Source organism: Equus przewalskii, chromosome 13, assembly GCF_037783145.1.
Source record: "Equus przewalskii isolate Varuska chromosome 13, EquPr2, whole genome shotgun sequence".
Lineage (NCBI taxonomy): Eukaryota > Metazoa > Chordata > Mammalia > Perissodactyla > Equidae > Equus > Equus przewalskii.
The window spans coordinates 28,860,043-28,920,839 of NC_091843.1; the positions used below are offsets into that span (position 1 = coordinate 28,860,043).

At 35.6% G+C, this 60,797-nt stretch overlaps 3 protein-coding genes across 5 annotated transcripts; all 3 read right to left on the reverse strand.

Moving 5' to 3' along the window:
* Positions 1–5,391: 5,391 nt before the first annotated feature.
* LOC139075081 (acrosin inhibitor 1-like) lies at positions 5,392–9,889 on the reverse strand. Of its 3 annotated transcripts, XM_070569277.1 has the most exons (6): positions 9,672–9,874; positions 9,230–9,306; positions 8,203–8,240; positions 7,096–7,211; positions 6,332–6,393; positions 5,392–5,758 (listed from the first exon to the last, which is right to left on the reverse strand). In XM_070569277.1, the coding sequence occupies exons 2-5, from the start codon at positions 9,294–9,296 to the stop codon at positions 6,360–6,362; spliced, it is 255 nt and encodes an 84-aa protein (XP_070425378.1). In that variant the 5' UTR covers positions 9,297–9,306; positions 9,672–9,874; the 3' UTR covers positions 5,392–5,758; positions 6,332–6,359. The 3 variants fall into 3 exon arrangements, with proteins under 3 accessions (XP_070425378.1, XP_070425377.1, XP_070425376.1); XM_070569276.1 differs by lacking the exon at positions 6,332–6,393 and having other exon boundaries at positions 9,729–9,889; XM_070569275.1 differs by lacking the exon at positions 6,332–6,393 and having other exon boundaries at positions 9,672–9,858.
* Positions 9,890–25,730: 15,841 nt separating this feature from the next.
* On the reverse strand, positions 25,731–33,133 carry MARCOL (MARCO like). The gene is made up of 4 exons (XM_070569278.1): positions 33,006–33,133; positions 29,535–30,067; positions 27,181–27,302; positions 25,731–25,951 (listed from the first exon to the last, which is right to left on the reverse strand). The coding sequence occupies exons 1-4, from the start codon at positions 33,076–33,078 to the stop codon at positions 25,906–25,908; spliced, it is 774 nt and encodes a 257-aa protein (XP_070425379.1). The 5' UTR covers positions 33,079–33,133; the 3' UTR covers positions 25,731–25,905.
* Positions 33,134–40,921: 7,788 nt separating this feature from the next.
* LOC103556687 (serine protease inhibitor Kazal-type 12-like) lies at positions 40,922–47,774 on the reverse strand. Its single transcript, XM_008528918.2, has 4 exons — positions 47,632–47,774; positions 46,164–46,189; positions 42,214–42,338; positions 40,922–41,967 (listed from the first exon to the last, which is right to left on the reverse strand). Exons 1-4 carry the CDS (start codon positions 47,690–47,692, stop codon positions 41,922–41,924), a joined length of 258 nt encoding a protein of 85 aa, XP_008527140.1. The 5' UTR covers positions 47,693–47,774; the 3' UTR covers positions 40,922–41,921.
* Positions 47,775–60,797: the final 13,023 nt, after the last annotated feature.

Genomic DNA, 60,797 nt, shown 5'->3' on the forward strand with positions numbered 1-60,797 from the left:
ATTAAATAGAGGGAGATACCATGGTTATGTAGGGTAATATTCACTATTATTAAAATCTCAGTTCTTCCCAATTCACCAAAAGATTCTATGTGATCCCAATCAAAATCATGGCAAGTAATTTTGTAGATATCTGCAACCTGATTCTAAGGATGATCTAAAAAGCCAGGTTGTGGAATAGCCAACACAATAATGGGAAAAGTAAAACAAAGTTGTAGAACTCTCACTACCCAATATCAAGATATCCTATAAAATTGCATTATCCAAGACAGCGTAGTATTGGTGAAATAATAGATACATAGTTCCACAGAACACAATAGAGAGCCCAAGGCAACTGCCAAAGGAATCTGGGATGATTCGCCAGAGTTCCCAACTTGTGAAAGATTGAAAAATTGATTATATTGGCCTCCCTTTCTCTGAGTGAGGATTCAAAATATGCCTTGGTTTGTATGAAAACTGTGTCTGGCCTAACCCAAGCTTTCCCCTGTTGCCATGCAAACCAGGCTGCCATCATTGGGGGATTAGAGAAGCTGAGTACCATGTACAGACACCCTCATTGAATAGACAGTGATCAGGGGTTACATGCCAGACTGGGCAAAAGAACATGACATGAAGGAGATTCCATCTGCCCTATAACCCGCAAGCAGCAGGGTTAATAAAAAAGAAATATGGAATATTATAACAGCAGACTAAATTATTAACAGATAAAACTCCCTTGACTAGGTGGACTAAAGTACCATCCCCGGCTTTAACACATTTGAGTGGTCAACCAGTAGGGCCAGTTACCCCATATGCCAGACAGGGGACCCCTGCTGAGACATGCAACACCTCAAAGTTATAAAAATCACAGGAGACAGCTGTTGCCCTAATTCTCACCATGGATCAATGTGCTATGCTGCTAAGAGAACCAAGCCCTATCACTCCTAGGAAAGGCATTATCTACTGGAATTTGCCATGGGATGTCAGACTGGGATAGGTGAGTTACTTCATAACCCTGGCTGAGGGGGGACTACTCAATCTTCACTGCAATCCTGCTGTTCTGCTGCAAGCTGGACCTGTTGAAATGCACAATGCCTGGAATGGCATATCAAAGACATGATAAGATTTACATCTTCAAGGGACAGAGAAACAGTTTTCTCCTAGGAGTTTTAGGGCATATTTCTCTATTATCAGAAGTCTAGGGGTACTATTTAAAATTTTCTTTGTATTAGGGGTTAGATGGCATGGTGCACTCCATCCTTTTCGCCGTCCATCACCGTAACATCCTCCCCTTTGTTCTCTTCACTTTCCTAGGGATTCTACCTCTTAGTGCCCTAATTAGGTTTTGTCACACGCACCTGGATTTTAATCTGCCACTGTTTGTGCCCTCCTAGCTTTGTAAAATGGCATGCTAATGTCTCCAACTTATTATCTTGTTCTCTCACCTTGTTTGCTAGCCCCAAAGCTAGCAGAGTAGAGGACAACTGCATGTCATTTTCTAACCTGAGCTCTTCTTCCAGCTTTCTAACTTGAGCTTCAGCTTCTGGCTGGGCATTGGTGGCCAGTTGAATTGCCCACAGTAGAGGCCAGCCCCAAGTAGCAGCCTTTCTTTTCTCTTCTTTGCCTTAGTGTGCTATGTGTAGTTTATCAAACAAAAAAATTAAAGCAGCTGGCATTTTGGGGGCATCCTCATATACATGGTAGTCCACAAATATCTAATACATGCGCCACCCCTTTCCACATAAAGATAGATGGCAAACTTTGGATTTCTCCCACTGATGCCTCTTTCCCAAGACCCATTTCTTTGGTCTCCCAGCTGACTTGCCAATTCTTGGTTTACAAATTTGGGAGTTCCCCAGGTGAAAGCTGAAATTGGCCCCCAGACACAGAGGGCAAGGAGCAACCAGAGACAGACCACTCCAGATTGGTATGTGGTAGGGTTTATAAGCAAGGGAACTTATGAGGTTTGTCTGGGCTGCTGCAAGACAAGTGGATCTCTTCACTTGCCCACCAGAATCTGAAAGGTTGATACAGAGACTTTAATATACCTCCAGATGATCGCAACAACACATTGCTCTCTCAAGGCTGAGTCCTTCAAAATGGCTCCAGCTGTGAAAACAGGGGACTGAACACACATTCCAAGGACAAGGCAGGGGATGAGGAGCCTTCAATTGCTGGGTCCAGCTCAAGAGTGGTCACGTCCTCTTGATGACCTCCTTCAGAAGTATTTTAAAGGGATAATATAGAAAGGTGTAAAGAAGAAACATCTTAACTCCATCTTCTAGAGGCAACCAATTTTAATATTTTCGTTTACTATCTTCTACTCATTATTCTTCTTTTCAAAAAAAGATATGACCTCTAGGATATATACACAAATTTTATGTACTTCCATTTTATAATTATAAAAATAATAAAGCCACCCACTAGCACGGCTATAGTTAAAAAGGGAGTTCCAATAAATGTGAGTAGGATTTGGAAGAACTGGAACTGGAGGAACTCAGACATTACTGGCGGAAATATTAGAAGGTATAACCACTTTCTAAGAATTTTCCTGGGTCTTAGAAGTTTCAACATAAATTTACCATATGAATCATCCATTCTACTCCTAGACATTTATCCAAGAGAAATGAAAGCTTATGTCCGTTGCAGCGTTATATATAACAGCCAAAAAATGGAAATAATCTCATTGTCCGTTAACTAGGGAATAAATGAACAAAACGAGGTATGTTAACACAAAATGAAGTATTATTCATTATTAAAAACCAATGTGCACAGCTTCTGGCCCTAGTTCTTCCATAGACTAGTTTTTCTTGTCAGAGGCTTGAAGCAGTGGCCATTAAAGCCCCTCTACAAAAGGAGCTGCCCATCAGCCTTGCTCACTGCCCCTCAGCTGTGCTACAAAGAGAAGAAACTAGAAAGGTTACGAAAAATAGTTAGCTCCCCCCAGGTTCTAGATTAAAGTTGACTAAGAAAACATGGCAACTGAATGCAATGTGCAATGCTTTACTGGATGCTGGATCAAGGGAACAGGACTAGAAAGAACATTATTGGGCTGTAGGTGGGGTATATTCAAATATACATTGAATATTAGATTAAAAACACTAATGAATGGCATATATGCTAAAATATGGAAGAACCACAAAAATATTGTGAAAGTGAAAGAAGCAAACATAAAGCACAACATAGCGTTTCATTATATTTATATGAAATATCCAGAAAAGACAAAGCAATAAAGATAAAATGTAGATTGGTGGCTGCCTGGTGTTGAGGGTTGGAAGTGGAAGTGACGTCCAAGAGGTAAGAGGGAACTTAACTGAATGATGTGTACTCTATAATCAAATTCTTGTGATGATTGTATATCTCAGTATATTTACAAAAACCATTGTATTATATGTAAAATTCGTTATGTGTTTGAACTGTAAACACCACAAAGATGCTTAAAAAGCAGTAAAATGAGAAATTTTATATTAAAACTGCCTTTTATTGCCAAAATGTCAAGTTTTAAATATTGTTAAATTCACAATTTTTTATTTTCATTATAGCTAAAATATGAAGCCAACATCTACCTAACAGGATTCTTATAAGAACTAAGTTAGATAACAAGCTCTTTCATAGTGGTTTTGTAGACAAGAGTGATTTAATGAAGAACAGTTTTCATTCACTAATGGGCCACAATTTTCAATAATACACTGAAAGTTCCTAGAGGACAATGATTATATCTACTTTTGCTTAACAGCTTTTCCCTAGCATCTTACCTAGGCCTTGATGCATAATTGGCTTTTATGAAATATGTTTAATAAAAATAAAAAGAATATATGTATGAATATATCAGTGCTCACTGAAGAATTTTTAAATTTTAATTTTAGGGAATAAATAGCTGAGTGTGGTAAAACGCATATAAAATTTACCATCTTAACCATTTTTAAATGTACAGTTCATTAACGTTAAGTATATTGACATTGTTGAGCGACCAATCTCCAGATCTCTTTTCATCCTGCAAAGCTGCAAAAATTCTATACAGGTTAAATAACTACCCATCCCCCCCCCCCAAAACCCCTAGAAACCATCATTCTACTTTTTGTCTCTATGAATTTGACTACCGCTCTAGGGACCTCATATAACTGGAAACATATGTTATATATCTTTTTGTGATTGGCTTATTTCACTTAGCATAATGTCCTCAAGTTTCATACATGTTGCAGTATTTGTCAGAATTTCCTTCCTTTTTAAGGTTGAATAATATCCACTGCATGTTTATACCACATTTTGTTTCGCCATTCTTCTGTTGATGGACACTTGTGTTGCTTCCACCTTGTGGCTATTGTGAAAATACTGTTATGAACATTGGTATACGATTATCTCTTTGAGATCTTACTTCTAATTCTTTTGAGTATATGCCCAGACATAGAATTACTAGATCATATGGTAATGCTATTTATAATTTTTTGAGGAATCATCATATTGTTTTCTCTAGTGGCTGTACTATTTTACATTCCATCAACAGTGCGCAAGGGTTCCAACTTCTCCACATCTTTGCCAACACTTGTTATTTTCTGCTTTTTCAATAGTAGCCATCCTAATAAGTGTGAGGTCAGGTGATATCTCATTTTGGTTTTTATTTGCTTTTTAAAGAATTTTTTTTTGTACAAGACCTCTATAAGGAAAAAGGTCACAAAACTGGCTGAATGCATTTTTATAGTGTGACACTCCAATGGATATTTTCATTACAAATTAATACTGGAGATCTTAAACAAAGAAATAGTTTCCACATAGATCCTACACTTCAATTAAAATGTGAATTTTTTTTACCAAAAAAGAACATACCTGATATAATATATATGGTAGATTTACACCTGTCTTTCAGTCAGCAATCTATATTTCTGTCGTTAAAATTGAGCATTAAATGAGCATTTGGCTACTCAGCTATAGGCTGCTTCTTGTTAGTTGGGAGATGGAAGAAATGGAAAAGCATCGGACTTACACCATGAATGAATATTCCAGGTTGAGAAAAACAGTGTCATCTTGCGTTTGAAGATCCCTCACCTACCTCTTGACTTATTTGTGAGAGAGAAAGAAAATAATATGATAAATTTTTCCAAAGCCTCAGAAATCTTACAGCATCTTTGAGTGGTTCTTCAAGTCATTCAATCACAGTATTTAATTTCCTACTAAATTAACCTCTTATTGCCTAACATTTGTGATCATAACATTAACCTTGGCTGCTTCTTAGAATTCAGTTCCCCAGATCCCCCTTTCTTGGAGAATTTGACTCTTTAGGCTAGAAAGGAGCCCAGGAATCTGTACTTTTGTTAAACAGTCAAGTAATGTATTAACTAGTTCACCTTTGAAAATACTGCTTTGATTACAGTTACCAAAGTATGCCCATGCCTTAAGCCATTACTCAAAGAAAGGGTATTTTAATATAGATAATATCATTTAACATTTTAATGAGTGAAATTAAGTTACATTAGTTTTTATTTTATCAAACATGCAATTAAGACATTATATTTTCAAACTGTCATTGAAAAGTTGAACACAGAGAATCAAAATCCTGAAATCACAGGAACTTAGAGTTGGAAAAACTTTTGAATGATATATATTCCATCTTCTGCTCCATAAGATTCACTTGATCATCTATGAATTTAAGGCTCTGATTGAGAAAACTAATTTTCTGTAGAGTGCACCACAAAATGTGATTATAATAAAAGCCATATTGATGCGCATCTCCATCAATATTTAACATTCTCCAAAATGTTTAAAATCAAATTTGTCACCGCTTTTCCTGTAGAGAAAGAGAGAGACAAAAAAAAGAAAATTAAGGATTTGCAAGAAAAAAATAAAGCATGTTACAGTTCAAGAAATATTAAAACAGACATTAATGGAGAAAGTGGTAAAATTCAAATATATTCTGTAGGTTAGTTAATAGTGATGTACCAATGTTAATTTCCTAGTTTTGACATGTGTGCCAAGGTTCCCTAAGGGGTTAACCTCAGGAAATATTGGGTAAAGGATATGGAAACTTGGCACTATCTTTGAAATTTTTCTGTAAATCTAAAATTATTCTAGAATAAAAATTTTATTTAAAAAAGAACATTTTAGACTCCCTGGGTAGTAACACTGCAGTAAGTACATTCATTGCTGTAAGTTTGACCTTTGGTTGCACAGATTGAACTCATTTCCATGGTGCAAAAATGCAGATAATATGCATGCAGAATATAGTTTGGGTGTTAAACACAGAGACAACAAAGCACTTATCAACAAGGAGGATTTGAACATGGAACATGATGGAGAGGCTCCTCCATTTCCAGAAACAGCTGGACTCTGCTAGCTCTTAGAGCTTGGCACATGTCCTCACCCCATGGCTACTTGACTCTTCTCCATGCTCAGTCATGACTCAGTCTTGGGACCCACCCAGATCTGAGAGAGGAGAGATTGGAGATTATCTTAGTTGTTCTCCAGAAAAAAGATGTCAATCTGGGGATTAAATGTGCAAAGATTTTGCGAGAGAACGTGAGGAGGGAGGTAGGAAGGCTGGCAAACCTTTAGGCTGCAAACTCCTTCAGAGTGAAGGAAGCTGGAAGGGAGATTGGATGCAGGTGTTCTAGAATGATCTCCTCTCCAAGGAAAATTTGGAGGCTGTCATGGAGTTCATGAGACAAAGTCGACCATCAGAGGTGTCCCTTTCTAGCATAAATGGTTCCATTGTGAGAGATTTCAGAGTACCACAATCATTTTGAGTTTTGCACGATTATGATGCTCCCTGCAGCTAAGATTCTGCAGGGGTCAATATCATGGCCACCGCAGTGGTCTATCACTCCGCATCTGGGCCTTAGAATTGCTAGTCTCCCATTAGTAACTCATAATTAAGTTAAATTAATTGATTTATACATTTGTACAATATCAAGCAAAATTATAGTGAGAGCTTAAATAGAAAATTACTTTAAGAAACAAGAACTTCAGGAAAAGGTACAAGTATGGCCCCTAATATTTTACAGAGATCTGACAGTTATTTTCTATATATGTTGTGCCTATGTTATCAGCAACACAGATTTTGATATCACTTTTTGAGATAGTGTCTTCATACCGTGGAAGAACAAATATTTACCATTGTATGCTTACATCTTTTCATAGCAGAAATTACATTCGTTGTAATAAGTTTCTGCATTGCTTGCACAGACTGGATCCAACTCTTTGGTGCAAATTCCTTGAGGATCTATATACGGTTTACAGTTTGGCTGTTAAAGATGAAATTTATCAGGGAATGAAACTCTGAATAAAATTTTATTTAATCTTAATATGACTTGCCATGGATCAAAATTGGAAAAATACCATCTATGCGTAGTTTTAAAAACTAACAGCTATGACACTAGCACATATAAAATTAACATATATCCCAATTAAAAATTAAAATATTATTAATACTCTTTTACAAACCTGCTATTACTTTTTTAAAAGGTCATAGAACTGGTTGAACGTGTTTTTACAATTTAACAATGACCATTCTCACGTCACCTTCCATCTTTTTTCTTTCAAACTCAAAAAGAAATCATGACACTTAATTTTTCTATTTATCACCCTCTCGTCTTTCTTGATAATTTCACTATATATGTGTATGCTTGCCTATTTGTCAGTATGTGTGTATTTGTGTAAGTGTGTATGAACATATGTAGCTGTAGATATAAATGCAATTTATTTAGTGTTGACAGCATCGTTAATTTACATAAATAATACTGTGTGTATGCTTACATCACTTGTTTTTTAAACTTCTTTGTGACTCTGTTTATTCAGATATTTAGTGCTGTAGTTTAATCTTTTTCACCTCTATGCAATATTCCACTATTGAAATGAAAATTGTCATTATTTTATCCACCTTTAAGTGTATATTTAGATCGGTTCTTTATTACTTTTCCTTTGCTAAGATGGACACTTCTACTCTAAGCACACTTTGACCTTTCTCAGATGCTTATATGAAACAACATTTATGCCCATTAATTGAATTTTTGTGTAGTGGGATATGTACATTTTTACGTTGTCTAGATAATGACAAATGGTTTTAGATGGCTGTTAAGTTTCTATTTCTTGACTTTAGTGTAATAATAACACTTCTTTTGTACTTTTTGAAAGATCTCTCTGTTGTACATTTTGTTTGATGAAGTATGCTCTTAAAATTACAGAGTAAAAAAGTTAATTGTTTAGCTTTTTCAACTTCCATCAATATTAACTTACCGGAAATCTGAATTCTGGTGCAGGAGCAAAAGAAGTTTCTGCAACCAACACATAGATGAAAAGTTAAAAATTAACAAGACGATGAAGAAGAAGTAAAAGAAGGAGAAGGAAAAGGAGAAGGAAGATGGAGGGAGGAGGGAGAAGAATTGTCTTTGGTAAACAGGGCCCATATCTTTTAATAGCAAAAACCTACGCAAGTTGCTTACTCAAGACCTTGCTAATAATGAGGCAGGTTGTTCATGTGATTAGCAAAACAAATAATTCGCAAATATAAAATTTGAAAGCATTACTTAATTCCCTATTATTCTCACTCTGTGAAAAATAATTTTGTGTACTGTTTGTTAATAATCCCTAACATCCTTCTTTGAAGATATTGTTCTTCTCCCCATTTGCATAGATGACACATTCTAGACAGAGAGGACAATGCTTTAGAGCATGTCTCTTAAATATGAAGAAATCAATTAGTACTGAATTAATTGGTACTCTGATCTAAATGTGTGGGTCTATGCAATACCTCACAGATGCCTTATTCTGAAATGCATTGTCCACTGTGAGCTCTAAGACAACTATCGCCAGAGGCATCAATGTGTTCTCTCCTTAAACAAAGGCTTGTCTTACGGGACTCAGAGTGGCTGATCAAAAATCAGAATATTGAACAATACCAGACCCAGAAGAGATCATTCCTTCCCACGGTTTGCATTTAACAACCGTGGAATCTGGCCTCCAAAAAGGAAAGAAGAAGAATTTAGGTAATGTTCTTTAGTCATAGATGAACAAAGAGTGAAATTATACTGCCCATTCTAACCCACTGCTCTGTCTCCACTTGTCCAAAATAGGAAATGAGAAAAAGCAATCCACTGATGCAATTTTTAAAAAGCATCTGTTAACATGTCCGTTTTTGCTTCATCAGTTTAAAGTTTACAAACTCGACAACAAAAAGCTCCTCCATTCCTAAATTACAGCAGTTGTTTCCTGCATTTTCTGTGATATGTGAAATGTTTCACCTCAGATTGGAAAAGTTACTCACCAGAATAAAGAGGAAATGCCAAGGCAATGACGAATATAGCTTTGATCCATGATGAGAAGAAAGACATTTTATCAAGTCTGAGGAAGGAAACTTGGCATGTTTATAACACATGACACAGGAGACAAATTTCCTATTTCCAGATGAAAGTTTCTTGTTTGTAAAGAAACCCTCCACCCCCCTAGATTTCTAATTAAGGTGGACAATTCTCTTTTCTTCCCCCAACTGTCAGATTCAATAGGACATATAAGTAAACAGAGGGCCTCTTAGGCATGTGAGAGCAATCCCAGGACAAGTCCTCTTTCCACATTTAAGAAGGAGCTGCTCATTCCCCAACCCTTGGCTCGGCCCACAAGAAGCCTGGCTGCGTTTAAGGAAATATACACATTTAAATCTCATTTTTTTTCCTCAGAAAATAGAAAGAGTTATTTCAGGAAGAACTGACCTGGAGCTGTCCTCACAGCAGTGCTATACACTAGGGCTACCCTTGTAGATTCCCCACCTGACCAATCTGAAACAGAGAAGGCGGTGGAAAGTGAGGTCTGCAGTTCCAGGGACTGTGCCTATCTTCTTCACCTCTGCTTCTCAACCACTTCCACCCAGCTGAGGAGTCTCTTTTATTAGCCTGTTGGTGAGGAGCTTGATAGAGTAAAACAGATGGCCCATGGCAGATGAGACCCTGAGGTATTCTGTGTTCTGCCTCACTAAGATCTAGCCCAGTAGATCTTCTCTCAGCAGGAGGTTTGGGACAGTTTGATCTGATGAACACAGAAGTATGAGGATGGGAAAGGTAATAAGAATAATCATAGATTCTATGATAGAGAAAATATATGTAAGCTTTCCAAGCTATTGGGCTGCAAAGGACAAGAGAATCAAAACCAGCAAAGAAGAGGAGTTTTGTGAACTGTAATTAGACAGATGCCTTTAGTATTTTGCAACACCAGAGAACAATAGACTCAACTGGAGATTTGTTTTACATTTAAACTCTTCTTAAAGTTTAAATTGAAACTTGTTATCTTGAGATAATTGTAGATTCACATACAGTTGTAAGAAACAATATAGAGAGTTCTCCTGTATCCTTTAACCAGTTTCTCCCAATGGGAACATCTTGTAAAACCACAGTACGAATTCCCAACCAGGTGTTGACATCAGCTAGAGACCTTTTAGCAATTTTTGGTCTCAACACCAACGTTGTGAATGACAGTTTGTACCTGAGGTCTGGGTAATGGTATTTTTGAAAAGTTCCCAGATAAGTATTGAGGCAGCCAGCTTTGAAATCCAGCCTAGAGAATAGGATGTGAATAGTAGAAACAGAAAGAAACCAATTTATTGTAGTAATCGCTTCTCACTATATATGTGTATCCAATCATCCTGTTGTACACTTTCAACTTGAACAACGTTGTATGTCAATTGTGTCCCAATAAAAGTGCACAAAAAAAATAAAGGAAAAAAGGCTCATGGGAGTGAGGTTGAAACCACATGGGGCAGTATCTTAAATTATATGTTAAATAAGGTAAGTGGGTGTCATTGAAGGCTTTGAAGTAGGGTGAGATTTCATCAGTCATTGTCTCTCTAGTTAACTAATCTACTTCACAGTCTGATTTCTGGAAAGATATTTGGCAGTTGAAAGACCTGAGATCATCTCACCTATCGCTAAGTGACCCCGATACAATATCTAGATTTTCTAATATATAACTTCTTTACTGTAAATGTGGGAGTACAAACTTCCAGTTATAAAATAAATAAGTTACGAGAATGTATTGTACAGCATAGGGAATATAGTCAATACTGTAATAATTGTATATAGTGGCAGAAGGTTACTAGATGATCAAGTGATAATGTATATAAATGCAAATGTTATACCCCTGAAACTCACATAATATTGTATGTCAACTATACTTTCATTTAAAAAAAACACAAAAAATAAATGTAGGAGCCTGTCTCTTAGACGTTAGGGAAAAAATATGAAGACAGTTTGCATGCAAGTTGGGTGCTAGACTCGCATTCATCATCCTAATCTAACCCACCTCTTACAGCAGTGGAAAAACCTAGAATTCAGAAAGAAAACTTTGAATGTAGCACTGTTCAACTCCAACTCAATGGAAGAACACAAGATGTGTTGAGTGCAGAAAGTGCTCCATTATTATATTAAGAGAATATTATTCTTACAGTAGCTCTGTGAGTTATTTACATAAACACCATCAGGGGTATCTGTGGCAAATCAATTCTTCTGGAGCAGGACATTTGAGGAAAGAGTAAACTGAAGCCTAGAGTTAAAATTTTTGTGAATCCCTCAGTCTCACACCTCGGACTTCTATATATATTCGTCAGCAGAGACTAAGAACAGGAGGGACTGCCTATGGATCACAGCAGGCTACAAGATTTTTGTTTTGGGTTTTTTTAATTAGCTAGCAAAGGAAATGTTAGATGTGTGAATTAATACTTTCATGGAAAAAAAAAAGAATGCATTATTAAACTTGCACCAGAGGTAAAGTAAGAAGACTGTGTCTTTAACATAATAGAGATGTTAAAAGAGAAAGAAAGAAAAAGTGGAAAGTAAGGACAGTGTTCAGCCACCCCAGTGTCACTGCCCCACACGTTGTCGGCAAAGAAACCCATTACTTTGGGCAATAACAGGAAGGAGCTACCTGAATTTATCTTCAACACATAAAACACCACGTTTGCGATCTTCCCCCAGGTCACTGAATAATGTGGGGTTTTGGGGGTTTTTTGGAAACTTCGTACTGTTGAAAAGAGAATAACAGAAGTCCACATTTACCAGTATTTCAAAGGAGACTGACGTCTTTTAGTCTACCTCCTGTCTCAGAAGAGACCCAAATGATTTGGCACCATATACCTTGTTTTAAAATGATCAATACAAATGTATCTCGGCCGGAAGACTCGAATCCAACTTGTCCAGACAAGAAAACTCTAAAATATAATGAGACTATTTGTTATACACCATGATGTTGCAATTGTAAGCCCTAGAAATAATATTCTATGGAAGAATCATTTGACTGAACATGTATGCCATCATTTTCTGTTAAAATTATACTTACTCAAATCATTTCAGAAATGACTTTAATAGTAAGAATCAAGCCAAAACTTTCAAATAGAGGTGATGTTGTTATTTAGCCTAATGAACAATTTACACTCGGTTATAGGAATATTTAATCCAACATAGGTGAATTATTAAATGTCAAATGACCACAAATGTAATATGAAAGAACATTTTACTTTAAATTCATTTGGGACATAATTTTCTTTTAAGGATTCAGAAATGTCTGCAAATCCTCTTAATTGTATAGAGCCACAACTCTGGATTGTCACGTCCATGAAAAGTTATTCAATAAAATTCAGCAGGCCAAAAACTTACCAACCCTATTGCTCAAAGGTAAAAAAAAAATGCTCTTTTTATACTAGACATAGATAATATACTAACAGAGCTAAGAACAGGAGCTACAACTATTAAAGAATATGACAGAGTTTTAAAATTATGTCTCATCAGTTAAATTATAATTTGTATACAGCATAATTCAATTTTTATAGTTGTATAGTTCTATAAATTTAGGCAAATATTTTAATTGTGTAACCACCACTACAATAAAGATGAAGAATATTTCCATAACTCCCCAAATTTCTCTTGTGTGGTTTTGTGGCCAATTCTTTCCCTTTTCTTTAGTACTCAGTAACCACTGATCTGATTTCTGTCTCTTTACTATCTTTAAACAATTTTATATTGAAATAGATTTAGACCCATAAAAGATGCAGAAATAATATAGTGAGTTCCTGTCTTGTCCTACCCATCTTCCTCATAGATAAAATCTTATATAACCACAGTACATGTAGAAACCAGCAAATTGACATGGTACACCACTGTTAACAGAACTGAGTACCTTATTTGGATTTCACCATTTAAAAAATGCACTCAATTTTTTGCTATATAGTTCTGTAGAAAGTGTCTCAAGTACAGATTAATATGACTACTTCCACACTCAGGATACAGAACTATTCCATCTCCACAAATAAATTACCCCTTGATACTCACTTTCTCTCGCCAACCATAACCTCTGGCATTCACTTATCTTTTCTTTATCATTATAATTTTGTCATTTGGAGAATGTTATATGAATAGAGTCATAAAGTAAGATTTTGAAACTGGATTTTTGCCCCCTTAATCACAATATACCTGAAATTCATAAAGTAGTCACACCAAATTCACAAGTTGGTGTGTGCATCATTAGTCTATGCTCTTTATTTCTGCACAGTATTGCAATATATGGCTGTACCAAAATTTGTCTATGCCCTATTCCCTCATTGAAGGACATTTGGTTGTTTCTTATTTTGGGTTTGTTTGTTTGTTTTTTAGATTCCACATATAAGTGACATCAAACTATTTATCTTTTTCTGTCTTATTTCACTTAGCATAATGTTTTCAAGGTCCATCCATTTTGTGGCAAATGGCAAGATTTCAGTCTTTTTTGTGGCTGAATTATATATAAATATATATATATTCCATTATTCCAATAATATATACATATTATATATATAATAATATATAATATAGAATGTAATTATATTATTACTAATAATATAATCATATTATTAATGATAATATTAATGATAGTTTAATTAATTATTGATTATGTGAAATTTTATTTTAGTATAATTATATTGTTAATTATTAGTAAGATTAATAATTATATATAATTGTATAATTCTATACTATATATAATATTGGAATAATGGAATATATATTTATATATACTGCATTTTCTTTATCTGTTTATTCGTTAAGGAACATTTAGGTTATTTCCATGTTTTTGGCTATTGTAAATAATACTGCAATGAGCACAAGGTACACATCTTTCAAGTTAGTGTTTTTGTTTTCTTCAGAGAAATACTCAGAAGTAGAATTTCTTGGATCATATGTTAATTCAATTTTTTGAGGAACCTGCATATTGTTTTCCATGGTGGCTGTACCAATTTGCATTCATACCAACAGTGCACAAGTGTTCCCTTTTCTCCACATCCTCGCCAACACTTGTTATTGCTTGTCTTTTCGTTAAGAGCCATTGTGACAGGTGTGAGGTGATATCTCATTGTGGTTTTGATTTGCATTTCCCTGATGGTTAGTGATGTTGAGCACCTTTTTTTGTTGTTGGCCATCTGTATGTCTTCTTTGGAAAAATGTCTGTTTAGATCCTCTGCCTATTTTTTAATTGGATTGTTTGGGTTTTTTGCTTTTGATTTCTATGAGTTCTTTACATATTTTGGATATTAACCCGTTAGATATATGATTTGTAAATATTTTCCCCCATCCTGTAGGTTGCCTTTTCATTTTGTTGATGGTTTCTTTTGCAGAGTCCAGAAGCTTTTTAGTCTAATGTAGTCCCACTTGTTTATTTTTGCTTTTGCTGCCTTTGCTTTTGCTGCCTTTGCTTTTGGTGTCAAATCCAAAAAACCAATCTCTAAGACCAATGTCAGAGAACTTACCCCTCATGTTTTCTTCTGGGAATTTTATGGTTTCAGGTTTTACATTCAAGTCTTTAATCTATTTTGAGTTAATTTTTGTGTATGACATACATTCTTTTGTATGTAGCTGTCCAGTTTTCTCAACACCATTTATTGAAGAGATTCTCCTTTCCCCATTGTATATTCTTGACTCCTTTGTCAAAAATTGATAGACTGTATGTGCATGGGTTTATTTATGGTCTCTCTATTCTGTTCCATTGCTCTATTTGTCTATTTTTATGCCAGTGACTGATTGTTTTGATTAGTATAGCTTTGTAATATAGTTTGAAATCAGGGAGTGTGATGATGCCTCCAGCTTTGTTCTTCTTGAACTGAAACTTCTAACTGAGAGTGTAGGGATGGATAGATTAGATAGAGATGGTCCTTTGAGGTGAACATCACCATGGAGCTAGCTTCTGGAACTTTTTTTCACTGTGTGTTGAGTCTCAACACTGGGATTTGTCTTAATGATTAATATCTGGATCTATTTATTTTCTCAGAACCTCACTACAGATTTACTGAAGGGATTGAAAAGCATTCTTCCAAATGACTAAAACTATGTCATTCTTTATATTGGCATTTTGCATTTTGTCTGGTAAATAATTTTTCTCGTAGTCAATGAGAATTCTTTGATCGTTCAGTAGTTGTCCAAAATTTGGCCAAAATAGAGACCTTACTGATGATCATGGTGATAATTTTTCTTGAAGCCCCCAGACACCAAAAATGATGTAGGAGGTTCTATTAAAAAGCACTAGACTTAGATTTGATACATTGAATTTGATTCCACATTCCCCGCCTTGAATGCTAAGTGGCTTCATGCAAGTCATTGCTCTTACCACACTTAAGTGTATTCATCTACAAAGTGGGGAAGTTACCTATTTTTGACAGAACTGTTGCTGGAGTTTTATAAGCCACCATATACAAGGTTCTGAAATGTAGCCATATTTACAGAAGACACAAATAAATGCTTATTGATTTAGATTAAACTTTTGGATTTTTCTTGGCCATTGAGACCTAGTTTGGGCACACAGATAAATGACCACAAATATATACTTCATTATTTTTACTTACAGAGAATAAATGCCTTTATTCTATCAGCAGATTTTTCTTATCAAAGAAATATCATTTAATTTTTTTTAATTTTCTGCTTTGTTTGTAGGTATTGTCTCTGGGGCTTTTGGAAGTATGACAGTAGTTTCAGTAAGCTCTCTTTTGACTATTAAAAAATCAAAACTTTGTATTCATCATGGTATCAAATACATGGTTGTATATGTTATTTTCTCCAGGAGTACGTTGCCAGATGTATGAGCAGTGGCAAGAGTTAGTGAGATTGGTTCAGAGCTAGGAAGTTTGGAGAAGAGCATGAATGAGGGGGAAGAGGAAACTGTTGGACAAATAAGGGGCAAGAGAACTAAGTACTACAGTGAAAAAGGAACACAAATGTTGACTCACCTAGCCCTTGCAAAGAAGCAAAAGAAGACAGGTCAGGAAAAAACAGGAGTGATTGAATAAGGGGTACAGGAGACTAGAATTCTCTGTAAAATTAAATTGCCAGGTGTGTGGATGTGAATTTATATGAGAATTAAGAGAGTAGGCAATGAATATCAGTGTGTGTTACAGACTAGTGTTCTTGTCTTCTATAAAACAATTTCAAGTAATGAGAAAAGGCTATCTATATGGTGGGAGAATAGATTTCAAGGGGAATTTAGTGTCTGCAGAGTTGCAGAGGAGAAAGAACGTTCAGGTCCTGATTTGTGTGGGGGCTTAGCTGATTCCAGCAATGTAAAGATCTCTGTGGCTAGAGCATAGAGAGTTAGAGAGGTCTAGGGAGACAAAGACCCCAAAGAGATGGGAAGGAGCCAGGGACATGCTAGCTGTTAAGGATTAGGGATTACCTTAAGGAAAAAATGGGCAGTGTTTTTAGCAAAGGTGGAAGGTTTCAATACAAACTCTTTGGAGCTATTGGAAGTGGTTGTGGTTGGACCACCTAGCAGGACACTGCAACTGTCCTGCAGGAAGTGACGGGAGCTCAGACTAGGACAGTGGAAATGGAAATAGAGATGCGAAGAGTGCTTGTGGCCTGATACTTTTAATCATTCATCCAGAATATTTACAGAGCCCTTTCTATGTGCTAGGAAGTATTTTACTATTCAAGTAATCTAAAAAGAACTAAGATTGTTCTGTATATCAGGATATTCGCAGTCTGTGGAAAATGATAGTCACATTTAATTAGCGTTGTTGGTATTGTTATTATTACTATTTATTTTACAATGTCTTTGACTTTTATAGCCCTTCTCTCACAAATATCCCCTGATAATAGCTTGTTCCAGATTATATGAACCTATCTGTGGATCAAATGGCAAAACATATATCAACATATGTGTTTTTTACAAGAAATTTAGGTATGGAATAAAATTTGCATGTCTGCTTTTCAAATGTAACAAAGTCTCACTCAGGAATCCCAAGAAAGTCAACACTGGCATTTATTAACACAATCTCCTCATTTAAAGAACTTAGGCACAAGCTCTATATCTATGTAAAGGAACCAGCATTTCTGAAGGTGTTTTTTTGTGGTGCCCTGTTTATAGTTATTTTCATTAATCAGTATGTCACATTCAAATTAATTCAATGATTGACATTTACTTAGGCTGTTAACAGCAGTGCATATAGATTAATCACTTCAAGACAAGTTTTGGCTTCTATTTTCATTATATTAAGTTGTATATTCATTACAAAAGTATTTTGTTCTTTCTGTCTGCATGGCACATTTCTTTTAGTTTCCTTTCCTTGAATTGTAATTCATGCATAATTGCAAATCACACAGGAGAAACAAAATGACTGCAAGTAAAATTAAACAGTATAAAGCCGACATATATCATAAATATTGTGCTTTGAATTATATTTCAGAAAATTCTTTTATTCTATTAACTTCAATCATGCTTGATTTTCATTCGTTCTCTTGATTTAAAAAAAGCAATTAAATCTTGTTTTAAAAAGTAATCTAAGTGTTCCAATTAGAATCAAACATTAAAATTAAAAAAATGTTTCCATTCCTATGGAGATAATTCAAACTATCATGGTTTTCTGTAATATTCAGACAGGAACAGCAAAGTTGTGATGGGTTCTTTGGAATATGTGGAAGGAGAGGTGGGGGATTGTGAAAATATACTCTCAGTGCTTAGAAACAGAGAGAAGAATAGAAAGGAGAGACAATACTAAAGGAAAATAGCCCAGGGAAATTAGGTTCAGCAGAAGGATTGCCAGTGCTTAGAAACAGAGAGAAGAATAGAAAGGAGAGACAATACTAAAGGAAAATAGCCCAGGGAAATTAGGTTCAGCAGAAGGATTGCCAGAGGTGGAGAAAGTGTCATAGAGATACTGTAGGTGCAGCAAGCAGCGCCAGGAGAGAGTCTATTCTCCTTTTCCAGAAGTGTGCTAAAAGACAGGAAGAAACATTTGCATGCAATCTAGGATTAGAAGTATTCAAAATCTGGTTAGGTTATCAGCAAATCTCTGAGATAAATTTCACCAGGATCTTCCCCCAAACCTAGTTCCCATGTAGATTGGTATTTGTAGAGCCACGAAACCAGCATGGATAGCAATATCAAGATCAAGACAGCAGGATACAAGACAGAAAATTGTCAGACTCTACAGAAATTAAGTAGGCAATGACATTACTTAATTTTGAGGCAGAGAAGGCTGGTTCTTGTTCTTACAAGCACTCTTTTTTTCAGGTCAGTACGTGTGCTTTTATAGAAGTGCGTTGAGCCAGCAAATGTGGTTTCATTGGCCTAGAGAAGAGAAAGGATAGTTACAAAGCCTGGGCACTAGGCAGGTCCTGGCCCTTTCCAAACAGATTTCAGTATGCTTAGTTCTTTAGATAAAATTCTCATTTGAGGGAACCATGGTAGGCCTCATATAGGATTTTTTATGTAATAATCTACTTGTTTTCTTTTTTTTCTTTTTTAGACAGTGTTGTGACAACCTTAAAATTAACCATCATTCTCCATGCTAATTCCTTGATGTCGCTTTATCTGTGAAATGACTCCTCTTGCCCTTCCTGTTTTGCTGAAAGTCTCTAGCGTTTTCCATGCTTTTCGCCTAGGGTAAGGAAATTCAGCATACATAAAATCCGATCTATATATTCTTTTAGACTTTAAAGTTCAGAAATTTTTTTAATTAATATTTCTGACTCTATATGATTTTAATGAATATCCTGCTTTGGAAAACACAGAACATAAATAATTTCCTATGAAAATAATGATGTTATGAATAAAAAAGATTAACCATGCAAAAATTTAATGTCTCTTGTGGATTCTTGTTATTTCATCCCTGATCTCTAAGTGGATGAAGAACACTATGGATGCCTAAGAGATTTTTTTGCAATTAAATGAAAACCAGTCTCTGAATAAAGCTCTTATAAGAAACCTATATTGAAAAAACTACCTGTATTTCCAAGAACTTTAGAGTTATTCAAGAAATGATAAATATGAGTTTTATAGTAACTAATGTTATAGATCATTGAAGTTCTATTTTGTTATTAATTTTTTATTGGGATAACATTGGTTTATAATGTTATATAAATTTCAAGTGTATGTTGTATTTCGATTTCTGTGTAGGCTGCAGCATGTTCACCACCCAAAGTCTAACCACCATCCATCACTGTGCACATGGGCCCTCTTACCCCTTTTGTCCTCCCCCTCCTTCCCTTCCCTCTGGTAACCACCAATCTGTTCTCTACATCTTTGTTGTTTTTTTTTATCTTCCACATATGAGTGAAATCGTAACGTATTGACTTTCTTCATCTGACTTGCTCTGCTTAGCATAATGCCCTCAGAGTTCATCCACATTGTTGCAAATGGCAAGATTTCATCTTTTTTATGGCTGAGTAATATTCTGTTATATATATATATATATATACACACTATTGTATATATATAAATACATCTTCTTTATCCATTCATCCATTGATGGGCACTTAGGTTGTTTCCAAGTCTTGGTTATTGTGAATAATGCTGCAATGAACATAGGGGTGCATTAGTCTTTTCAAATTAGTGTTTTTGTGTTAATTGGATAAAGTTTTATTTTAACTTAATCATTAACATAAAACCCAGTATATTGATGTACTACTTTGTTGCCTTGTGTTATATTCTTTGCCTTTAAGATGGGGTGGTACAAAAAAAGATTCTTTGAAAAGTTTTTAAGATTCTTTTTAACAAAGGAAGGAAAATTCTTACTAATTAGTTTTATTATTAAAACTGCTTTAAGGCTTTTTTGGATTTGTTATTTCCTTTAGTCCTCATAGATATGTAAACTAGGCATAATAAAATCCATTTTTTTAAATAGTGGAGAGTTGAGTCTTAGGGATCTTAAATACACTAACATATTCTATTCTGATTTTAAAGGTAATTTTTATAGACAGCATGAGTCTTTCTATGAAGCTAAGGAGGAGAGAGGCTTCCCAACATGAGTTTCCACAGTGTTAGGCTACATGCCTTTGCCTTAATGGGAAAATACGCAAGAATATACATACAACCTCACTGTCTGGTTGAATAGATGAATAGGAAATCATGTATATACAGCCTCCTTAATGAGTGTTTTTCAACTTAAAGTTTTTTTCAACTTTAATAACTCAGATTAATACTTCAATGATCTCTTTCACTTTGTACCCACAAACATTGCATGTCATGGTTTGTTTTCTTCTTTCCCTATCTTAATCTGGAACAGCATTTATCTTCACAACTCTGACATTTCCTGCTGAAACCCAGAAGGCATAATCACCAAACTTGCTTTAGATTCACATTCTTTCACTTCCTACAAATTGGACTTTGTTTGACTGGGCCTACAAAAATATTTCTTCATTCCCTAGCTGGCTTACTGAGTTTTGACCCTCTATCTGTTTTTATTGTCTACCAGGACCTTTTAGGGTACAAGATCTTAGAAAATTAACTGTATTATAGAGTTCTGAGAGATAAAGGAAGTTAGAAGTATTTAATGTCTTACTTTCCAAATCTTATACAGTGGAGATATTATGAAGACCATCTGAACTTAGATGTGGGAGGCTGAAGTTTCCTCACTTCCAGTTCAACCAGAGAATATCATATTTTGTTTCTTTTGTATATTTTTAAAAATATTAATCTAGTTGTATGACTTCCAAAGTTGAATCCTTGAAAAAGTTCCAATATTAATTTTTTATTCTCTTTAATTTCTATTTTTGGTTACTTTCTATATTATTCACAATATATTTCTTCAGAAATAATGCGTAAAATTAAAATATATGTGTATATTTTGGAGGTTTGTTATAAAAACGTTTTACTTAGGTTATGATATCAAAAATGCTTGCAGACAACTGGTTCCTGATTTAGTCCAGTGCTCTTTTTGTATAGGCAAGGCAAACAAAGCCCAGAGAGAGGAAGTTGCAGAATGATAGGTATGACAGAATAGGATCTAGAGGTCAGACATCCTAATACTTAGACTTATGACTTTAGTTCCTCTCCCTGACTTTAAATGTCATACTATTTTTCCTATTCCATAAATGGAATTAATAGGAGAATCTACATAGGAATGAGGAATATGAGAAATTATAATCAAGCTAATAAAAAAAGATTTTTAGTCTTATGTAAATTTCTTTGAAAGAAATTCACTCCTTAAAACTTTAGTTATCACTGTAACTTATGGGGTTTATAGCACATTTAAAAGGAAAATGAATGACAATAAAACACAAAGGCTGGAAGCAGATAAATGGAAGTACACTGTTGCAAACTTCTTATCAATAAGTGTAAGAGTAATAGAATAATATTACTTGAAGGAAGAAAAAGATGTGCTAAAGATTTATACGTAAACTAAAATAATAATTTTTTAAAAAAAACCTTAAAACACAGGTTTATATCTAATAAGCCAACAAAGTAGAGAAAATGGAATCATAATAATACTAAAGTAATCCATCTGAAGAAAGATAAAATAAAATGGGAACAAATAGGAAATTATTGATGAATAGAAAATAAGTATTAAGATAATAGTTATAAACGTGACCACAAAAATAATCACATCAAATGTAACTGGTCCAAATATTCCCAATTGAAAAGCAGAGATTATAAGATTGGATCAAAAAAGCAAAGATATGCTTCCTACAAGAGAAACACATTAAGTATAAAGACAAAAATAGATTAAAAGTAGAAAGATGAGAAAAAAATATACCATGCTAACACTAATGAAAAGAAAGCTAGAGTGATGATATCAATGTAAGACAAAGTAGATTTCAGAGAAAATTACATTAGCAGGGACAAAGTGGGTCATTTCATAACGATAAAAGGAGTTAATTCATCAACAGTTTTTAGCAACCCTAAGTGCCTATCAAACTAATAACAGAGCTTCTACATAGAGGGAACAACTAATGTATCAGTGAGGAGAAACAGACAAACCCACTATTTTAATTGGAAATATCAAGATCATTTTCTCAAAAATTAATAAAACAAGTAGAGAGAAAATCAGTAAAAAAATATAGAAGACTTAAAGAACACTATCAACCAACTTAACAGCATCTACATTTATAGACCATATCACCTAACAATCACAGGATAATCATTCTTTCCAATTACCCACAGAATATATACCAGGATAGACCACACTCTTAGCATTAAAAACAAGACATAAAATATTAGAATGGATCAAGCCATTCAAAGTATGTTTTCGTACTAGTGATGTTAAATTAGAAATCACTAGTAGAAGATATCCAAGACATGGAAGCAACCTAGGTGCCCATCAAGGGACGAATGGATAAAGAAGATGTGGTATTTATACACGATGGACTACTACTCAGCCATAAGAAATGATGAAATTCGTCCATTTGTGACAACATGGATAGACCTTGAGGGTATTATGCTCAGTGAAATAAGTCAGAGGGAGAAAGTCAAGTACCATATGATCCCAATCATAAGTAGAAGATAAAAACAACGACAAAAAAACACGTAGCTTTGGAGATTGGATTGATGGTTACCATAGGGGAAGGGGGGAGGGAGGAGGGCAAAAGGGGTGATTAGGCTCACGTGTGAGGGGATGGACTATAGTTAGTTTTCGGGTGGTGAACAAGATGTAATGTACACGGAATTCAAAATATGATGTACATCCAAAAATAAATTAATTAATTTTTAAAAAAAGAATATATCTGGGAAGTCCTCAAATATTTGAAAACTAAACAAAACACTTCTAAATTGCCATAGGTCAAAGAAGTAATCAAAAAGGAAAATTAGAATGTATGTACCAGGACTAGTTCATGCCAAAGTACTCTGACACACTACCCTTATCCAGCTTAAGATGGAGTAGGGGAGGCATATATCAATCAACAATTCATGCAACTACAACTGACCTATGTTATAAAGAGAAAGCATATCGTGTATTTATAGGGTGAGATTATATACCAAGGAGGACAGTGGATATGGTCAAAAAGTCATCTCTGAATAAAGTATACTTAAAGTGCTAAACAAAGGCTAAGTAAAGCTTAGGTAGACAAGGTAGGATGTGGGATAATGTGTTGAGTTTCTGAGATGATGAAATGTACACAAAACTTGTTTGAAGGAATCATAGAAATTTCCAGAATTGGAAAAGAGAAGGCCATAATGTCTGAATTACAGCTTACAAGTAGGAGTTTTGTACAAGAAATATTTTAACACACTCAATATCTTGTAGGTCAGGTATCGAATGTGGAGATTGTCTCAAATATTAGGGGTCCAAGGGTTATAAGCTGAGATGGCAGTAGTGATATTATAAGATTTTTGTCTCAAACAGATCACTCTTGCTGCTCTATGAGGAATGGATTAAAAAGATTAAAAGTCAAGATATGCCAACCATTTAGGGAGATATTATAGTGTTTTAGGAAAAGGCAATAAGTGGTAGCTTGCACTACTATACAAGCAATTAAGAAGAGAAGTAGACAGCATCTGTTTCCCTGGTACTCTCCTGCATTAATCACTCATTGATTCATTCATTAAAACAATCTTTACTAAGCCCCTTCTGTGTACAAAAAAGGCTAAAATTTTCTCCCTCAGGATGCTCACTGTATATTTGAAAGATTCCATTAACATCTTTTCAGGTGATTATCATCGAATGCCCCTCTGTAGCGAACACAGCCTAATGTGTAGTGAACATCCTTGATTGCTTACCCATAGCAGAATACTTTCTTGAGATAATTTTGTTGGTCAGACTTACAGAAATAGCTATTTTTGTTGTGTGTGTGCAAAAAATCTGGGTCATTATAGAACTCCGTTACATCTTTTAAGTATTTAAGAAAGAGTTGCAAATTCTGTCTATGCAACGGAATCAGTGTGTCTGAAGGCTGAGTACTGTTTGCTAGGCACCTGTAAATCAATTAAATGAACCTAAACTAACTTATCAAACATCAATAACAACTAAGTCTTGAGGTATTTTCCAGAATTCAATTCTATTCTTCCTATGAGCATGTATTAATTTCAAAATAATTTATTTACTTCTTACTATATGAAGCACTTTGTTCAGAGCTCAGTCACTGCACTCTGTTTAATCTCCCATTAAATTAAATCATAAAGAAACAGCCTCAGGTGCTGGACAATGAAGAGCAAAGTTTACTTAAATCCTATCAACTTGAACTGGGGATTGAGTTTCCGGCTGAATCCTTATATTCCATGAGCCAAGTATATGAGGGGTTCCACATTGATCTCTGAGTCTTGTTCATTGCCAGCTAGAGGAAGGGTAGAATGCCCTTAATAATAAGCATTTTAATGACCTTTATTTCCCCCAACTACAGCTTTCTGCATCTTTCCTTCCCCACCTTTCCAGACCATAACTCTCCATACATATTGGGCTACTATCGTGTTTCCCTCTCCTTAGATTTAACCACTTATCCTGTCTGATACCACAGCTTCTCTTTACACTTTGATCTGGGCCATGTGCCCTATTCCACTGTCTGCTTTCCTGCTACATTTGTCGTGTTGGATTCATATATTCCAAATATAAATTGCTGACTGAATTCCCCACTGCTAAATAGGGTTCCCTTGGACATAAAAGTACTTATATTCATCACCCACCTCCAGATCTTGCTCAGCCTCTCTGATGTCATTTTCCTTAAACCATTCTTTTCACCAGCTCTGATCCTGCCATAATATCGAGGATTAAGCCCATTTTGGAGCCCCATGTTGCTAACCAATATGATTAATATCCTCGTAAGGGCCTTCTGGTCATCTGGGTTCTATGCCTGACTTAAAACACAATTTCAGATAAAATACGGTAAATCTCTACATTTCAATATCTGTAGATCAATGGTTTTAAAATCTATTTTTGCTCATATATCCCTTTAGACATCTTATGAAAGTTTTGGACACTCTTAAGAAAAAAGTACACAGAGGATTTATTTTTGCATATGGTTCCATGGGTCCTCTGGAGTCAATCAATACATCCTTAAAAAATCTCAAGTCAGTTTCACATCAGGTGTTCAGAGACCGCTTTCATTAGAATACCTGGAATGTGGTTTAGAACTGCAGTTTCTTTAGCTCTATGAGAGACCTACAGCATCAGCATTTCTTTTCTTTTTTTTTTTTTTTTAGGAAGATTAGCCCTGAGCTAACTGCTGCCAATCCTCCTCTTTTTGCCAAAGAAGACTGGCCCTGAGCTAACATCTGTGCCCATCTTCCTCTACTTTATATATGGGACGCCTACCACAGCATGCCTTTTTGCCAAGCGGTGCCATGTCCACATCCGGGATCCGAACCGGTGAACCCCAGGCTGCCAAGAAGCGGAACGTGCGAACTTAACTGCTGCTCCACCGAGCTGGCCCCACATCAGTATTTCTGAAGTGGGGAATCTTTACTTTTCACGTGCAATCCTGAGATTTTTATATCTATTAGGGTTTGCAAATTGCTGCTGTAGCTCCTGAATATTAGCCATTTTGGCACTTTGGGAAGAGATGGATCATAGACACAAAGTTTGGGAAAGTCTAGAAAATAAACAATCTCAGCAATCATAAGCACCTCTGGAACTGATTTTATTTGCAATGGAACAATCTTGGAAAATAATGTAAGATCCATCATATCTGTGAGACTCATGCCGTTCTCAGTGGAAGTCCCAGGGAAGTCTATTGTTTAAGGAGAATTCAAAGTGGATTTTGAGGTTCCAGGTTATTTGGATACTGTAGATACTTAGCATTTCCCCTCATGCTTCAAAGTCAGTTTTCCATTACTCAACCTGAAAACAAGATAATGAGAGAAATCAAGGACCAAGTGAATTGTGGCACCACCAGAGAGAAAATGTGGTTATTTAAAAAATCACATGGGGAAAAGCGGGCCCAGGCTCTGGCTTGCCTGTGTCCCATTGACTGCTCTGGGAATTTGTGCATTTTGTGCCAGTCCTTTCTTGTCCCTGGGCCAGGTGACTTATCCATAAAATGAGAGAATGGGAGGCTGATGTTCCCTCCAACTCTAACTTTCATGGCTACAGGGGACACTTACCATTAACATTTGTTTATTTACACAATAACAATTTACTCAGCACTTAATAAATTCTGGAACTATCAAAAACAAGAGAGGTATAATTTTTACCTTATTCCTACCTTCACAAATTAATATTTATTAATTTTGAAAGCTGAGATATCTAACTCTTTCTTAGCTACATGTTCTAATTTTTTTTTTTTTTTAGGAAGACTAGCCCTGAGCTAACTGCTGCCAATCCTCCTCTTTTTGCTGAGGAAGATTGGCCCTGAGCTAACATCTGTGCCCATCTTCCCCTACTTTATATGTGGGATGCCTACCACAGCATGGCTTGTCAGGTGCTGCACCCGGGATCCAAACCGACCAACCCAGGGTTGCCGAAGCACAATGTGTGAACTTAACCCCTGCGCCACCAGGCCAGCCCCTACATGTTCTAATTTTAAACATCCTAATAATCATCTTATTTCTTATAGACAGGCAGAGTGTAACTCTTAAAGGTTTGTGTGGCTCACCAAATCCAACTTCAATATTATTATTTAAATTTAAAATATAGTTTAGTAGTAAACAGTTAGTAATCCGTAGGATTCATAGTCCTCCTTAGCCTCTGATATATTTTGTTTGTTGTCTTCTACTGCAAAAATGAAAGCTCCATGGAAGCAGGAGGCAAGAAATTCCGTGAGTTTGCTCACCACCTTACCTCCAGTGCTTAGAGCAATGCCTAGTACATAGTGGATGTCTAGTGAATATTTGGTAAATGAATGACTCAATAATAAATTTACTCCTACTTAAAAAGCTGAATGTACCACATTCTCTCAGGAAATGACTAAATTTACTATTCAAGAATTAAGTATCGTTTTATGTTTCCTTTGGACAAACACCCAAGACACTATTGAGAGAAAACTATAGAGACACAGAGAGAAATGTTCTTTTATTCCCTTTGGATCAGAATAGTTCTTCCTGATACAAAGAAATATAAAATGCTCTTACCTTTTTGCTTCACCAAATACACAGTCGTTACTATAGGTTCTTCCATCCGAACCACAGACTGGTTTGTAGATAGATAGACAATTTATAGTTCCAGCTGAGTTCTTGATGCTGGTACTGCCAGTCTGAGGTAATATGAAAGACCATTAGGTAAATATAGGAAACTCAATTTAATTTTGATATTGTAATAAAACAAATATTTATTGCTCATTAATTATTGATTAAGCATTGTACTAAACCAGTCATTTTACTGATCTTTGCTTATTCAACTTAATTCATGCCACACTAGTGAAAGAAGAGCATATTTTTCTCCAATGCAAAGTTGCAGGCCTACAGTGCATTTAAGTGACGAGCCCAAGACCAGATATAGATTAAATACCCAAGCTTGGATTCAAACCCTGAGTTATCTGACTTCAGAGCAGCTGCTCTTACTCATGTCAGACTTCCTCCACTTTAATTCTCTGTACACAAGCCTTCCTCTACTCAAGGAAACAATAATTATAGAAAAGTCATACTGGCAAATACAAAACACAAATGGTCATAATTTATTGAACCTTTCTTTTTTCTTTTCTTAAGAAAGAAAATGAGATTGGAGATAGGATTATGCAGAATTCAGTTGAACAGTATTTTAAGAATTTCCTCATAATCAAGTTATAGAATGACAGAAGCGTGTGAACATAAAGAAGTTTTGATGAGCAGATGAGAACAGAGACACTAAATGGAATGCTGAGCATCTTCAATAGGAGGCTTTGTCTTCTTAGAGCAGGGGAAGATGAACAAAGACCTGTCTTCTCCATTGGCTTAGAGTTTACCACCTTTTTCAAACCAATACATTACTTTCATTCACACATGCTCTGTGAAATGGACAGGGCTATCACCCCCATTTTTAAAAAGAATATAAAGGTTGGAAAGTTTAAGTGGCAATCTAAATACTCAGAAACCTGATGGTGGTGGCATTAAGGTCTGGATGGCAGGAATGTCCCTGGAAGATTACTAATTCATGCCAGCCTAGAGATAAGGACCAAGAGGGACAGAAAGATTTCATCTGAAAGGATATTGAGGAATGACAAGTTATGAGGTAAAAAGTAAGTTTCCGTTAAGATATTGAGATGGAGGAAGTGTTCTAGAAAACTATTTTGGATGTATTAAGTGAAGGGTCCAGAGTCATTGTTAAATGGAATGAGGAGGCTGGCAGTTGTGAAAGAGACTGGCAAGGGAAGGCAAGGCACAGCAGGACTCAGAAGGAAATACAGGGGTCATGGATGCGTACCTATTTGCAATGATGGCTCCCAAATAACAGGCATTTATTCACCCATCTGACAAATAGTTTAAGAGAACCTATTATATGCCTGTCTTATTCGAGGATCTGGGGATACAAGTTTGAAAAGTAATGGTACTTTCTTTAACGAGTTCATGCTTCAATGGAATAGATTATCAATTACAAAGCAATAAGGTACATTCTATGACAGAGGATATCATTAGTATTAGGAATACATTCGTGGGAAGTCAAAGAATTCTGTATGATCTGGATGATGTGTGAGCAAGAGTTAACGTGAAATGTTTAGCCATGTCCAATCATGGACCTGGGGTCCAATTATGAAAAATATTAAATGCCATGCTCAGGAGTCTGGATTTCATCTTCTTCTTCTTCTTCTTCTTCTTTTTTTTTTTTTTTTTTTTTTGAGGAAGATTAGCCCTGAGCTAACTACTGGCAGTCCTACTCTTTTTGCTGAGGAAGCCTGGTCCTGAGCTAACACCCATGCCCATCTTCCTCTACTTTATATGTGGGACGCCTACCACAGCATGGCATGCCAAGCCATGTCCGCACCCGGAATCCAAACCCGGCGAACCCCGGGCTGCCAAGAAGCAGAACGTGTGAACTTAACTGCTGCGCCACGGGGCCGGCCCCTGGATGTTATCTTCTGAGTAGTGTAGCACCACTGAAGAATTTTTAGCTGAGAAGTGATAGATCAGATGAGATTTGTGATTTAGAAATACCACTTGGGTAGTATGTAGATTATAGATGGGATAGAAATGGGCATGAAAGTTAAATTTGGTGGGGATGGGGGCTCAGTTAATGGGAGTCTGAGCTAGTCCAGTATAGGTAGAAAGGCTTGAGTGGAAAATAGAAGAAGGGAATGAGGGATGGAGTGGAAGAGCATGACCCTCATTAACAATCGTAGGGATATATGAAAATAACCTTCTCCAAATTGCCTCTCATTTTGTTGAATTAGAGTCATTGCAAAGTGTTTGTCATTAGTATAGTGTATTCTGTTAACCATTCCAAGTCTTGGAAAATAGAATGACTGAGATAAATGATAAGTTGACTGAGGAAAGAAAAGGAAATTAACACTAACCTGAGTGTCCTTTACATTGCCATTCAAAGGGTTGCCTACTTTTTTCCTTTCTTCTGGATTGTAAAAAGACCCTGATTTCCCTCGTTGGCCAGAAGATCCTGGTTTTCCTTGCTGGCTAGATGACCCTGGCTTCCCTTGCTGGCCAGAAGATCCTGGCTTCCCTTGTTGGCTAGCTGACCCTGGATGCCCGTGCTGACCAGAAGATCCTGGTTTTCCTTGCTCATTAGAAGTTTCTGGATTCCCTTTTTGGTTAGATTCTCCTGAATTCCCTTGAAGACTCCCAGGCTGATTGAAAACTCCTGGTCTCTTTTGCTGATTAAAATTCCCTGGTTTCCCTGGCTGGTTAGAATACCCTGGTTGTCCTTGCAGACTAAATGTCCCTGGTTTTCCTTGTGTGTTGCTACCTTCTTGTTTATTAGATTCCTTTTGTCCTCCTTGATGGTTAGCTTCATTTTTTCTCTCTAGAATAAGTGTAGGTTCTGGACTCTCTTGTAGTTTAAGAACATTTGTTTTCAAAGTCTGGGTTGAAGGCACTGGAATGATACCATAAGCAAAATAATAAAGTTATTCATCTTCAAAAATTTAAAATCAACAGCATTCATCCAAAGATATATATGTTTAATGTCTCTTTGATTTTTTTTTAACCAAACCTCAAGATAGAATCTTCCCACTAATTCTCATAACCAGAGTATTTTGGTTCCTCCACTTTTTTCTTGACTATATTACAAAATTTACAAAAATCTTGGGGTCAAGCCAGCTTATCACATTTCTATATCAGAGTCTGAATTATTTGAACTGTGCCTTCATACTACTGTCAATTCCTTCGAATGATTTCCTGATTAATCAAGCAGACTCTGCTTTAGTGCCTATTATAAACTTTTTCCACCTCGTACTCTTTCCCCATATTCCCAATCTCACCCTGTAGAACACGCCATCATCAACTTTACAAACATAAAAATTGTTGGACATGAGACCTCCTTCTACATTCTCTTCTCCATCTCTATATGTGCTTTTTGTAGCCATATGCTCCTGTCCCAAAGGCAGTGGTTTCCCTTCTTCTTCAGAACATCCTTTCTTTTTCAATCAATTTTGTGTCCACCATTTCTGTAAAGGCCCTAGCAACAATTAATTAGTCATATGCTCTCTGGGGGTTATTTGTTTTTTTCTTTTGCAGTCAAACTACTCAAGGAAATGATGGATATTGTGTGACTGTTTCTTAAAACCTATGTTTAATAACTCATCTAATCTATCTGCTTTCTCAAATTTATTGTGGAAGTCCATCCACCCCTACATATATAATATGATACATATGATATGATAATGATACATATATATATTTAGGGATGGATATATATGAATATATATTTTCAGATTCTATTCCAAAAGGAGCAGGATGTAGGAAACAATGATAAGCAGATGGAAAGGCTTTAGAGCTGTTAAGCACAATGATATTCCATGGGGTCTGATGCTTCTTGTCCTTGCTTTGGTACAAGTGTTTCTCTTTGGCCTCCTCACCTTTTCCATTTGATGGTTCCTTTTTCTTCCCCCAGCTTCTTAATTTTGGGGTTCCTCAAAAGTTTTATTCAGGCTTACTTTTTTTTTCTTCACAGGCTTCCCTGGTAATTTTTTCAATTAACACAACCTTAAATCATTTCAATGTGAATGGTTCCAAATCTATACCTAGGGTTTCACTTGCATTTGCAATTGCCCAGATTTATATTTCCATGAGTGTACACACTTGTGCTTTCAAGTAAATTTAACTAAAAACAAATACATCATTCATTGTTATCCACTGAGCATGCTATGGCATACTCCATTGCTGGCGGTTAAGGTCCTAGCCCAGGCACAGGAGTTTAGCACATAGGAACCTGATTTACGAAACTGTTATATAGTGTAGGATAGAGTCTGTGAATGTAACCTAGCCATTCCTTCAATTTACAAAAAAAATATTCAATGAGTTTGCCATAATTTATTTAACGTGTCTTCTAGCAATGAGTACCTAGTTTATTACCCTCTTTTACTATTACAAACAATAATTTAATCAAAATCCTAAAATACATTATTTCTCATATGGATAAATTTGTAGGATGAAATCAGGGGTATAATTTTTAGGTAGAAAATATAAATAAGATATCAGAATGAGGTTTAATTATCTACTTTTTATATTAAAATTTTGTAAAATAATTATCTTCAGTTTTTGTTTTGTATTTTTCTTTTCTGATTTTACAAACTCTAAATACATGTGAGGCATTGCTTTACATTATAAAAGTGTCATAGGCATTCCTGATTCCTCTCTCTTCTTCACCCTCCAAATCCATATAACCAGTACATCTTGTATTAATATACTTTCTTCTATCAACAAATGACTGATGAATACATGCTAAATGTCATCTAGAAAAGCACTGAAGTACAGAAGAGATGATACCTGTCATCACGGTATCACGGTAAGGGATTTTGACTATACGCTTTTGTTCCCCTCTAAAACATATATATATATATATATATATATATATATCTTTTTTCCTCCCTTTTCCTGTCCCATCACTTAGCCCTATATTCTTATTTCTTAACTCTACTACCTCAGTGACTCCTTAAATGGCATCTCTGTAGAACTTTTCCCACAACTAATCCATTTTCAATATCACTACAGACTGATATTTCTTAACAGAAGGGATATGATCACATCCGTACTCAACAACCTGAACCAATTGCAATACTTTCATTGAGAAGAGAACCACTATTTCTTGTATTCCCACTATAAGCAGCTGAAGGTCACAGGCACTTTATTGTTTTTTTTCACTAGATATAAGAAACAAATGGTCAAGTAGGAGGTCATAATTTGCAGATAAATTGGAATTGCCTTCATTTATCATAATTTATTATCTTCGGAAATGTATTATCTGTGTCATTTATTATCTTGATAAATTCACATTGCTAGCTGGAAATTCACATCTCTATAAACAGATAACCTAACTGTATAACAACCTGTAGGAATGTATAATTATTTCCATTTTGCAAATGAAAAAACTGAGGCTAAAATAAGTTAATTAAGTTTCCCATAAGCACATAAATAGAAAATTGAAAAGCCAGGATTTGAAACCACTTCTTTTTGACCACACAGCCTTGGATCATCACACAAGACCATATCCTTTATGGAACTTGAACTGGAGTATTCACAAACTCTCATAATCTTTTTAGATTGAATTTTCTTCCCAGTCTAGTGTCTTGCTTTTCCCATCCCCTTGCCTCTGCTTCTCTTCAGCCACATCAGACTATTTACCGTTGTCTCACCATCCACTATTTTTATGCCTCTGATCTATACTTATGTTGTCTGAAATTACCTTCTTGCATTTCTCTGTCAGAGATTTCCCATTTTTTAACTTTCCGGCAAAGTATTACTAAATAACTCAACATTTCTAATTCTTTACTTTGAGAACTGGAAGGAAAGTCATTGAACGTAACTTTTCTTACCTGAGAACATGACCAAGAACATGAAGGGAAGAAAAATGAAAGCCTTCATGTTAGAGCTAGTTGTTTCAGACATGTCTGTTGGAGGGAGTTAAGGGTAACTCTTCAGTAGATGCTTTCTGAATAAATAACGCTGATCACCACCATGTTATATATATGAAAAATCCTCCACCCTAATTGCTAAACACTGTCACTGTGTTAAAAAAAAATTACAGAGTAACTTTCGCAAACTGAAAGGTGTTGCTTCTTGAGAGGACTGCCATTTTTAAAATTAGCTTCACGCCCCAACTCCCATAAATTTCAAAACTTTAATACGCTTCTATCATATATCTTTGTCGCAGAAAAAAACAAAAAGGTGAAACCCATCTGGGAGAGTGGTAAATTTAGTGTTCATATTTTTTTTATTACTAAGAGATGACTTATCTTTAATCAGTACTGTTATTGACCCCCCAAGTTCATACATCCACAATATTCTCATTACATTTTCCTGCACATGAATTATGTGTCAATTTTTTACCTCAAGTTATATTTCCAAAGCAAGTAAAATTGCATTGAGTATTGGTCATTAGTAAGTGATGAATGCATCCAGTGGGAAATGATGGGTAATATATTTTTATGAAGTAACAAGAGACAATAGAGCTCATGTTTGATAATAACATTACACTCTTGACCTTCTTGCCTCAAGCTGTTATGCCAAACAGAAGGTCATGTGAAAATCACCTTGGGATTTTCAGTCAGTCATAAACTCAATATTATAAAACACTGGAATAGTATGTTCAAGATTGGCTGCCCTACATAAGAGGACCTTGAATTAATTGAAATATGTCCAAAAGAAGATGACTTTGATGACGTGAAGCCTAGAGACCAGGTAACACAAGGTTGGTTGATGGCAGTAGGAAAAGTAAGCATGAATAAAGACAGACTTAGGAGTGATATTGTCATTGAATTCATCATCTGAAGAGCCTTGGTATGGAGAAAGAAGATATTATTCGATCTGTGTAGTTTCAGAAGTCAGAACTGGTCCCAACATAAGGAAGCTCAGGATAAACATTTTTGAATTCTCTGGAAAATTTCAGCTCTGGGAAGAGAGGTGAACTAGCTAATTCTTACAATCCCTTCCAACTTTAAGATCCTCAGATTTAGTGGTTCTGGATTATGCTTGATTTTCACTTTAGCTTATTTAGAAGGACAATTTTGAAATGATAAATGATTTCCTTTAGCCAAGTCAACAATTTTAAGGCATCAAAAAAGACAAGTTTTAAATTTTTCTGTAGTAAGGAGGCAACTTTTTTCCTCCTACATAATTATTCTGTGTACTGACTGGCATTCACATAAATGTCAGAAGAGGCTTAGTGAATGAGAAGACCTTGGATTATGCATATATATATATATATATATATATATATATATATATATATATCCCGTATAATATACCCCATCTAAAATATATATATATTTTAAAGATCAGATAATTTTTACCAAAATTTCATTATGAAAAGTTTCAAAATACAGACATATTGAAAGGATAGTACAGTGAAGACCCTTATACACACCACCAAGATTCTTCAATTAGTATTTCGCTGCATTTGCTTTACCATATCTTGATCAAAATGGGTAAATTTGATGCAAGTTATTTTCACATCCAGATACTCATGTATAGAACTCAAAGCAGTAAATTCCCAAATATTAGCAAATGGACCCTGATAGATGCATCTGCATTTTGCCTCAGCAATTTTTCCTTGCATACTTAGCGTCATCATCTGACCTACCCATGCTTTTTTCCTAACTCCAGTGCTAGTATACTTTGAAATAGCACATACAAATAACAAATATGATTGAGTGCCTTGTATGGGGATACTGCAGTAAGAAGATAAAGTCTTATGAAGCCTATGCTCTGAGATCTCAGAGACTGCCTCAGTGGATTTGTTGAAGCTATCATTGGTCGCACTGAGTAAGGCAGCACTCTCTCTTTATGTACCGATTCTCCAAACCATTCCAATGGGCCTTTTGAGTAATTGCTTTTAACCTTTAAATTTTCTTAAATGAACATTTAATTTCTCCTGAAATAATGAGAATTCTCCCACCTTTAGAATCGTCTTCTGTTATTATCTTCCTTTACGTTTGAGAGTAAGGCCAAAATTGTGTCTTGGAGTAGGCCCAAAAAATGCTCACCACAGCCACATATTAGAGAAGGGAAAGAGTGTCTCTCATGTCTTGGAGTGGGGTTCTAGGTCAAGGCTGTTCTTTCAGCCATCATTTGGGTGGAAATAACAATAGCAATGGAGTCAGAAGACTGGAGGTGTCTCCCCTCTTTTTTAGCTATGTGATCTTACTTAAATTAATCTATCTGTCTCTCTCCATCTACCTCTTTTTCCTCTTATTTCTAAAATCGTGATAAGAATACCTCCTGAGCGAGTCAAATATTGCTAAGTGGTTTTTTGTGTTTTGCTGGAAAAAGTTCATACCTGTAGTTTAATGATCTTGGTTTCTGATTGTGGGCTGTTTTATAGCATCCTGTGTCAGGTTACCTGATTTAATCTCAAGAATCCATTTGTCCGGCAGCTAAAGGGAAGAAAACTTTGAACTCCCTATTAGTTTTCTTCTGTTGTGTACTTTAACCACTATGTTTCCTTTCAATTCTCCCTGGGGGATGGGGGGCAGCGCAGGAATAGCACATGTCAAGTTTTGTTTTTTAAACTCCAGGAGATGTGTAAAGATTGAGCACAGTAAAAGACAGAAGATAGCAGCTACACAGCATTCATTAGGCTATTCAGACAGACACAAATAGGTTGAACTGAATACAGCAGACAAATTGAATGTTTGGTCTGGTCTTTTAAATATAATTCATATTGCACAGAAGACATAATGCCTCTTAAATTCAGTGTCATGTTGCCAAAACTGTCACAAGCAGACTTGCCAGTTGGTTACCAAGTCCCATTAAATATTTCACAATATTAAGAAAGAGGCCAAGGGTCAAGCACTAGGTGATCACTACCTGACTTAAGGCCCTTTGCCATTTCTCAGTTGACTTACTTATTTGATCACTTCACCCAATCTTCGCCCCCATGTTGGCGTTAGTTTCAGAACACTGAGTCTTGGAGGACGCAGATGCTTCAGATAGAATCTTGGGTAACTTTTCTTCTTCGGGCATCAATTTCTTCACCCAGCACACAAAGTTTCAATGCAAACTAAAATTCAAATATATTCAATTTCATCATTATTTATTGAGATGATGTATATATCCAATACATACACTAGAATGTTCCATTAATGTTAGCTATTGTTACTATACTCACATGAATATTTGAGATTAGAAACATGACCTCTGCAACCTTCACTTTAGTTGACTACACATAAAGTGACTAGGGAACAATAAAATATAAAATAGAGAATAATTATAATAGTCCTGGACTAAATTGGTTATAATGGCATTTATTGACTTATTCCTGAGAATTTCACTACGTGGAAATCTTTTGATGCACAAATTTGCAAATTCTAGAGATAAAATCTGAAATATAGTCTCTTTCTCACTCCCAAATTAACCTCCCCCTCATCACCACCATACGTAATTACAGTGGCTTTTTGTTTTAAGCTTGTCTTCATACTTAAGAGAAAAGAAGTTACACAATTTGGTCCCATGCTGATCATCAGATTTATTATTTTTATCCATCCAAGTCCATGTTTTCTGTTACCTATTTCTTAAACCTTACTTCTAGTCACCCTCCAGGTAATGTCCACTTGTAATTGTCTTACAATTATATTTTAAAGTAAGAAGCATAATTTTAGAATATTGTTTACAAAGATTGCCACCAACAAATCCTCACATCTCTCCATTTCCCCTCTCCTTGAATCTGAGCTGTTCATGTCACTTTCTTTTACTGACAGAAAGCATGAGACAACATGCCATTTTTAGGTCTAAAGAGCCTGGGAGGGTTGGATGAGAGACTATGGAGAGAGAAAGAGAGACAGAGACAGAGACAGACAAAGAGAGAAACCTCTGGCCATCCCACTGAAAAATCAGAAATGTGACTGAAATTATCATGGATCCCAACAGACTCACCCAGTCAACACCATATGAAGCAGGAGCAGAACTTTCCCGCTGAGCTTACACAAATTGCAGAATTGTGGGCAAATAAATGACTGTTTTGTTTTAAGCCATTGAGTTAGGGGTGATTTGTTATATAGTAATAGATACTTGTTACAATATTGTTGACAAAACAGTGACTACTTCTTCACATTGAATCAAGACTCCATGATAACTATAAGAGCTACCATTTTGAGGCATTTTGTATGCAATATTTCATTTAATCCTTAGAACAATACTTTGGTAACACCCTGAATATTTGATGAGGAAACTCAAGCACAGGGTCATTAAATAGCTGTTTTCACAGAGTTAACCCTAATAAAGATATTTTAACATATCCGTCTAAGGAACCTCATTCCTGGGTATCTAGAAGCATGGGAATACCCTTCCCAGAAATAGAGACTTGGAAAATAAATATTTGGTTTAGAGATCAGCCTGTGCGTTCCTCAGTTGGAGATCAATTGGTCTTTGGCAGTACAGAACTATGATTCCAGTGTAAGTCAGGGCTGGAAAGACATCTCAGTCCAGCCATATGGAGTAGATTTCTGAGTCTCCTCTAGCATACAATTGGTCATACCACACATATCAATGCTAGGTTAATAGCCTACATCTCTGATGCCAAGGTCAAGTCCTTGCTTAGGACGGATATTGGAAAGTCTACCATCTTCTAGTATTGTGATTTTTAATTCCAGATAGATGCTTCCATTGGTCTACAGAACAACATTTTATGTGTATGTATATTTATATTTCCTGAAAAGTAAGTTCACGGATCCCATTGTATTTTCAAAATATCTATGGCCAAAGTCAAATCAAACAAACAAATCAGTTCTATAATCTATTGGTTTGAGGTTTCCAGAAAATCAATCTTTCTTGAACAAAGTCTACAATTTTTGGATGATGTACATATTACCTGTTCTACTTAATACCTATTTTTTTCTTTAAATTGATGATTTCTCTTTAGCGTCATTTTAACCAATATTGCTTGTTTAATGGGCTGCGTCTATTTTTTCAAATCTACTTTAAAACAAACGTATAGCTATTAGTTTTTTTCAAAAGATCATCTTACATATTTTTATAGCAGATATAGCAGTTTAGTACTTTAAGAAACATTGTGTGTAGTACTTCTATCACCACATTTTCCATGGATTTTAGGATACTGCTTTTTTATTTAAATTCCTCATAACTGGTGAACACCTACTGTATGAAAGAAACTTTGTGATGTATATGTGACTAAATCACAAAATATCACAACTATAAGATGGCTTTGAGAATATCTAGCACAAACTTCATTTTACTCATAGGAAAACAAGGATCAAGAAATAAATAACTGAAATTCCAAAAGCAATGGTAGAGCTTGGATTTGATTCCTACTCCAGTGTTCACTCTTCCAAGTATTTGTTTACTATATTACTATATACTCTCATTTTACAAAAGTTTCTAGAAATCCAGATTTTTTGTAAGCTTTTTCAATTTTTAAATATGGACATCTAACTGAATGGCTACAGAGTATAAATGACCACATTTATGTGTATGTGTATTATGAGCATATGTGGCTTTTCATACTCTGTGACAAGATCAGATAAAGAACAGCCTATGTCACTTAATGCCATAACATAGTGACATACTTGAGGCTGCTTTCTAGATTCTTTTACTAGAAGACTCAGAGATCTTGAAATTGTAAACCCTGGGGTATGTGGGACCTCATAGTCTTCAGAGTGTTTATAAGAGGAAAAACAGATTGCCCAAGGATGTAACGCTTGTTGGTTCTCATGTCATGTCTGTCACACTTATATCCTGATTCACTGGGCTTTTCATGATATCTTACTGCCAATTTATATACCCTATATCAAAAATAGCTAATATTTATTAAACATTTGTCCAGGACCAGACTATGCCATGTGCTTTACACGAATTATCTCAGACAATTTTTAAAACAAGCTATTGTATACAAATTTTTATCTTCATTTCTCCAGTGAGGAAACAGAGACAAATGTCACAGAATTATACCATGATAGAGTCCATACTCTGAGTTTTATCTCTTAATTGCTATAAAATACCATCTGCCAGCATTAAGGCTCAAACAGTACAGCAAACTGTTCATCTTTATCAGATGCTGCACACCACAATGTTGTATGACACTCCAGGGTGTGTTGGGGAATCCTTCAATGTTTCATAATTAGCATTGTGGGTTGAGTAATCACAATTCAGATACTCAGGTATATTTATTTCATTTGCTTTTCATTGGTAGCTCAGAATACCTTAGACACTAAGTTGTTAATAAGAGTCCACGAAAAGAATATTACCCAATTCCTGCATTAAGGGACAAGTTGCCCAAGTTTGAATTCTGTCTCTGCCTCTTATTAACTTGGTGACTGATCAAAACTTTCCATGCTTCAGATTCCTCTTATGTAAGATAAAGATAATAATAGAGCCTATTTCATTGGATTGTTGTGAAGATTTGAGTTCTTATATGTAAAGCCCTTAGAAAAACGTCTTGCACGTAGAAAATACTCACTGAATGTTAGCTATTATTTTTTTTCATTTAGGTTTATAAGTTGATCACTAGCGTAGGCTGACATTATCAGAACAGGGGATTTTAAGTAAAGCTTGTTGAGTCAGCTGATGACATTCTATCGAAAGAAGGTAAGTCTAGGAGATCTTTGAAAGAAGAAGATGTGAAAAGGGAAGTGTGCATTGTGTATGCCTCTGTGCATACGTGTTATAAAAGGGTGGTCAGGAAGGCATTTTTTTGTGTGTGGTTTCAAAGCAGAAAGAAGTATTACTACTTGGTGGAAGTGATAAAGAGGCAAATACTAACTTGCTATAAAGAAATTGTTGTCTATTGGTGGAGTGAGTGATTCTTCAGATTGTGAATTTTCCAAAATCAAGAGTACTCAATGAGACGCTCGAAACTGTTATGCCTTAAAGTAGGGATACAAAACACATATGCCATCAGGAATGAGGAGCTAATGTGAAAGAGTGGAGCTGATCCTGGGGCACCGTGTGAATGACTCATCTAAAGGCGTCAGAAGTTAACCAGTTGTTGGTTATTAAGGAATATGGGCACTGCGTAAGCAGATCTTCTAATTTTTCAAGAGTTTCTAGGAGTCCATCTTTTTATGTGAACTTTTTCTATTTTTATGTATTGGCATCTAATTGAAAAGAAGTAACAGTGTGTGGGTTAAAGAAACATCCCTAAACCACTTCTGGCTCATTTGTCATTTGTTGAGACCTCTGCTTTAGAAGCAGTATGTGAAAGCATGTAATACTGAAGTGCCCTGTCTGAGTTCTGATCTTATTTTTCTCACGTACTCAATTTGAACCTTTGGAAACACTCTTCTCAAAGATACTATTTTCACAATGTTCCTGGCCTTTTTTTTTTCTACTTACACTCCTTCCCCCTCCTTTTCCACCCTGCAAATTTCTCACATGTCGTGGATCAGCTAAAATGCCATCTCTTGTATGAAGTCTTCTCTTAAAGCACTTCAAGCATCTCCTATAATTCTTAGGATAAAATCCAAAAGCTTTAGCTCAGCTCCCAGGGGTCCTTACGAACTGACTCCTCTTACCTTTGATTATGCCTATCTGATTTCCACTTCAGAGGTTACTTTGCATGTGTGTGTATTCTGTGGTTTTGTGTAGGTTCTTGTTTTGTGTTCTCTTTGCTTGGAACAACTTTCCTCCAAATTTGCTTGTGCCTGAATCCTTTTCAGTTCTCAGGATTCAGTTCAAAGTGACCAATTTCAAATAATTCCTCTCTCCAAACTGTACCCAGTTTTTTCTAGCATGTGTCTCAATTTTGTTTCCTTTATAAATGTATTAGTAACTGAAAATGTATTTTTAAAATATTTATTTTTGTGCATCCACTTAAATCTTAAACCCTAAGATTCTTTAAAGTAGGAATCTTGTCTTTGCTTGCCCTGTGCTTAGAGTGGTATCTGGTATATCATAAGCATTGAACCATTATTTGTGTGATTAATAAGTAAAATAATTAATTCATTGGGATTTTTATAAACAGGAACATATCAAAGTATATTAGTTGTATACCTTTGTCTCTCTGAATAGTCTAGAAACACTCTGAAGATGCCAAGCTTATCTATCCATCTTTAGATTTCTGAGTACCCACAACATGCCAATAAACCCACACTTTCAAGCTTTTTCACAATTTACCACACATAGAAAATAATAATATTTTGTGTAGTACACTGAAGTAAACTGATACAGCCAGAGACAACTAGGCTTAAGGTTTCAGCAGTTCCAGAAGCTGTTCAGCTGCCCCATGACTGAAGTGGCCAGTGAGATTTTGTCTCACTTGCTGCTTAGTTCTTCTCTCAGCATACAAGTTGAGAAGCTCTAAATCAAAGTCAATGTGTTCCTTAGGGCAAGATACTGCCCAAATACAGCATATACTAAAGGATGCTAATTTGTGTCAGATGATATGTATGTTCTTGGATGGAGCTTTATCGTCCTTGAGTTCATCTGCATAAACTCTGAAGAATTGAGACTCAAAGCACTGATTGGAGAATTCTGAATTTCAAAAGTACGGTAATATTCTATGCCTTGTGTTTGTTTTCAAATTGTATCCTTTCATACTAAGGTCGTCCAGCAGTTAGTCTAACTAAATCGAACGAAGGTGGTTCCATTGTTACCTGAAAAAAGCATCAATGTAGAAAGTCTGCCAAGATAACTTTACTGAAACTGCTTTCTTTTATGCATAATAACTTTGCTTTTGCTGGTGGGAAATACATTGTGATGGAGACGGGGTAACAGGGAGTAAATCTTCTGATGCAAAAGGCAAATCAAAGGCACTTCCAGCATTGTAGCATCAGAGGAAATCAACATTTTCCATCATGTTTGAAACCAAGCTTTCTGCTTTTTTCCCTGAAAAAAAAGAGATGGTGTTCAGAATGAAATGCAGTGGAAACGGGTGAAGCTCAGGCTGGATGAACTGGCAAAGGGTATTACAGTTTCTAGGTCTGTTTGGGGATAACAATATTGCCTTGTTTTAAATAAGAATTATCTGTATAATACTTAGCATGATAAAGGCTTAATAAATAATTTCCATGACCCATATCCCATTGGCCCAAAATAAGGGTATTGTTCCAATATCTGCTTCCATGTGCTTACATAGCTGCTTTGCAGAATTCACAGGGATTGTGGTAAGTTTTCCCATCCGTACCACACACCGGTTTGCCCATCTTGGGACAGGGTTTTCCATCTGTAGCTATTTTCTCATAGTTGCTGCAAAAAGCCTGTAATTGAAATAAAATTCTTTTCTTATTTCATGAATAACAGCATTGACATCATTAGCTCTCTCAAGGAAAGAAAAAATATGCTAAACTTACACTTAGAAGTTCTTTTTAAAAACTCTTATTTTATTATTACAACTAAATGTATGCTGAAAATTAAAAGAAATAAAAATCACATGTAGTTTTAGCACCCAGAAATACTCTTTGGTAGCATTTGTTATTTTTCCTTCCATCTCTTCTCTATATATTGTATTTCCATATACAAAATATTAAAAATAGAACCACACCATATATATGTTCCATCTATTCTTTATCATTTATTTTTTTCTATGCTATCATGCATATATCATGTTCTGAAAAGTGTGTTTTGTGGTATAGCACTCCATCACAAAGATGTGAAATGATTTATTTCACTAACACTTCATTGTTGTATGTTATATCTTTCTTCTAACATTAATTGGCTGGTTATTAAAGAATATGGGCACTTATTATCTGACACCAAACTTCAATAGTGCAACACGTTATTTTTTGTACCTTTTTTTCTTTACTTTGGATTCAAACTCCTTGAAGGAAGAGATAAGAAAATATGTGTATATACAATCATACTTCTATCATTGATCTCTTCATTAGCTATCTCTTTACCTACCAATCATACAAACAATGCATTTTTTTATTTTTGCTTTTGTTTGCTGAGGAAGATTTGCCCTGAGCTAACACCTGTTGCCAATCCTCCTCCTTTTGCTTGAGTAAGATTCGCCCTGAGCTAACATATGTGCCCATCTTCCTCTATTTTGTATGTGGGTCACCACCACAGCATGGCCACTGATGAATGGTGTAGATCTGTGCCAAGGAAGTGAACCTGGGCGACTAAATTGGAGCATGCCAAACTTAACCACTAGGCCATGGGGCCAGCCCCAACAATGCATTTTTACAAAAGAACTTTTAGAAATACAGTACAAGAGGGATTTATTTAAATCATCCACAATCCATTACCCTTAATCCATTACCCAGAAATTTGCACTATTAACAAGATTGTGTATATCCTCCCTGATGTTTTCTATGCTTATATGTTTCAAAATAAGATCACCCAATTGATAACATTTCATATAATGCTTTTTAAACTTGAAATATACTTTCAATATTTTTCTGTGTTAAGTAATATGCATTCTATATTACTATTTAAATAGTTACAATATATTGTACAAATTATTAAGCAATTCCCCATTTGGAAACATTTGATTTGTTTCCATGTTTTTTGCTAGTGCAAACAATACTGACAGGAATATCTGTAGAAACGTATTTTTGGTACCTCCTCAATCTTTTCCTTAGGCTACATTTCTAGAAGTAATATCTATGTGTTTGAATTTGCCTTTTCTAAGACTTTCGATGCACTTATCAATTAAAAAGTCTGGGATTATTTTTCATATTTCTATTTCCTTTAGGCCTTGAACATAATAAATACTCAGCAAATTTTGTTGAATGGGGGCTGGATAGGAGAAACATTATTATATGATTACAGAATTTAATAAGTAGAATGGAATAAAGTCTGTTCACAAACTCTCCTCACAAGAATAGAGGACAAACTTTCAGTGTCCTCCCCTTCTATCCTCCTTTTCCTAGCCCTACTACAACAAGAGACAGTTTGCGTTTGTCTGCTATCACCTTTATCTGTTGAGATTTTGCTTTTGATTTTACTTAATCAAAGGACATTTCTTCAAAAAGTAATAAACCCAATGTTCTAATTTTTCAGGTGGGGACACTGAGGCCAACTTCCTTTTGGAAGACATTCTTTCAACATCTCACATGACATGGTAACGGAATTAACACTAGAAGTTAGATAGCCCATTGCATTGTGATTTTCTGCGTTGCTTCAGAAACCATAGATTATAAATCCATCTATGCATCTATCCATACATTCATCCATCCATCCATCTATTCATCTATTAGGTGAGATATTTATTGAATTATTGCCATGATTAAAGCCCTAGGATTCAAAAAAGAGAGAAAACACTTTCTCTGACTTTAAAGAGTTCACATTCTAAGAGAGAAGACTATCTGTGAAGCATAACAAAATGTGATAAACATTCAATTAAGTAGATGAGATAGCAATAAATTATTCATAGGGACTATAGAGTAGAAGTGATTTTGCTGTTAGGAGATTTCTATAAAAGTAGGAAACATGAGAGGGATTATAAGCGTCCTTCCAAATGAGAGAATGAGCACACTTTTAATGATGCTGCAGACAGTGACTGATAATTGTCATTCAGAATGAAAGAGCAGCATCAGCAAAGGCATATGAGAGGTCCTGGCATGCTAGGAACTGTAGGCCGTCAGGTGTGATCAGAGCACTTGGTCAAAGGTGGGTAGAGAGTGAGTGGGACTGTATAAGGAGATTGCCAATAGATTGGAAAGGGACTTGAATGCCAGGCTAAGGAATTGGGATATTATCTTCTTGGGAGGTGACAATTATCTATGATTCTGGGGTAAGAGAGTCACGTGAAGAAAGTTAAAATTTTAGAAAAAAATATTCTTTGGTATTAGTGTGGAGGATGTCTGTTGAATGAATTAATTTTTAAAAAGGACAGAGTTGTTTCTCTATTTCTTTGTAAATATTTTGTTCAAAATATTTAATATTCAATTAGAATAGAAAAATTATAGATGTAGAAAAATTATAAATACCTTAGTTACTAAGTTAATAATATTATTATAATTTAAAAAATTGTAAATAACTTAGTTATTAAGATTGAATCAGAAAATTGCAACTTAATAATAGCTATTTTTTATTTTGCGTTTACTATGCACTAACCACTCTTATGGGAGATATATAAATTAACTTATATAATATTGAATTAAGTCCTATTATTAGCTAAATTTTATTGATAAAGGAACTGAGACACAAAAGGTAGAGTAAGTTACTCAAAATCAAACACCTACTGAGTAATTGGGCTGGATTATGAACCTGAATATTCTCTTTCTCAAAGTCCATATTTCAAAAAATAAGCTATACAGCCTCACTATATATTTTTTGTGTTTTAAGGTGTACAGCTATTTTTTATGAAAGTAGACCCTGTTATTACTAATTACCCTCTCAAGAATTTATATCTTGTAATTACTAATTGCTAACCCAAGCTACCAGGGTATTCAATATTTATGAATCTGGAAAATTCTCTCTCTGTATATCCAAGTCTGTTTAGTAAAATTTAGAGCTGTGATTCTCCAATTTTATTTTGCACGAAAATGTCGGACTTCTTAAAACACAGATTCCTAGACCTCAACATCCCTAGAGATCCCAGTTCAATCAACAGGTTTAATACTGATGTGTAGGGAGCAGGAAAGTGCATTTTAAAAGGCATTTATACTGACTTTCCTGAACAAGGTACTCAGACCCACAGTAGCCATGGATTCTGAATTTCCCAGATAGTATCAGTTTATGATTATCTTCCCATTATAACTATTATAAGGACAACTTTCTCTCAAAATTATCCTGACTTGGAAAATAAATGATATTCACCCCTTACTTTTATAAGCATTGTGCTTTGACGATATATAAACTCCTTATATGGAAATGTGGCATCTGGCTAATGTAAAGAAAATGGGAGGTCATTTTCAAGTCCTTTTCCACTGTTAAGGAAAACGCATCTGCACCAATGATGATACTTTGTATTAATCAGTGTGTCATGCTATCATTCCACCTTCTCACCAGACCACCAAATGAACTCAGAAGATCTTAATGGAATAGCCATAGTACTGCCTAACTCAAGAGCACGGTTGCTGTAAGACAGCCTCTTGTTGTGACGGGGGATGCCCATGAGAGAGAGAAGCACATACCTGAGAGCCTCCATGGCTCACAGCGTCTGCAATGAGAGAAAAAACAAGGATAAATCACAACAGCTCAGGAAAATTCCAGAATTTTCAGTTAAATTATCTTTAGAGTTCTTCCATTACAACTGTCTTACCTTATGGGTGAACAACTGAGGCCCAGAGAAGGGAAGTAAACCACTCCGAGATACACGGCTTGTTAACTACACAACCAAGCTTGGAGCAAGATTACAAATGTACAGAGCTCTTTCCCTACACTTGCTATTTGTGAGTTATGTGGCTTTTATCTAATCATGTTGTTCACTTCCTTACCATTTACCTTAAAACTAGGCTATATCTGAAGAAAGGATGGCAAAAATATATGTCAAAGAGGCATTTATTGAACCAGAAAAAATTGTAAAATCCAAAATCTAGAAGCTATTTGATTAAGGATAATCAAGACAACTGATGAACAAGGTGCTAATATGATAATAAAATACAAAATAATTTTGAGAGCATTGAAAAAAATCATGACATTTACCATCATTCCCACTAATACTAGCAATATCTACCATCTACTAGGAGATTTCTATATTTTAAGCACTGTATTAAATCTTACATACCTTAAGTGATGCTAATAATTCTATTTCAAAGATAAGGAAACTGAGATCTGGGGCAAATAACTTGTCTAAGGACATGCACCTTGTAAATGTCAGAGCAGGAGTCAAACCCAGGTGTCTTAGACTCGAAAGCCAATGAACTTGAGCACGTGTAAGAACATAGAAGGTTCACACTTTCTATTTTCATGTGATGGAAGAGTAGCCAAAGAAAGGGAGTACATTGCTCAAAATTAAAGAAAAGGACTAGCAGAATGAGGATTAGAGGCCAAATCTTAGATTCCTCGTCCTGAGCTTTTTTTTCCTCTCTCTCTCATTATCTCTTTACTTTGCTTACCTAGAGCTTAGGTAAGAATACTCAGCTTCCAGTAAAACAGAAACATCTCAGGAAAATTCTGGCAGTTGAATCTCTTTAGATAAGAATTTCTTGAAGGTGACTTTAAGTGGAAATCTCTAATTTCAATACAAATTGTTTCCTTGAAGAATGAAGCTTATTTATAACCTTATACTGTTAATCGTGGTCTAGTGAGGGCAACACCATTGGCCTGGATCTCCTAGATTAGCCAGTTGGGGCCCACGTGGCCTAGGACAGGCCATCTCATCCCATGAGATATAACACTGTTTTCGCAAATGGATAAGACTCTCTCTCATAGAGTATTATAGTGATAATTAAAGTGGCTAATTTGTAAGTAAAAGTTCCTTCTGAATTAAAAAGATGATGAACAGTCATCATCACTAACCATCCTTATCATCATCATCACCATAATCATTATCACCATCTCATCATCATCATCATCATCATAAATAACAACATCACATCATGAGTGCTGACGTTGACCAGTCAGGTCCAGAATTACATTTTGTGTATACATAGTACTCACCTGCAAAGAGGAACAAATAGGCCACACTGACCAAAAGCAGAAGGCTGCCTGATGGCTTCATGGTCAATGAAGTCTCTAAGGTCTGTAGGGAATGTGTTAATAGACTTCACCACTGTGGGTGTTCTGCAGGCTGTATTTATAAGTGCATCCATATGCATGCATCTAAGGACCTATACAGCCAGACAGACTCTCCACCCTGATTGTGTAACCTATTTCCCCAGTGATTAGAGACACCAGAAACCAAAGAAGCTTATTTCGTGCCTTTTTCAAACAGTCAAGAACAATGGTCAGAAACGATGTTTAGGCAGAACGAAATGAATTACATGTAACACGCCCAGAATTTGCCCTCATCAGCATACAGTGATAATTGCAATCAAGTCATTTTCTTCCAATTTGTATATTTTGGATCTGCCCCCAGCAGAGCCTTGGGGCCAGAAAGCTTCCATCTGGCAGTAACCTGTAGGACAGTCTGTATAATTTATGACACCATATTAATGTTTAGTGTCACAACTACCAGGAAAATAAAAATGCTGTTGTGAGGGATTTTGAGGTTGAGGAATTTATTAGACAGACTAAGAGTATACTCTGAATGGTCATTAAATTCAAAACCCTAGATATTCAAGGTGAATGTAAACTGAGGAACTGTTTTCTTCAGCCTCTTGCTTTTAGGCAGTACATGCATAATAGTTCTTATTTAACATTTTTATTTTAACAGGTGTTTCACAGGTGAATTTTAGTCATTATGCATATATGCTGTCCACGCTTCCCTTCTTTCTCTTCCTCAAATACACCACGTACTCCTCACCTTAGGACTCTTGCTCTTACTGTTTCCTCTGCCTAGAAAACTCCTGGCCAAGAAATTTGAATGGCTAGTTCCTTTTTGTAGAAATATCAGTTCAAATATTGCCTGCTCAATGAAGATTTCCCCGACAATTCAAAATACCCCAACCCCAAATCAGATCAATCTGCTTTATTGCCTTCAGAGTGCTTCTCAATATCTAAAATGATCTTTCTTATTTAATTATTTGCTTGTATATTTTCCCACCACCAAATAAATACCTATACACACACATGCACACACAAATGCACACACATACACACTGGGATATAAGCTCATGGATCTTTTTCACTACTGTGTCTCCATGCACAGAACAATGTCTTGCACACGGAAGCATGTAAACATCATTCTGATTTTACAAATGCCAACTAATAAAAATTCCTTTCTTCCCTCAAGAATAATAATTCAGCACTACTTATTCCTAGGATTGCTAAGTGCTGAAAACATAATGACAACAAACACAGATTCATAGAGCTTACATTCTTCATTTTTTTTCTCAAACGCTTGCTGGGTGGAACCCACTGATTCCAGGAACTTTATTGGATTCTGGAAATTCAAAGATGATTAAGAGAAGCTCACAGAGTAAGGGAGAAGAAAACATAATTAAAATTATCCACAAATAGTAGGAGGGCACTGAGGAGAGCACATTCAACTGTGTAGAGTGGAGTAGTAGCTGAGAGGAAGTGGTCATGACCAGGCTTCACAGAGGACCTGGCCCTCAGAGTTATTAGAAAGTTGGAGGAGCGTAAAGTGATAACCAGCATTCCAAGAATAAAGAATAATATGGGAAAAAATAAGACCTGAGGTATATTTTTAGAAATGAGAATAATGGAAGGAGTCAAATGCAGAGACAGGCCTTAAAGTAAAATGCTTTATAGGCTATGCTATGGTTCTTGCTCTTGGGGTCCATTAAGATCCCTGGATCTATAAGTTTACAGTTTTCATCAAATTTAGAAATTTTATAACTATTATTTCTTCAAATACATATTTTTTTTCCTTCATAACCCTTCTCCCAAGCTGCATGAAGTTGTCCCACAACTTACTGATGCTCTCTTCAATATTTTTTTCAAGTTTTGTTTTCTCTGTTTTATTTTTGTTCATTTCTAATGCTGTGTCTTCAAGTTTACTAGTTTTTCTTCTGCAATGGCTAACCCACTATTAACAGCATATGGTGTATTTTCCTTCTCAAACATTTCGTTTTTTCATCTTTAGAAATTCTCTTGGATTCCTTTTTTCTATCTTCCATCTATTTACTCAGCATGTTCTATCTTTCCTTTACCTTCTTGGGCATAAGGGATAACTGGTTTAATAGACTCATCTATCAATTATATCGTTTGTGTCATTGCTGGATCTGCTTATATGATTGATATTTTTCCAGATTTAGGGTCATGTTTTCCTGTTTCTTTGCATACCAGATGTTGCGAATTTTACTTTATTGGACACTGGATATTTTTCTATTTCTATAAATTTTTTATCTCTGTTCTTGGATTGCAGTTAAATTCCTTGGAAACAGGAAGCACATATCATATATATAGATATATACATATAGCAACGTGCATATGTATATACATTTATCTATTTATTTTGAGACTGGCTTTAAAGCTTTGTTAGACAGACACAGAGTAGCCTTCAGTCTAGGGCCAATTTTACCCCACTTCCTAGGCAATGACCTTTTAAACACTCTAGTAGATGCCCAAGTATTATAAAGTTTTTCAATCTAGCTCATGGGGCCATAAAATATTTTGAGTCCTGAGTAAGGTCCAGGGATTGCTCTTTATCTGCTGCATTGGGGTGGTTCTTTTCTTGTCCCTGTGTAGTTTCCTAACCACAAATGCTGATCAGTATTCAGCTGAAGATTATAGAGGGTTCCTCTGATGATCTTCAGAGCTCTCTGAATGTCCTCTGAACTCTAGTTGCCTTGTCTTCCCATATCCTCAATTCAGGGTGCCTACAGGCTTCTCTTGGGTTTCCTCCTCCTGTGCTTTCACCTGGAAACCGTCTAGGAATTAAACTGGTGCTATCTTAGAGCTCACCCCGTTTCTTTCTTCCCTCAAAAATCAGCGTTCTGTGCCTAATTCTGATGTATCAAAACCATTGTTTCATATATTTTGTCTAATTTATTAGTCATTTCAAGTGGGGGAGTAAGTCCAGTCCTTCTTACTTCATCTTGGCTGAAACTGGAATTCTATACTAAAGATTTGTTTATTTTGTTCTTACTCTAAAGGTGATGAGATTTATATGCAGGAGTAACATGATTAAAAATAATTATGAAGATCACTGCTTCTACCTTATAGGAAATGGGTTAAGAGTGAGTAAGTGTTATGAGGCACTGGAGTCTAAGAAATTATTTTCTTAAGTATGCAGTAATAAGTGAGGTCTTCTGTCCTCAGCTAAAACATTATTCATTCCTACAACTCATCCTCTCTAAATTATTGTATCTCATGTGCCAGTATCATCAACTCTTTAGTCCTATCTTCTTTACTTTTGATGCTGACTCAAAAAAATCTTTTGCCCTTTACACAAAGTAGTTCTTTCAATATTTAAAGACATGATACGTTCAAGGGAGGCAAGTTGGTGCTGGTGCATAGTTTTATTTGCCCCTGCAACTGGTCAGGGGTGCCATTCCACTGATTTTCTGAGACTAAGACAGGTGGAGAATTAGCTAAGTTAGAGACAGGGTTAAATCTGCATTGGTGCCAGAGGAAAAGAATACAGGCTTGTAAATGAGTAGAGCAGGTTTCTCACATTGAATAACTTTAAGATTTCTAGGTAGTTCTGAAACTCAAACTCCATATAATCATTAACATATTTCTCATAAAATTTCTCCTGTCCAGAAAACGATTTGAAGCAGCTCACCCTAAAATGCACATGCTTATAATTTTGGAAATAGAAACTGGAAATGAAAAGTTACGCAAACGTTTGAGGAAGAAAATAAGCTGATTATAAGGGCTAATGGTTATCATGCTTGTACATTAAATTTGGACTAAAACTTTCTGGAAGCCCAGGAAAAAAAAGAAAATCGGTGCGTTAAATAAATGTGGATTATCTGAAAGTAAAAAAGAATATGATTGATATCCTGGTAGGCACATTTGCTAATATTTTTAAATACTGAATTATGTCAAATTTATAGTAAAATACAGAAAGCGATAGACACATGCATGCTCACCACTCATTTACTAGAAGTTAATATTCGTCCAAATATTTTTATTTTATTTTTAAATAAATAAATCACATTTTAAAATTCTAAAAGAAACATGGGACATAAAATGTTAGAAATTGTTAGTCAACACAGTATTGAAAGAGAAGAACTAAGTTGGAGGATTGACGCTACTCAACTCAAGAATTACTATAAGGTCATAGTTATTAAGACAGATGGCCTTGGAAAAATAATAGACATATAGATCAGTGGAATAGAATGAAGAGTGTAGAAATTATACACATTAGTTATTGAAAGGATCTTTGACAGAGGAAGAAAAGCAATTCAATGGAGAAAGTATAGCTTTTTCAATAAAAGGTACTAGAGCAACTGGACGTCCACATGCAAAAGAAAAAAACAAAAACATTCTAGACACAGACCTTTACATCCTTCAAAGAAATTGACTCAAAATAGGTCATAAACCAAAATGTAAAATTCAAAACTATAAAACTCCTTAGAAGACAATTTAGGAGAAAATGAAGATAAATTTGGGGTTTTTTGATTGCTTTTTAGATACAACAGCAAGCCATGAACTGACAAGCCGAACTTCATTAAAATTTAAAATTTCTGTTCTGCAAAAGAAAACTGTCAAGAGAATGAGAAGATAAGCCTTTGACTGGCAGAAAATACTTGCCAAAGTGTAGGTGACAAAGAACTGTTACCCATTACACAACTCTTTTAACCATTAAAGATAAGGATTCATTAAACATTATCTCAAAGTAAAAGAATGTATTCTTTCAAGATAAGAACGCCTACTTCCTTTCCTACCTTGCCAGTATCAACATTCCCAAAGATAAGTTTCCTTTCCTGGACACCAGGGTCATGTTGATCTGCTAATCTGAACTGAATATCTCTTTGAAACTTTGATGAATATGTATCATGGGTGTGTTTAATGCATGTTCTTTGTTTTAAAGGGGTGTAAAACTTGACTGAAAACCATGTTTCTCTGGACTGAAAACCAGGTGGAGACTGCCTTCCCAGGCTAGTCTTCAGCTTGGCTCAAGTAACTCTCATGTTATCTCTCTTATCTATAGAATGGTTATTGGTTATTTGCATTGACATCTTAGGACTCATTGATAAGAAAATGAACAACTAGATTTAAAAACACACAAAAGATCTGAACTTTTACTTCACCAAAAAAGATATACAGACAGTAAATAAACATGAAAAGATGCTCAACATCATGTATCCTTAGGGAATTGCAAACTAAAACAATGAGATACCATTATGCACCTATTGGAATGGCTAAAATCCAAAGCACTGACAGCACCAAATGCTAACAAGTCACAAAAAGACAAGGAGGAAATTCAAATGCATATTTTTAAGTGAAAGAAGTCAATCTGATAAGGCTACTGCAATATTGTGATTTATTCTCATATTTATTTGGTTTTGTCCAAAGTTTCTGGCTCACAGATCCCAAAACCCTTGGAATTTCCTAAGTATTGAGAGTGATAAAGTTGTCTTTTGTTATGTTAATGAAGTGACTTTTGGAAAGCACCTAAGGATGAGGGCTGGCTGCCATAGGAGCCAACCATGTGATTAGAGGGTTGGAACTTACAGGGAGAGGGCAGAGGGCCTGGAGGTTGAATTAATCACCAATGGCCAATGGTTGTATCCATCATGCTTATGTAATGAAGTCTCCATAAAAACCCAAAAGGATGCGGTTGAGGGAGCTTCCAAGTTAGTGCATATATGGAGATTTGGGGAGAGTAGCATGGTAGCATGTCTGAACAGGGTATGGAAGCTTCACACCCTTCCCACATACCTTACCTCATGCATCTCTTCCATGTGGCTGTTCCTGAGTTTTATCCTTTTATAACAAACTAGTATATAGTAAGTAAAATGCTTATCTGAATTCTGTGAGCTGCCGTAGCAAATTAATCGAACCCAAGGAGGGGGTTATGGGAACCTCTGATATATAGCCAGTGGTGAGAAGTACAGGTAACAACTTGGACTTGCAATTGACTTCCTGAGTTGGAGAGGGTTGTTGATCTGTAGTTAGTAGGTCAGAAGCACAGGTGACATCCTGGGGTGGGGGGTAGTCTTGTAGGACTGAGCTCTGACCCTGTGGAATCTAATGCTGTCTCCAGGTAGATAGTGTCAAAATTGAGTTGAATTTTAGGACACCCAGCTGGTGTCAGAATTGTTTGGGGTTGTGGGGGAAATCCCCCCTCCCACATTGAAACTGGCATCCAAGAACCACAAAGAGCTATATATGGTGTGATTCTAAGTGACATTCTGGAAGAGGCAAAACTATAGAGACAGTAAAAAGATCAGTGATTGCCAGAGGTTCAAGGGTAGAGAGGGCTGAACTGGTAGAGTACAGGAGATTCTGAGGGTTGTGAAGCTACTCTGTGTAATACTATAACAGTGTTTACATACATTCATCAAAACTCGACAGAGAGTGAACCCTATTTTAAACTATGGGCTTTAGTAATGATGTGTCAATGTTCATTCATTCATTGTAACAAATGTACCTCACTGTTGGGGGATGTTGATGGTGGGGAACCAGGGGAGAGTATTTCAATTTTTCTGTGAACTAAAAAGCACTCTCAAAATAAAGTCTATTAATTTAAACAAAGAAGAAGATAAACGTGCCAGAAACTGGAAACAAAACGAAAAATAGCTGGAAGCTCTAGTTCATTCTCAACAGGCTACTGAGCGCATTTCATGGCTATTTCCCTAAAACTGGAAGATATTTTCCTTCAAAATTATTATTCCGTTTAAAACTATACTTCCTTGTAGGTGCATGACATAGCACTTTATGATATTCATAGAGACTTTATACACATTATATTTATTTGTTTTTCCTAAAATCACATCTGTGAAGTCTTATCATTATTGTACATGTGACGCTATTGAGGCTTAGCAAGTTACAATTTAACTCACTATTGCTAATAGAACCCAAACCAAAGACATCTGTGTAACTTCAAATCCAGTTCTTCCCGAGAGCTCAGCATCCCTGGAGAAAACAGACTGACAGACTGTTGAGAGTACAGATGAACGAAGAGCACAGATGGATTTCTAATACAGAAAACTTTGATGGTGAGGGCAAAGGCTGCCAAGACCCCTGCTGAGGAGATGCCATTTGGGCTAGAAGAGCAAAGAAGGAATCCGTGAAAAAGAATGATTATTCTCTTTTGCTGTCTTTTTGTTTTACATAGTTCACCAGCCTACACATTTCTATCGAACGGAGCTTCTCTCTCAGAGTGTTTCTGCAGGGTGATATTTCCCATCTAGGCAGCGTGGTGCAACAGTCTCCTTCAAACCAGGCATGAGCAAGAAGAAGCAAGTCTCCAGATTCTAGGACTTGAGGAACAAAAAGCTTGGTGTCCTTAGAGAGATGACAATGAAATCATACACAGTGCTGTTTCATGAGACTGTAGGTTTCACTTATATAAAAGACTATGAAGGTTTTCAGTAAGTCCCTGAAATTAACCTATAATTAGTTATGACACCTGTAGGAGGGGCTCAATGCCTCTTTAAATACAGAGTAAGCCAGTATTTAATGATGGCTGCTTACGTCTATAAAACTGTTTTCAAAGCATTGCACATCTAACAAGGTTATTACCATAAAATGAGTTAGATTTTATCGGGTGAGCAAACAGTTTTCGGTATAATGAGAACTTGAGGACAGTATTTATTAAGTCAAACTATTCTCATAAAAAATAAAATAATTCAGGTAACTGCCATCATTACTCTGACCTGAGCATTGTGTGGTCCCGTCTCTAACTACTGCTTCCCTTTCTCAGTAGATGATCTTACATAATTTTTTCTTACATACTTTTTCAATACTCTGTTAATAACTATAGGCACCATGCTGGGAATAGAACTCCAGACCTTATTCATCTTATAGTAGAAAGTTTGTACCTTTTGACCAACATTGTCTCATTTCCCCTACCCTGGCAAACACCATTCTTCTTTCTGGTTCTATGAGTTTGACTTTTTTAGATTCCACATATAAGTGAGATCATACAGTATTTGTCTTTCTGGGTTTTGCTATTACATGTAGCAGTGTCTTCTAGGTTCATACTTGTCAAAAATGGCAGTATTTTCTTCATTTATTTGGCTGAATAATATTCAGTGGTATATACTGTTGAAGTAATTAAACAAGGATCCTTTAAACTGAAGTAGCTCCATTGCCTTGGTAGCCTATGTAGTAAGCAAACCCAAAATTAAACCAGAGTCAACACACCCAAATCTGAGAAAACAAAACTTTAGAAACCTAATCACAAACAGCCAGATAGGCTTTCCCAAATAAGGCAACTGCTTACGCTATCGCTAATCAAATAATTTCTTTGCTTTGCTTTTATGTCTTCTTTATAAAAGCCTTACCTCTAGCTTCTCAGAGCAGAGCACCCCTAGCTACTTTCCATTTGGTGCTGCCTGGTTTGAATCGATGTTTGCCCAAATAAACTCTTGTAAATTTTAACGTTTCAGTTTATCTTTTAATGATATATACCAAAATTTCTTCATCTAGTCACTTGTTGGTGCGTGCTCAGATTCTTTCCGTGTCTTGCCTGTTGTGAATAATGCTGCAATGAACATGAGAGGGCAGATATCTCTGAGATCCAGGTTTTATTTCCTTTGTATATATACCCAGAAGTGGGATTGCAGTACCATATGGTAGTTCTATTTTTAATTTTTAAGGAATTCCCATGCTGTTTTCCACGACTGTACCAATTTGCAATCACACCAACAGTGTGCATGGATGCCTTTTTCTCCACATCCTTGCTAACAATTGTTACCTTTTGAAATTTTAATAATAGCCATCCTAATAGATGTGAGGTGATATCTCATGATTTTGATTTGCATTTTCCTGATGGTTAGTGACGTTGAGCATCTTTTGATGTATCTAACAGCCATTTGTATACCTTCTTTGGAAAAATGTCTGTTCAGTTCCTCTACCCATTCCTTAATCGGATTTTTTTTTAATTATATCAGTTCCATGTATATTTTGAATATTAATCCCTTATCAGATACATGGCTTGCAAATATTTTCTCCTATTCTGTAGTTTGCCTTTTCATTCTGTTGATCATTTCTTTTGTTATGTAGGAGCTTTTCAGCATGTTTAGTTTTGCTTTTTTCTTATGCTTTTGGTGTCATATCTGAAAAATCATTGTCAAAGAGCTTTTTCCTACATTTTCCTATAAGAGTTTTATAACTTTAGGTCTTATGTTTAAGTCTTTAATCCATTGCAAGTTGATTTCTGTGTATGGTGTAAGATAAGGGTTCAATCTCATTCTTTTGCATGTGGATATACAGCTTTCCCAACACCATTTGTTGAAGAGACTATCCTTTCTTGATGTGTATTCTTGTCTCCCTTGTTGAAGATTGCTTGACCACATATGTGCAAGTTTATTTCTGGGTTTTCTATTCTGTTCCCTTGGACTATGTGTCCATTTTAATGGCAGTATCATAGTGCTTTAATTACTATAGCTTTATAACATAATTTGAAATCAGATAGTGTGACCCATCCAGATTTGTTCTTCTTGCTCAAGATTCTTTAGCTATTTAGGGTCTTTTTTAGATCCATATAAATTTAGGATTGTCTTTTCTATTTCTATGAAAAATGCCACTGGAATTTTGATAAGGATTGCATTAAATACGTAGAAAAGTATGGACATTTTAACAATATTAATTCTTCCAATCCATGAACACAGGAACACATCATGTCTTTCCACTCATTTGTGTCTTCTAGTTCTTCATCAAGGTTTAACAAGAGACAAAGAAGGCTGTTAAACAATGATATAGTGTCAATTCATCAAGAGAATATAACAATTGTAAATATACATGAACCTAACATGGAAGTATCTGAATATATAAAGCAAATATTAATGTAATTGTAGGGAGAAATAGATTGCAATACAAAAATAGTAGGAGACTTCAACATCACACTTTCAACAACAGATGGATCGTCCAGACATAAAATCAGTAAGGAAACATTGGATTTGAACTAGGTTTTAGACCAGATGGACCTAATAGATGGACCAGAAGGAAAAGAACATTCTATCCAACAGCAGCAGAATACACCTTCTTCTCAAGTGCACACAGAACCTTCTCCAGTATAGATCACATGTGAGACCATAAAATAAGTCTTAACAAATTTAAGAAAATTGAAATCATACCAAGTATATTTTCTGATCACAATGGCACAGAACTGGAAATCAATAACAGGAGGAAAACTGACAAATATATGGAAATTAAACAACACATTTCCCCCCAAAAAAATGGGTCAAAGGAGAAATCAAAAGGGCAATAAGAAAATAACGTGAAACAAATGAAAATAGAAACAACATGCCAAAACTTATGGAGTTGTGCTTTATAATGTACATTCTTCTGGTATACACATCTTATCAAATCTGAAGAGTAACTGTAGTGAGCTAAACTGGGTCATGCAAGGATACCATTTTCTTATTAGGTTAGGTCTAAATCTTTTCAAACTAAAGCAGAAGAAATTTGTTTTGCTTGTTTTCTTTTAAATCAAACTGCAGGACTGAAATGAGCCAAAATTCTCTAAAGTCAAAGATACCGGCTCTGGGGAAGAAAAAAAGGAAACTGGAGAAAGACAGAGAATATTTTGCTAAATGCCTAGTTCAAAGTTGGTAGCTTTTTGAACCAAGCCTTCTCAGGCTAAAGCTATAGCTCCATCATGAAATCAACAGAATTATTCACATATTAGGAGTTATGGTAGATGCACGTCACCTCTTTACATATTTGCTTAAGCCTTTGTGACTTATAAATACCTCTATTTTTGCTGTCTCCAAATATATAGGACTAATCCCTCCAATTCAACACTTGTATGCAAGTTGCTTAAATTGCTATGATGATGTGATATGTAGTTTAGGAATATGAGATCAATCTAACCATCTTGAGTAAATCCAGACTCTGCAACTCACTGGCTACCATGGACAAATCATTTATATCTCCCTCAGGCTCCTCTTTTATAAAATGGGGTTACAACTTCACAGCTATTGCTAAATTTAAATGTGATAATGTTTGTGTGTTTATCACAGTGAACGTAGTAAATACTCAGTAAATAGATTGGTTAACCTTCTTAGGGGTATATTATTTCAGTCTTTCTGTTAGTTACTATTTTCTCTGGTCATTTTTTCCTTTTGTGTTCCTTTCCATTTTAGAGTGTGTGTGTGTTTGTGTGGTGCATATGTTTGTGTATTCTACTTCAAGAATCCTGTACAGTGGCACAGATAAGCCCTCAGACAAGCTCCCTTCACTCAAGCCTGATCACTGACATACCACATCATTTTGCAATGAATTTAGCTTCAAAAAGCCAGCAAGAGGAGAACAGCTGAAAAAGACATGACTTGGCAACAGTTGGCTTGGAAAGAAAAATACCTGAGGATAGTTAATGTTTATAAGTTTGGTGTAATCCAGTTTTGACAATGTTCTCATTGTCATTGGAGGTATGATGATAGATTTGGGTGTTCAGATCAAATGAATTATTTTTTTGCTTTAAAGAGAAGAGTACAAATCATACTTGAAACAGTGTGTTCTGTCCTGGATATCACAATAATGAGGAACATAAACAGAATTATGAATATCTTTTCCTGTTGGCAGAGTCCCTGTGCTTTTTTTAATCATTTAAGAAATCATTTTTAATCAAAAATTTTAAGCATAAAACAATGTTAAAACAATTTTACAGTAAACACCTGAAAACCCATCGCCTAGATTGTACCATTAATATTTCACTATACTTGTTTTGTCACATATCTATCCATTAATTCATGTTTGATGCAATTCAGAGTAAATTGACGGCATCAGCACCCTTTCCTCTAAATACTTCACTATGCATTTATCATAGTTAAGATGATGCTATATGTTTACACTGTTTTTTATATAAAATGTGCAAACTATGACATGCATAAATCTTGTGTATCTTCTATAAGGTTTGACAAATGTGTATATCCTCGAACCCAAACTACTATATTTTGACTGCTGATTTCTTATATGTGACTTGCCTCTTCTTTCTAAGAACTACATGGTTTTTGGTCTTCTGTGGTTTATTTTTTAAATGTTTCCCTTTAATACGCAAAGAATAGCTCAGAACTAGACAAGAGACGGTATTTTGATCACTTACTTAACGCACTTGAAATAAGCCTTGAAATAAATGGTAGTCTATAGTAAAAGGGGATTTGTATGAGAGAGAAAGGGTAGGCCGAGTGACAGAAGATGGCATGAGAGGCATTCCAGGCAGGTTAGGGCAAAGAGGTGGAAATGCACTTTTTGTGAAGGCAACTGACAGGAGCCTGGTCTGGCCGGATGGGAAGTTCCAATAGGAGAGAGAGAAAGTAGGCCACTTCAAGGGGCAGTACTTTCAAAGATGCTTAATGAGTCAATTGTCAAACTACGCATAGTGCTCTACATGTTTACATTAGAAGGAGCCAAATTACTTCAGGGAGTAGAAACTAAAGAGGAGAAATGGCTTTAATTTCTGTTATGAGCAGGAAATTTAGTATATAGAAAAAAATGACAGAAAAAATAAAACACCTGATCAGAATTTTCAAAAATGTTAAATGAACAGAAGACAGACATTTAAAAAAATTACATAAAGACTGAGAAAAAAACAAAAATATCCTGATCAGCGAAGACAGTATAATGCTGAAACTGTAGAGAGAGCATGATAATAAAAGCTACTGATTTCTTGAGTTCTTGTCACATATCAAGGACTATTTAAGTGCTTACATGGATCATGCTCTTAATCTTCACAATACATCTTGGAAGTATATACTACTATCCCCATTTTACAGGGGAGTAAATCATAATACAAAGAAGTCAAATGACTTGTTCAAAGACACATAGCTTATGGCAGAACTGTGACGCACATTCCGGTCAGTGTGACTTAGAGATCTCCCCTCTTAGGATTGCCTTTCTCTAATTATATATTATGTGATCATTTCTCTCCAGCAAGGAGAGTATTCCTTAAGCATGAAACAGAACAAATCCCAAGCTTATAAGAGTAGAAGGCAGATATTTTTCTAGCATAACTTAATCCAATCCCTCACTCTTTATCTAAATAACAGATGCATCCCCCAGTTTAGTTGTCTTCTTCAATTATACACATAAAGGATAGTATCTACGTGCATAAAATATAATTGAGATTTTCAAAGCAG

Excerpts from the sequence above, each read along its gene's own strand:
- LOC139075081 (XM_070569276.1), bottom strand. The coding sequence starts at position 9,296 with ATGTCTTTCTTCTCATCATGGATCAAAGCTATATTCGTCATTGCCTTG. Across the intron at positions 8,241-9,229 it reads GGCATTTCCTCTTTATTCTG|AAACTTCTTTTGCTCCTGCA; the intron begins GTGAGTAACTTT and ends TGTTGGTTGCAG. Across the intron at positions 5,759-7,095 it reads AATTTCTGCTATGAAAAGAT|GAAAAGCGGTGACAAATTTG; the intron begins GTAAGCATACAA and ends CTTTCTCTACAG.
- MARCOL (XM_070569278.1), bottom strand. The coding sequence starts at position 33,078 with ATGTCTGAAACAACTAGCTCTAACATGAAGGCTTTCATTTTTCTTCCC. Across the intron at positions 30,068-33,005 it reads GTTCTTGGTCATGTTCTCAG|TGCCTTCAACCCAGACTTTG; the intron begins GTAAGAAAAGTT and ends GTATCATTCCAG. Across the intron at positions 25,952-27,180 it reads GTATTTGGTGAAGCAAAAAG|GTTGAGTAATGGAAAACTGA; the intron begins GTAAGAGCATTT and ends TCTTGTTTTCAG.
- LOC103556687 (XM_008528918.2), bottom strand. The coding sequence starts at position 47,692 with ATGAAGCCATCAGGCAGCCTTCTGCTTTTGGTCAGTGTGGCCTATTTG. Across the intron at positions 46,190-47,631 it reads CTATTTGTTCCTCTTTGCAG|ACGCTGTGAGCCATGGAGGC; the intron begins GTGAGTACTATG and ends CTCTCATTGCAG. Across the intron at positions 41,968-42,213 it reads GAATTCTGCAAAGCAGCTAT|GGAAAAAAGCAGAAAGCTTG; the intron begins GTAAGCACATGG and ends CTTTTTTTTCAG.